A 60,724-nucleotide genomic window follows, 5' to 3' on the forward strand; every position below is an offset into this window, starting at 1 on the left:
TCTTTGTGGGATAGTTGTCCACTTTGGTTTTTAGGAATAAAGATAGATTGGGAATAAGTGATTTATAGTGTATATTAGTGAGCTGAATCTGCTGTGCTGATAGTGGGCCTGAAAGTTTGGTTAAGCTAGTACTGTTGTAATACAAGGAATCAGTCTGATAAAAATAGTTAACAAATGTGAAGGACTTCTGGAAGTTCTGGAAGTTAAATAGGGTTTTAAGTCTAGGAATCTCAGCTCTGACACCAATATGCTCCTTGAGCTTGGATAAAACAGTTGTCATACTTTGCTGTAACAAGCTTCTGAAAAACAAGTTATTTTTTCTATGGCTCAGAGGTGTATTATGAGATGAAATAACTGACCATGTAAAGCATTCTTACCATGAGAAATGAAGAGGAGAAAAATAAAAAAATCTTTCAGGTCATTGAGAACCCCTACAAAACCAAAAACATCCCCACAAAGAAATCAGAGCAGGTTAGTAGTGCAGCTTTTGCTCTTAGCTTGCAGTTGGAAGCAAAAAGGACTCATATAGAAGAATGCAACAGACTCTCCCTGACCCCTTAATTATTTCCTGAATATTCACAGAAGATGAGGGGCCCAGGAAGAACTGAGCATCCAGAAACTGCAGGTGCAGTGTATGTTCCGGCACAAGTGGAAATAGTCTGCAAAAGGTTCTGTCAACACAGTTTCTCCTCAGCAGATGTGACTCCATATTTTCACTTGTGCAATGGAAATCACTCTTGAAAAAGACAGAGAATTTAACAAATGCTCCAGGACAAAGCCACATAATTTGCTAGAAACTAATGAATCACAGAGAGTCATGCTTCCCTTTCATTCTTTTTATTAGTGCCCACATCCATGGTCCACATCACTTTGGTTTGTCAAAGATCAGAGACCCTGTTTTAACTTCAAAGTTGGGGACATTAAAAAGACAGAAAGCTATCAGCAATCTGAAAAGAATGGTACTGCTTTTCTCCATTTAAATTTTCACTTGCTTTTATTATTTTTCCTATTTCCCATCAAAGCTGTGGGAGGCAGTAATGCCTTTGGACTATTGCCCTGTATCTTTTCATTCTGCCTTTTTCTTTCCTTTCTGGCCCATTCTGGAACAGGAAAACAATGTGGGTGGCAGAAGGGCACCTTCCACCACTTCATTAAAATAGCTTTTTTTTTTTAATTGAAATGTCTTGCGGAAGCTCTCGTTATACCTATTAATATATGACTCCACACCATTCTTAACAGCATTCAGCTATTATTATTTTAGAATTAATTCCATGTACTTTTGATTTAATACATTGAACCCATCTAAATCCCCATATATATGCTGCTGCTAGCCAGTTGTTAGCTGTATAGTATATATCTCCATCAGTGATGTTTTAATGATGCATTGTTCTAATATATCACCAAAAAGACAGTGCTTGCATGATAGATTAGTGCCATACATCACTGTAGCGAGGAGTTTTTTATGATGTATTGCCCAAACAATGTCACTGGAAAGGAAGAGACTCATAAGAAATGGTAGGGTTTAATTTACAACATTTTTGAAAACACTTCTAATATTCTTAACACAATAATAGCTGACCTAGTCTGAAGTGGAAGAGACTTCAGGTGATATTAAAAGCAAGGTCTAAAGCAGATATCTGACCCAATCCAGTTGGTCAGAAGGCATCATGCAGACTTTTAAGATATGCTGTATATCTATTTACACCAGCAGACAGACAGTAAGCAGAATGAAGGGGCAACCTAATTTTTTGTTTTCAAAATGGATGCATGTCTGATAAGAGAGGTGGGGTTTCTTTGGCTCCAGACGACAAGATGCCTTTGTGGTACAAACTCCAGCTGATTCCAGCTGCATTGATCCATGAAATTCCCTTGCTGGAGCTGGGGTACAAGGAGGTATCATTTTTGATGCAGTATCTCTTTGCTTTCTTTTCTTTTTTTTCTTTTTTTTATTTTTTTTTCTTTTTGCAATCTGGTAGTGCTGATGCCCCAGAAAAGAAAAAAGTTCAACAGAAATGTGGCTGTGATGACAAGGTTAAATGTTAATGTTAAATGGTTAATTAAGAAAGATTGGTATTTGGGGGTAAGACTGGCCAAAATATACCTGCCTTGATCCACCTCTACTGTTGTTTGGCTTGGTATGACCAGATGTGCCCCTGATACACGTGCTTGTTTAGCAAGGAGAAAGAAGTATGGAGCTTCCAGCTATTCACCACCTTTAACTCACAAACAGTTGTGATGGAAGACTCAAACCTACAGTTTTGCAGCCATGGACCGTTGGTTTAACCTTTGCTGGGGCAGAGGGACATTTGATTGCAGAAATGCACCCTGTTATTAACCATAATTAACAGGTGTAATGTGTACAGCTCATTGGTTGCGCCAGCACCCTATCACCTGGAAGGAGTGGGATTTCAGTATTTCAAGATGACTGCGGAAGGCTCTGTTAACTAGTCACATGTAGCAATGAGTGCATATTGGGGCAGCAAGAAAATACATCAGAAAAAGAAGGCAAAAGCTAGTTAACTGAGCATTGAGCTGGCGAGGGAAGCAGCAGAATGAGCCATCCTTAATCATATGCAAAGAAAGACCTCTGGAAACTGCCATGACCAAAGCATTTCTTTCGTCCCATGGCTGCATATAGTGCTCCAAAGGAAGAGGCTGCAAGACAAGAAATCATAAAAAAACAACTGAAAACTAAAGCTGGTGTGCAAAAAGTATGTGTTTCTTCAAGAAAAATATTGCTGCACATGAAATATGAAGCGCATTTAATTGTCTGATCACACTTTTCCTATATGTGTCCTTCCAATGACATTAGCTGGAACAGTGAGTGAATGGTAAGAAAAAAAAAGTAGAATTATTGGCATTAAAGTACGAAATCCCTCTTCACTGTTATTATCCACTTGTGTAGTTAACATGTATCTAATGTAGAAAAAAAACACCAAGTAGATATTGTACTCCAGGAAGAAAATATCAGACTTCAATTAAAGGAAGTAAACACAGAATTATAATCATAGCATCTCTATTTTTACAGATACTAATGAACATAATTGCTGAAGGGGCAAAGGAAATAAGACAATGAATAAGGTAAAATATATTCCTTAACAATTTTGAGTAGTAAATATTTCCTGCAATCTAACAAAATATAATAAGAATACCTACTATATTAAAATACTTTTAAAAATGTAAGAAAACTGATCAACTCAGCTAGAAATTAGACCACACATTTCCCCTTGGCTTTTTAAAAACTCCTACTCTGATTATAATGCACCACTGGAGAAGATAGTGTTACTTATTTTAGGATATTTCACACTAGGAGAGCAGAAGCTCTCAACTGCAAGGCAACCTTGAAAAAGGTATAGAGAAATTTGAGCAATAAAGACCTCAGGTTTAGAAGTTTTCTTTAGCTTCTTACTCTTTTCAGGCAGGGTAGCCTTCCTTTTATCCCACCTCTTCCCACAGATTGCATGGTGAGATTTGTACTCGTTGTGTTCCCCTTTACCCGCAAAATTCAGGGCAAACAGCATTTTTTCACAAAGCCTGTGCAAAAGCTCCTTGTACAGTGGGCCTTGCAAGTTGCTGTGTTTTTCATTCATCATGGGATGAGGCTTATTCCTCCTCATTTCTGGTGCTTCCAGTGCAACTCTGACAAGGGCTGTACCCAGGCTCCTCCCTATCTCTTCCTCCTTTCCTGGTTTTCCTTTCCCAGCTCCTTGCTGTTTTCATGACATGTCACCAAACAAGGAAGCCCCTCAAAGCTGCCAATTGAAAAGAGTAAGTCTGGGCCAGGAGAAGGCTCTTTTCATACCTGCTGAGACCTTCTCTTCTGCCTCATCATCTTTCACCTTTACTCTGTGCCTCAGTCACAGGGAACATGGCTTTTCCTCTCTGCATAATTTTCCCACATCGTACCCAGCACTGTTCTCTGTCCATGATTTTAGAGTTTCCAAAGCATCAGTGAGTTATGTCCGCAAGCCTAAAGAGCTCCAGGAGGTGTCTTTATCCCAGTGCCCTGCTGCAAGCAGTCAGTTCTTTCCCCAATGTGCTGCAGTACTACCAGCTTCAGCACTGCATTTTGATCAGCCATAAGGCTGATCATAAGGCTTTGGTAAGCCATTTTAGAAGGACATGTAGTGACAGGACAAGGGGGAATAGCTTTAAGCTGAAAGAGGATAGATTTAGATTAAACATTAGGCAAAAATTCTTCACTATGAGGTCAGTGAGACACTGGAACAAGTTTCCCAGAGAAACTGTGGATGCCCTGAGAGCAGGGGGCAGTGCTCAAGGCCAGGTTGGACAGAGCTTGGAGCAACCTGGTCTAGTGAAAGGTATCATTGTCCATGGCAGGAGGCTTGGAACTAAATGACCTTTAAGGCCCCTTCCAACCCAAACCACTCTATGATTCTATAATTCTATGATTCTATGATGACACTTCTATACAGGAGGAGGCACAGCCTTGTACATACATCTTGCAGTATTCATTCATCGGAGCTTACCTGTGTGATTGCTGGTTATTTACAGGAGGCCCTGTCTTTCTGCCATGCTCAATGTTGTTTTTCTCTGAAGCATTGGATATAAGATGTTGCTGGAGGCAAGATGCTCAGTGCAAGACCCACTTCGCTTCTGCCCTGGCAATCAAGATCAGTCATGGCTTATCATCCTGTGAGCCAGATGGTTAGCAGGGCTGTTGAATTCATTTCTTGGTCTTTCTGTGCATAAACCCAGCAAAATGCTTTTACCTTCCTACAGCTGGCAAATGTTCCTAATGATTTGATCTCTTGCATTTTAAATATTTATTCAGTACTTAATTTAAACCCCTGAGACTGATCCTGGTGCTTTAATGTAGCCTTCGACTAGTTTCACTGAATCATCTCTATCACAATTCACTGATCTTCAACAAATAGGCTTCGTATACTAGTAGAGCACAATACTTTTTCTATTTGTATTTTGGGGGCATTTTGGAAAGAGCCACTGGTGATTTTTTAAAGTATTACAAGGCATTAAACTGTTGTTTCTGTCTTTTAAATTATAGATGGTCTCCATAGAGACACTGAAGTTTTACATTGCTCTCTTGAATTGCCTGAAGAAGTGGCACTTAGAATAACATTCAGAACAATGCTAATTAGCAATGCTGAATTTTAAGCAAGCTTCACAGTGAGGTTTTTGTCTGATAGGAGCAGCAACCAGCAATTGACTGACCAAACTGACAAAGCTGAATTACAGACAACACGCTATTTAATTATTCATTAGGCATTTTACAGGGTTAACTACAATAGGCACCATTCCCTTTCTAAGGAACCAGCAAGCCAAGCATAAGTGCCTTAGAAATCCAGCATAATAAACAGTTGGGCAGAATCAGCAAGATGAAAACTGCTTTCCAAACTGCAGATGTATTGAGGAGGGCAGAGGCAGAAACAAACCTTTGCAGCCATTTGATGAGAACACCCCAGGGCATGCGTGAAATAGAAATACCTTGTTAGGAGCCCCATCCTGCAGATAAAGCTACCATAAGAGGGTTTTGGTAAAGCTTTTGATGAACTGGGAGGAGGACAAAATAAACATCCCCAGTTTAGAATTAGGCCTGCACAGCACTAGGCAAAGGAAGATGAAGACACTGAATCTCCTGTTTCTGCCCAGAACCATGGATATCTCTGACTCACTGGTCTCAGATACACAGATCTCCCGGCTCCCCACACAGCCCTGCTGCACTCCACCCTCCTGTGCAGGGTGCTCTTTGAGGGCTGCTGGACATTTTGACTGCAGCAGAGGTCAGAAACTGCTGTTAGCTGAGCACAGAAGCCAAAGGTTGGTGCTGGAACTCATTAACCTAGCGGGGTGCATGTAAGGAGAAAAGGAAAGCTTTGGAGAAGCCTTTTTTACTAGCTGAGACCTTGACACTTGCAGAATAAGCCATGGGCAAAGGAAATGATTGCAAGAAGGAGAAAGATTCGTGGATTCATGCAGAAGCTACAATGTGTGGGGAAAGATCTTTAATATACGCTGACCTAAGCTCAGATAAACATAGGAAATGGAGACTGAGAATTACGTATTTATTCATTTGATTTTGACCCATACGTTTGTTGTGCTAGCTGAAGCAAAGACTGAGTCTGCTCCAGCAAAGCCAGTGAATGAGGACAATGTTCTGCGTCTCCCAAACCAAAGAGGAAATGCTGCTGGCTTGTGAAGATCCAAGTACAGAAGCCGCATACAAGTCCCTGTGAGCAGCACTGCCAGGCCTGCTTCAGGTGGTACTCAAGTGATTGTAGTTATCTGTGGCTGAGATCGCAGACCAGGCAAATGACTTCGGGCCACATTTTGTGCCAAGATTTATACTTGGGAGAGGACAAGTGGACTGCTGGCATGCTATGTCCTTTGTCTGGAAGGCAGAGGTAGTAGGGATTGCCAGTATCACAGGCAGGAAGATCAGTCAGCACGGTTATAAGTGTATGCTGGTGTAAACTTATGTTTGCAGACAGCACTGATCCTTAGGGGGAAATATTTTGTTGAAGAGTACCAAAGTTATAGTTCAGTTTCAGTAGTAACGTAGTGTGGTCTCCTACCATCCTGTATTAGTCTTTGCTGTGAATTTGTTACTTAAGTGGAAGACAGTGACAGATCTTGGGATTATCTCTGAAAGCCTTGATTTGTGGAGCTAAACCTTCCTCCATGAATGAGGTCAGTGTTCCTGTAACTCTCTCAAACGCTTCCCATTCATTAGACACAACACCACTGTAACAATGGGCTCAGAAATGGAGAAATGAGCAAATCAGTAGACCAGACTTCACCTCACATGCACACGTCTGTCAGCCCTCCATAATGGATGCAGTACCCACAGATACTATTTGGCACTGCAACAGGCATTCAACCACCACCTGCTCTGTGTGTGGAGAAACACGAGTGCAAAACAGGACAACTTCAAAGGTGTATGCTCCTTTGGCTGGGATGATGCATTAAATATCAGGTATTTCTGTCAGGGGATTATATTTTCTGAGATGAGACAAATGAGTGAGTAGGATGAAAACTCCTATCTAATCAAATGCAATAAAATGTGACTGAATGCCATTCCCAGCTACGGTTACACTTCACCATCCTTATTATAGTATAGCTACCTACATACAGGCAAAAACTCAGCTTAGTATAATTTAATCTATCTACAGTGGTTCACAATCTGTACTCAGTTATTTTCCTGCTATCACTTTTTCATATCAGCAGTCACTGTGCTTGCCACAAGCATTTGAATGATCTCTCATAGGAGAGACTTGCCCTGCAGTTTCTCTACAGTGTGGTTCTGGTAAATAATGCTTGTAATGAACCTGACTACAAGAATGAGCTATGATCTTATCCTGTGTATTGTTTTCTATGTAGTATCCACCATTACTATTACTGTATGTCCCAAAACACAGAGAAGGGATACAATTAATTCCCTTTTCTTTTCAGCCTGCACATGTTATTCTTGCTGGTTTTGTTGGCAGCATAAAAAAGCTGGGTGCTGAAGCAGGCAGACTTCTCATTCTCTCCTGGCACTGAATCCCACACACATCTTAGAGAGTAACTGGTCTCCTTTCATGTGCCCACTGAACACAGCACTGTAGGAGTATACATAAGGGAAAGCCTGAAACAGGACCTTTCAATTCGACAAATGGGAATTACAAAGATGCAGGGCTGCCACTGTTGCTGGTTAAGACAGCCACTGTCAGCAGCATCCAGGCACATCAGCTGAGCTCAGCACAACCACAGAGGTTTGAGCGAATGTGCAGTTTCTCCTAGTCACCAAAGGTTTCATAAATGATCATGCAAAGGGATTAAAAAAGAAACATGGTGTTTACCCATGCCTTTCTCTCTCTATTTGTATGGTGCCAGCTATATAAATATCCACTTCTCCATTATGTGCTTGCTTTCAAAGCTAGGGTAAGATCCTGCCTTCAGGATGGCATCCACGAATGGACTTGCCCTGCTTGCATGAAAAGATAGACACTTTGTAATCACCCCAAGTCCCCAGCCTCCCAATGCTATTTCATGGTCTGAGATGTTCATGGAGGAAATTAAAAGGCCATGTGAAAGAAGGCATTGGCATGCTGAGCTGGGATCACTTGCTGAGCCTGAGTGTGCTGTGCTCACTTTAAAGCAACCTTGGCTGGGGCTGTGAAACCTTAGGGCAAATCAGCCCTGGTCCACATGAAGCTGTGGTTGGGCAGGGAGTTTGGAAGAGACGGTCCCAGGAGACAGAGAGAGGAAACACAACTGGGGCATGCCTTGCAAGCTCTGACGATTTTAAGTGTTTAAAACAGTCTCAGCTCCCTTCTCCAATATTTCCCAGACTAGGAAAGGTTGGGTCTGTGGTTGGACCATTTGGCTGAATGAAATGAACAGAAGTGAGAATGAAATTATTATTGAATACTTGTATTCATTTCAATGTGTTTTCCTGGAACAAATCAGCCATTACTTCAGATCTGATATCCAAAGAATTCACCTCTGGAACTGACCTGACTACGTGGGTTCTGGCTGCACCTTGGTCTGCATGTGAGTTTGAGCAGTTTGGTCTGTGTCCAAAAGTAATTTGAACCCAAACAGTGCTTGCTGTTTTATAAGAGTGTGTCTAATTGCTGACTTAGACAGAAATAAGAAAAAAAAAACGAAAAAGAAAAAGGAAGCAAGCAAAGGAATTTTTAACTGCACTATAGCCTGTTTGACATTCCTGTATCTATTGTTGTAGTGACCCATCTCACTTGGACCCATCATTTCAATCTGCATTGGTCCAAGAACTTTAAAGCAACAGTACTTTCTACCAAAATCTGTATTACAATACATTAGCAAGAGAGCTCACTCTTTTCAGAGCTGAAGCTCTCTCCTTAGACTAATGTTCAGCTTCTGTGTTTTCTGGGTTTTGGTTGATTTATCCATGCAGCCATAATATCATAATGCTGCAGGCTTTTATGTTTCATTTCCTAGCTTTCTAAAGGAAACATGAAAAATAAAAAGCTAATTTCATGCACTCCACAATTACTATTTAAGCATTACATCATCAGAAAAGCTGTCACTAACTCAGAAGTGGTCCCAGTGACAAGACAGCATTACCTAGCAACTGCAGAGAAGTCATTAACCCTTTTGTGAGTACCATATCCACCACTGAAGCTGGAAATATATTGCAGGACAAAAAATGCATGTGCCCAAGTGCCTGAAAAAAAACCTTCTTCCATCTCCTGGTTATGGTGTGAACATTTTGCTCTGTAATTCTGAAAAGATTCCCAGTTCAGTTTTGTGAGAGAACATATGAGGATCGAATGGCTGTGAAGGCAGCTTCTGAGAAAGAAGGGAAGCATGATGAATCATACTAGTGCTATGTGTGCAGACACAGGGTGAGGCAGTTTTTTTTCTCTAGCCTGAAGAAGGATGACTAGTTAAAATATTGCCAAGAGTCTTAGGAGGTTTATAGCTATTATTTGTACAGCTTATGGGTCTTTGCAGATCATCACCCGATGTTTCAGGGAACATGTAATGTTTGTCTCCGGTTCTACATAGGAGAAACAAGTACAGTTAGCAATAAGCTTTAAATTTAAGTAAGATGTGTGGGAAAAAATAAAAAAACAGACCAACAACCAACCAAGCAAAAAAAAAAAAAAAAACAACCCAAAATTAAATCTGAACTCTGCCATGATCTACCTTGAAATAATCAGGATGAAGCACCTGTAAGGCACCTCCCAGGCCCATGCCCTCTCCTGACAAATGTTGTCAGCCCTTCAGTTTGTGTACCTCCCAGAAAACTTCTGGGATTGCTCTTGCTGCAGGGCTGTAACCTGCAATCCACACTGACCAACAGAGCAAGGACCTCCACTGCAGCTGCAGCTCACACAGCTAGACACCAGGAAACTGGCAGCAGAAGCAATTGCTGCAGACAGGAGGAATTTGAAAGAGGCACCAGGAACCAACTATTCATGCTAAGGATCACACTGGCTGCCAGAAAGGCAACATCTTCATGGGCTGTTATCTTCTTAAAGACCTGTCTTCAGTTTCAAGAGCATACCATCTTTTCCTGTTGTGGTCTTGCACACTGTGTTCATGTGCAGGAGGAGATTGATAGACACAGAGCAAAAACCCTGATGCTTGCTATATGAATAAAGAGTGGAGAAAAAAGGTGCGTGTCCTGTTTGCCCCATACACTAGACAGGTTTTCAGGCCCTCAGAAAGACCTCCATGGTAATGTCAGCAGGCTCTATCTTCAAACAGTGCCCTTTATTTTGTTTGAATACATATATATACTAATACAACAATTTGTAGGTATTTTCTTAAACTGCATGGCTTGCAGTACCTGTGAAAGCAAGCAAGCCAGGAGATTAAAGAAGTGTGAGGAAAGAAAGAAATGCCCAGAAAAGAGCAGCAAGAAGAGCACAGTATTTTCTTTTCAAGACCAACAAAGATGGTCTGGACAAACGTCATTCTAATTGGAGCAATTGTTTACTATTTTATTCCAAATAAAGAAACTGTCCAAATCTATTATATATATGATGTTGTGTATTTGTTCCAATGATTTGTAACTGGGTACAGGGCCTGCACCACTTTGAGTGTTCCCATTCCAGTTGACTAAAACAAGCTTCGTAAAATCCCCCCAGAAATATATGATGTCCCACTAAATCACTACTCCAATATGATTATAAAAAGACTGACTTTGATTACTGTGTTACTTTGTCATAAACAATAATAAAAGAGAGCAATAACTACCCAGCATGAAAGAGCAAGCATTTTCAGCAAAAGTGCAGAGAAGCAGATAGGACCTAATTTGTGTTCTGCAAAGCATCAAGCCACCCAGGAGCTGACACTCTGCCTCTTGCTGACTTCATTAGAAATCTCCTAGCATCTTACAGGGTCACTGCACATCTGGTAACATCAACCCCGTAAGAGAAACTCCAAGTTCTCAGTGTCCACATCACCTGTTAACATAAATCAGAGTAAAGGGGATACAGTAAGAGCTGGCCCAAACACTGATGAATGCCTTTACTATTTTACCAGGTTAAAAAGGGTGCACCCACTCAAGCCATCAATTAAAGTATCATCATCAGTGCCATGAGGATCAAACCATGTAAAATGATTTTACAATATTTTCATATCATCAAATATGTACAGATATCAAAGCCACTGATCTTGTTGCCTACAAATACTGCTGATCCCTAGGAATTTTCTAAAGTATCCACAGAGCTTTGTGAACTGTCTTTAAGTCCTGAGCCAAATCCCAGACCCTAATCCTTCTTTCACATTATGACCACTTTTATAGCACCCAATTCCAATTGTTTTTCTTGTTTTAATTAACAGATTTCTTACTAGCAACAAGATGCTGTATGCATTTCACTGTGAGACAAGGGGGAGCAGAAAATCACAAAATGGAATATATAAACCTTTAGAGAATCAGTTTTAAGTAATGTGAAGTTTGATGGCTTTGTAACAGGAGCAGATTATTACACAGAAAGTTTGTTAAATGCATTTGGTCTATGACCTCACATCCTCTAACACCATCTAAGTAAGCACTGGATGTACAGAATCGCACTGTATTGCCTGCAGCATCCAGACACTTAAGCCCTTGCATCTCACACAGAGAAACTCATTAAAAAACAGGCCTGAAGGAGCAGAAATAAAATTGAAACAAAACATGGAAACTCTTGTTGCAAAGTAAAAAGTGGCCCAAAAGAGGGTAATTCCATTAGTACTTTTGATAACATAAGGCAAAATTGCAACTCTAATGGAGACTTTCAGCAGAAATCGTAAATGAGCAATGAAGATACTGGTCAAGTGTCACACGGCTCAGTAGAGAACTCACAACCATTTAAGGAACAATTTGTTAAAGAAAAGACAAGTAGCAAACCCTTCCTTCAATTAAAGTCAATGGAATTGCATGTATAAGTAAATTGTAACTCAAAGTGTCATTCTTGTAATATTAAATATTCATTGAAATTCTACATTAATGCATGTGTTGTTCTAATGGATCGTTTTATTCTCTGTGAATGCAAAATTCCCCTTTTTTCAGCATGGCACTGTATATTACCTAATCAAGTTGAGAAAACATAAACAATTTCAAAATGTTGCACTGCAGAAAATTTTTACAGCTCAAGACGCACTACCAGTGCCATCTCAGCAACATCACTCAGAGGGGCAAATTGGAGGGAGAGTGACACCTCCTCTATTCATCAGGGGAAGCCTTGACTACCCAAAAAAGAAGACAGTTTTTGTTTCCAAAACTATTCCCCTTTCTGCAGCTCCTGTTCTCTTTTCAACCGAGCCACTGCTGGCTTTGAAAACGTGGCCCCCGTAGATAGTCTGTGAGATAGGAATTGAGCTACAGATATTATTTTATTTAACTTTACATTAAATCCACAAAGAGAAATACAAAATGCAGTGTCAGACAATGAAGCAATTAGGAGGTTCTCTTCTGCATATCCCAGCATTTGACAACTTGAAGATTGTGTTTAACTTCTTTGTTTTCTTTTTAAAGGAAAAAAAAAAAACAAACAAACGCCCAAAACTTTTGGGTGAAGGCAAAAAGGTGATAGTCAGGCTTCCCCTAAATATTAATCTTGAAAAATAGCCAAACCAAATATATTTGCTTCAAAGTTGCTGTTTCTATTTTTGTTTTCTAAGTTAGGAACATGTGAGAAAAACAGCTTGTAATAGAAGCTGGTTTCATTCTAGACCATACTGGCAAGACCTCACTATGATTTATTTGCATACATCCTGTATTTCATTCCCTTATCTTTTTAAATGAGTTGTGAATAATTCAGAGGATGACTGGAAGGATAACAGAGTTTGTGTACCCATGAAGATCAAAATTTTCTAATTACCCTGTAACAGATAGAGATTGGATGTGGTAACACCATGTTTATTTACCCTACCTATCCATGGCACAGGGCCTATCCCTATGCATGAGTCTTTTGCTATCCAGTTCCCAGCTAGTTCTCAGCTTGTCCTTCAAGGCATCCAACAAGGCTGACAGTGAAGGTAATAAGAGGCCACTTGCCCTGGGAGAAGTCAACTGTCACTATCAAACTTGTTCCAACAAAAAATGAAATACTTGATAACATACCTGTCACTATTGCCTCAGACCAGGCTTCAACCTCACCAGAAAGAGGCTCATAAATCATTATTGAGCTTATTTCCCAATATGTCTTCCTCTTTGAGCATTAGCTCTTGAGCTTATTGCCCTGAGTAAACACTGAACAAACTTTGTTAGTTATCTAAAAAATTATAAAATGATGGGCAGAAGCTGAGTTAATAATTTGGACATATGGAAATAATGTGGTAATGTTGTTTATATGCAGGCAGGCAGGCGGTTCACTAAACAGCATTGCTGCAAAACTTTCAGAGGTTTTTTAACTGGAAAAAACCACAAGGGAGCTGCACAATATACCCAAAATTCAATGGATTTGATTGAAAGCTCTTCTTTTGCTTAGTTTGCTGTGGGCATAATGAGCAGGATCTGTAATTGCTAAACAATATTTAGAAACTGCAGCAAAATGCAAACCAAAAAATGGGAAAGCTCTTCAGTGAGGAACAGAGAGATTGGATGGTGGGGAAAACATCAGTTTTGCCATAAAACTCTTCCTGAAATATACTATAATAAAGAGTCCTGGCTATTTAGCCCCACTGCAAGTGCCATTATGAAGACAGGAGACAGTATTAGGTTTGGCTTTTGGGAGATTCAGGTAATCACGTTGTCTTTTCCCATTGGTAAGGCTTGAGCAAAAGTTAGGCAATTCTTTTTCTCCCATAGAATCATAGAACGGTTTGGATTGGAAGAGACCTTAAAGATCATCTAGTTTCAACCCTCATGCCATGGACAAAGACACCTTCCACTAGATCAACCTCATCCAGCCTGGCCTTGAGCACTTCCAGGAATGGGGCAGCCACACATGGTTAGTTACAGAGTGGGGGCTCCACAGCTACACTCTTCTGATGCCAGGAAACCTTCAATTTCCAAGATAGGTTTCCCCTGGCCCCTTCCTACCCATTTGTCCTTCCGGAACTGTCCTTTGACTTAAATGACCCTTCTTTTCTATTCGTTTTTGTCCTGGATTCAGCAGTAGCAGTCATTTTTTCTCCTTCTTAGTAGCTGGTGCAGTGCTGTGGTTTTGATTTTCAGCCTGGGAACAGCACTGATAACAACGATGTTTTTAGTTACTGCTCAGTAATGTTTACTCTGACCAAGGACTTTGTGAGTGTCATGCTCTGCCAGGGAGGAGGGGAAGCCGGCAGGAAGCAGAGACAGGACACCTGACCCAAACTAGCCAAAGAGGTATTCCATACCACAGCACATCATGCCCACTATATAAACTGGGGGTAGTTACCCGGAAGGGTTAGATCACTGCTCGGGTCAGGCTGGGCATCGGTGAGTGGGTGGTGAGCGGTTGTATTCTCTTCCCTTGTTATTTCCCTTATCATCATTATTATTGGTGGTAGCAGCAGTGATTTGTGTTATACCTTAATTACTGAACTGTTCTTATCTCAACCCATGGGAGTTACATTCTTTTGATTCTCCTCCCCATCTCTCTGGGAGTGTAGGGAGGAAGTGGGGAAGTAAGCGAGCAGCTGTGTGGTTCTGGGTTGCCAGCTGGCCTTAAACCATGACAGTTTTCCTGATAATAGAGACCAATCATAAAAAGTATTAAAGATGTTCATATTGATCCAGAAAGAGAAAAAAAAATAAAAAAGAAATAGTATGCTTGGCATGCTATAAACAACTTGGGGGGTGGAGAGGTTTAAAGGTGTGAAATTTCCCTCTCTGACTCTGAATTTCAAACATTCTACATTTTGGGGTGAGAGGGAAATGGGGGTGTTCATTTGATTAACAACATACAGACCACTGACAAAGTTTAAATCTGAGTTTGCTAAAAGTTGTCGGGGTGTTGGCTGCCAGCATTTAACGCAGGTCACTGTGTACTGCCCTCATCCATTTGTAAGATGTTTCCTTCCCTGTATTTACATCCCTGGTGGCAGCAACTGAAGCTGTGGAGCTGAGACCAGTTTCCTCCAGTCCCTGCTGAAATGCAAATGTCCCACCACGTTTATCTGGGCTGGGTGGTCGGGGGCATAATCTGCCAGTGAGCTGCAAGTGCCAGGCTCAGGTTGGCTCCTGGCTGGCAGCACAGGATCTGGCCTGGCAGCTGCTCTGCTCCCATGGGCACAGGGAGGTTTCACCTGGGCGGGAAGGAACCAGCTCTGCAGCTGACTTCCTTGTGAATGGCAATATGAAGTAGAGAGCAGGGATCTCATACCAGCCTGTTGGCTCAAATAATTATGTCAATAATTACAGCAAATCCCTTTTTTCAGCCCAGCCCTGTGGAGCACCGGAGTAAACTTTGAGGATGTAATGCGCAGCAGCGAAGCATTGTGTAGGACTCTCCCAGCTGGTTTAAACTGGGTTCATCAATTGCCAGCACCAGCGGAACGGCAGAGCACTCAGCATGGGCTGCACAACCTGCCTGGGAAGTGGTGGATATCCAGCAGGTACCTGAGCCCAAGTCTCAGCCAGGCCAGCACACGCCCTCCACAGCAATGAGCCCTGGTCCCCTCCAAAAGGTGACAATGAGGACACTTAGCAGCCATCAGCCCCTGCTGCTCTAGCAGCCCATGGTCACCACTGTGACACTGAGCCTTGGTCTCTACTTGCAGGGTGGCCTGCACAGGCACCTATTCAAGCTTCAGAACTGTGCCTGCTCAGCCCACTGAACACAAGGACATCTATTTAGCAGTTGGAGTACCACAAGGCTGGGAGACTGAGTATTTTCCCCCATCATACCAGCACCTGTGAAGGGGAAATCAGCAGTCACAAGTACTTACATAGGGTAAAGACACAAGCAACACTCCTCTGCAGACTGCCAAGCAGGCAATTGGCAGCAATAACTTCTGTTGACTTCTTGCAGGTTGCATCTGAACTGATGAACTTGTGCTGGATGGCTCTGCACCATATTCCTTTTTCTAAACCATATGCTAAACTGTTGAAAATGAGGAAAGTGTTTGCATATGATTTTGCCACTCTTAACTTAGGACTTACTATACCTTCTCTGTAGTCTCTATCTCACTAGTTTTAAAACTATGTGATGAAATAAAAAATGAGGGCTAAAGGTTAAAGCAAGGAGCTAGAAAATATTGTAATGTATTTTAAACCATTCACAACTGTTCCAGGTATGCTTAAAAGCTCTCACCTGACAGATGCCAATCAAATAGCCCATATTCAAGCTCAGTCATGTGTAAGGCTTCAGTTTGAAAGTATGTCCTGCTAATATTTTAGAAATTGAGGAGAACTGCATGTGGGCAATAATTGGACAGAAAAAAACACCCTAAAAAAACAGTACCCAGCTTGGTAACAGCTGGGTTGCTGCACAGGAACAGTACCCAGCTTGGACTGCAGCACAGGAAACAAGATCAGCTTTAAAGACTCTTACTCAAGCCAAGCCACAGCTAAAGTCACTGCTGGAACTGGAAACACAAAAGGATTGTGTCCCACTTCTCCCAAGTCACAGTCCCCTAAATTGTTGCTCAGCTTCTGCCTAAAGGCAATGGTGCTGAACATTATTTTCAGAGTTCTTGGACACGCCTGTGAGCTCCTTGGCTTCAACATTTACATCCAGCAGAGTCCCTGCCCTCTTGGGATCTGTGTGCAGTAGGGTCCCAAGTCTGTTTGATGATGGGTGTTTTGCACAGTCCTGGGCACCAGCCTTAGGTCCACTGGCAGCTTCACTATCCTGAACACAGCATTGCTGGTGCAAAGATTTGAGATGGAGCTTTCCTGTCTCCAGGGAGGACAAGAAACAAGAGATGTACTTGCTTGTGCGTGTTGTTTTCCTTTACACCAAGTGGTGGGCACTCACTCTCTGCAAGGTGGGAAGTTGTGCAGGGATGGAGAGAATCTGTCCCCTGTATCACAAACAACCATGTGACCATCATGGGTGGCCCTGCCAGTGCAGCCCTTGCTGCAGGCAGGCTTGGATCACTGATTTCGCTCACAATGGAGGTGCCTTTCAGCGTCCCAGAGTGAAGTAGTTAAAGCCTCGAGACTGGCAGAGTATAAGGCACGATCCCAGGGTTGACCACAGTGATGTCTAGCGACAGCAACCATGTGATCCTCAGCTGCTTGCGTTCCAGACAAGTGGGAAAAGCGTGGCATAGAAAAGAGCTTGTACAGGGGAACAGCTTTCCCAGCAGTAATTCTGGTTCTCACCTTTTAGTACTTTTCCTCCAGTGTTCACATTAAAGAGGTCCCTCCTGATTCTTCTCCCGTGCTGGGACTTCCCCCCCCCCCCCAACCCATGCAGAGTGTCTGGGAGCTTAATGCAGGCCTTGGCGGCTTTGCTACTGCAGCAGTGCTGCTATAATTTTAGCAGGCTGGATTCCCAAAGCCATTTGCATGTTTCACCTTTTTTTATCTTAGATCTCCCCTCAAACACTTCTGCCCCCACTCCTCTCCCTGAAGCGATTCTCCCAGAGCTGGCTCTATAGAAATGCCTCATCATCAAACGCACTCATCTTTTATTCTTCCCAAAGTCCATCAGTCCAGCTTTCCTGCCTTTTTCCTTTTAAACGTTTTTGTTTCTTGCAAAGGGTATAATAAAAATTAAATGAATCTACAAAATCTCATTTTGTAAAAGTTGGTGTGACCTACATCTCCAGAATCAAAGAAATTCTGAGCTAATGATAAATCTGCCTTGTTCAGCTAACCCTGCTTATTGCCAGAGTTCATGGGCACTGAGTTCATAGTGCAGGAATAGAACACAGCGATTGTAAAGTGATGTTTAAACTGATTTTCATTGAAAAAGGTGATGGAGATTCTGTATTTGAAAACATAAAGTCAGGATAAAATTTGCTGTAAGGTGATAAATTTGCAATATGGGTCAAATCCCAGGCTGAAACATTTGACAGCAACCTATTCACTCAGAAGGAACTATACTTAACTCATTAGAAAATCTGCATGTAAAAAGACTTTGCCAATCTAATAAAGTAAGACTGAAGAAATAAATTCCAAAACTAGCAGTCAACAGTGCGCAGCCAGCAGCAGTCCTAAAAAAACAATGGTTACATTTTCTCACCAATTCAGCCACATGACCTTAATGCCTACTCCAATTGCTTTTGTATTACCTGTTCATATTAATTTAATCTGGAATTTGATCAAGACAATGCCTTACAAGTTGTAAATCACTAAAAATATCCACATTGCTTTACAAGTAGATTCTATAACCTCTGGGTAATAGCTTAGGAATTAAAGCGACATGTGAGATTCAGTATTGCTTCAGTAATTAACAATCCGCTAGCAGATTAGTTTCATACCTCATCCTTGAATTAATATCATCATTTGACTGGCAGTGTGAAGTCACCTGCATGTGAAGATACTTGCATTCATTAATCATGAATAAGAATCTGAATTCTTCCCTAACCTGGTAAAACAAGAAGTGCTAAACTACATTCCATTATTTCATAGTAAGCAATGTACTGCAAAAGCCTAAAAAAAAAGTACCTTGCTGTATATATTTTCTTAGATTTTACCTTTTTCATTTATATATATTCACTAATGGTAATAGCTTTGATACGAAGAAAATTTTTGCCACCTCAGAGAAGGAAGGTTATTTTTCCCCAGATAGTAACTACGTACTGTATGGAAGCAGCTCTGATGTGTCTAAGTACAGAATATTAAAACTACATTATTATAACTATTGCTTCATAAAACTTCAAACTACCATAATAATTTAATATCAGCGCAATCAAACTTTATATGACTTTTTCTGCAGGCATACTTCTGCAATTGAGAGCTTCCTATTTGTGGGGTTTGTGTGTAAGTACTCCTGCAGTAGTTTAGCAAATAGTAACTGATCTCCTAATATAAAGCTGCCTATTAACAGAATTAGGTTCAGTAAGGTGCTTTTTGTAGAATAGGTAAACTGTGCCTCATGAAGCCTAAGAAGAGATGGAGATTAGGTTAGAAGGGGAGAGGGAGAGGAAAACTGGAGGAAGGAGAGGGCTAGGAGGGACCCCAGTGTCTTGGGAGGGTCTCTTGCTGGTACCAGTTTCCTTACTATCTCAGAACTACACACATCCTGCATCACACTATTGCTGCAGGTTCAAAACATGATGCATTGATCTCCACTGGAAACAACCCATGTGCAAAAACAATCACTTAAAAATCTACCACATTTTAGGCTCAGGATGGTTGGATGTCGGTGGTGGGTGAAGTGACTGCTTAGGCTTACATCTAACATAATTCTGCTCAGAAAAGGACAGCAAAGCTCTCCTTGGATGCGAGAACACCTGTGTGTGTCTGTGTATAGGAGGGAGTGGTGCACTAGATATTTTAAGGTATAGTAATTCTTCTGAGATGAAAGTAGCATTTCAGGAAAGCAGTGAGGCAGTGCAGTGCACCCTCACAGCTGCATTCCTAGCCAAGGCAGAAATCCAGCAGCTTACCTTCTCCCATATCAGGTACCTCCAACCCGACACTTGGGGCAACCTGCTTTTTACGGTTTTTTTTGCAACCATATCTCTCTGCTGCTGCAAGCAAGCCAAGGCCCAAATTTGCATTTACAACCTGGGGCCTGAGCAGAGCACAGGAAGACTTTCTTCTGCACCCTGACTTCAGCGATCAACCTGTCTTAGGCAACACAGAGAAGAAAATTGGTGAGAAATCAGCACCAACAAAAAGTTGGTGGGTACTTGTGGGAATAGAGATCTGGAAGAATATGTCATTAGCATCCCTGATCAGAGACGGAAATAGAAGGGCTGATGTACTGGTTTGGACTGGGATAGAGTTCATTTTCTTCATAGCAGCTTGTATGGTGCTGGGTTTTGGATTTGTGACACAAACAGTGGTGATAACACAGGAATGTTTTAGCTGTATCTGAGAAGTCCTTACAGAGAGTCAAGGCCTTTCCTGCCTCTCTCACCACCCCACCAGTGAGTAGGCTGGGGGTGCAGAAGAAATTTGGAGGTGACACAGCTAGGACAGCTGACCCCAACTCACCCAAGGGATAGTCCATACCATAGGATGTCATGCTCTGCATATAAAGCTGGGGGAAGACAAAGGAAGGGGGAACATTCAGAATTATGGCATTTGTCTTCCCAAATAACCATTGTGTGTGATGGAGCCCTGCTGTTCTGGAGATGGCTGAATACCTGCCTGCTGATGGAGAGTGATGAATGAAATTCCTTAGTTTGCTTTGCTTGCATGTATGGCTTTTACTTTCCCGATTAAACTGTCTTTATCTCAACCCACAAGTTTTTGTACTTTTGCCCTTCTGATTTTCTCGCTATCCCACCAGGGAGGGGAGTGAGCCAGCAGCTGGTGGGGCTGAGCTGCCCACCAGGGTTACTCCACAACAAGATGAAAAAGGGGTAAGGGCCTTGGGAAAAAGAAACCTAGATAAGTCTGAGCACAACCTTGGCCTGATAAGGGTAGAGAATAAAATAGAAAAGATGAGAGGTATGGGGTCATGGTTACAGTAAATGGATGGCAGAGCCCAGGACCACCAAAGCACAGCCTCCTGCAGAGCCCTGAGCTGCTCCCACAGTCCCCAAAACCACCTTTCCCCTACAAACCCATGGGCAAAGTATTCCCTTCCCATTTTGGGTTGGCTGAGGAAGTTTTGCTTGCTATCCACCTGTTACCTTGGGAGATCATGGTCTGTGCTGAACCCAAAGGCAGGGGCTCAGATGGTGACAGTGTCACTGTGACACCAGACAATGGAGTTTCCTGTGCTGGGGCCATAGTTCTGCGTTCACTGTCACAGTACTAAAGTATAGAAATGAAACAGCAGCGAAAGCACAGTGATGTCTCAAAGTCAGAAGGTGCCAAATTGAGTTTCTTTGCAACGTTTATTCCTCCACTTCACTTTTACCTCCCTGTTTTGTGGTCCTAGCACAAAATGACTGTGTTTATTTCAGCTCCCTCTCTCCTTCTGCACAAGGGGAGCTGCTCTGGTTGTGAATCAGCATGGTGCAATGAAAAAACACTGCACAGTTCATCTATTCTGTTGCAGAAATTAGGCAAAGTATAATGAGTGATATAGGGGCTGGAAGAAGAGAAGCTTACCTGCTGGACTAGTGTCGTGGTTTAAACCCAGTCAGGTAATTCATTCGCTCACTTCCCCCCCTTTCTTGCCCTCCCCCTGCTCCCGGAGGGACGGAGAGGAGAATCGAAAAGAATGCAACTCCCACGGGTTGAGATAAGAACAGTTTAGTAACTAAGGTATAACACAAATCACTACTGCTACCACCAATGATAATAATGATAAAGGAAATAACAAGGGAAGAGAATACATCATCTCACCACCAGCCGACCGATAACTCGCCCCCCCAGCCCGACCAAGCTCCGACCGATACCTCCTCCAACCCTGCAGTCTCTCAGCCCTTCCAGCTAACTCCCAGTTACATCCTGGGCATGACGTGCTGTGGTATGGAATACTTCTTTGGTCAGTTTGGGTCAGGTGTCTTGTCTCTGCTTCCTCCTGGCTCCCCCTCTTCCCTGGCAGAGCATGAGGCTCACAAAGTCCTTGGCCAAACCAAAACATCACTAAGCTCTGTTCCCAGGCCAAAAGTCAAACCACAGCACTGCACCAGCTACCAAGAAGGGGAAAAATGACTGCTACTGCTGAACCCAGGACAACTAGGTATGCTACTGCTGCCCTGGAAAACCAGCACTTGTGGTTTCTGCATGGAATCCTTGCATGGGGTGGGTTGACTGCTTGGGCTCAGCTGTCTATAGGTGGTCACTTCCTCTAAGCACATCAGTCAACAACTGCCTGACCCTCAGACTGATTTCCAGGCACAAAGGACACTGCTACCAATGAGGTGTCTTTATACCACATGTAAAGCATGATTATGATTCTAACAAAAATGTCTAAGATTGAGCTCTTAGAAATACTGCTTTGAACTTTAGTGACTGCACCTCAGCTCCTTCTGTTTGATGACCATAAAGCATGCCCTCACTTCACTGTGTGTCCTAAAAAGAAAGCAGTATTTGTGAAGTACTCAGATACTTAAGTGCCATTGGAAAATTGAAGAAACTAGTAATTCAGTCTTTGGAACAAGAGCTGGGTAGGGGGTAATGACTATAGAGTATGGAATAAAATGCATTCAAAAAGAAAGCTACAATGAAATATTCAATACACTGATGCAAAGATGCTGTGGGCAGTGTAGTATGAACAAGACAGTTGCACAATGTTTTGCAATCACATTTGGAATAGGCCGAACTGAAGTTTAATGGACAACCTTAATTGGGTATTTTTGTAAATTTTGAGTGCTTAGCTTTGCAGCCCGAGGACCATTCTTTTGCTATAATATTTTCAGTATCTGCAAGTGTTTAAGATAGAAAAGAATAATAACCGAAGTTAGTGAAGCAATTATCTACCTTCCTCTACAAATTAATATCATGGAAAATAAATCAGCAAGGCAATTTTCACACTTTAGCTATGTTTTCGTCACCGTGGTGTAGAGCAAGTTATCTTCTTCCATAGTGAAAACATATTGTATATGTTGACTTGATTTACTGATTCAATCTACTTTTATTTCAGCTATGTAGGATGGACAGAATCATGCACACTGATTACCTGCCAGAGCATCTGGTGTATGTGTGTAGGAATTTTTATTTTACTAATATCTAAAGAAACAAACAAGTAATTAGAAAATATCCTTCAAATTTTATGTCAAAGTCCTTCATAAACTAGTTTTGGTGATGTAGCACGCAGATTCCTAGGGAGCTAAATACTCTGCGCTAAAATAATTAATGAAAGAGACTCGGTAAAAACCTATTTGAAATCATGGTTACATTTTGCCTCCTACCAGCATGTCTGGAGGAAGTTACTCTTTTTAGTGTACTTGTAAAGAACTCTCAGAATAAGCAGGGTATGTTTGGCAAATTCTGAACTGCAGCAGGCTTACAACTAACTTTTCCAGGTTGCATATTGTCAGGTAAACATAGAGTTATCACAGAGCAGGAACAGGTGAGGAAAAGCAGACACACTGAGTGGTAGGACTGCTGCTAGAAAATCTCAATGCCCAGGAAGCTCACAGTCAAATATTTACAGCTTTATGGACAACAAATACTGCATGAGACAAGACTACAAAGCAGTCCTATCACAGGCATTCTTTTTGCTCTTATCCTATCCCGTTTCAGAATACTTACTATGCTGTCAGCATTACTATTGCTGACCCCACTGCAAACTAGTAAAATGGGGAATGCTATTTAATAATTTTTATGGATTTCTCAGTTGCTGTTGGTTTCTGCACAAATACTGTGCTCATTTTATGTGCTGCAACTGGTAGGGCAAGTAGAACTTCTGTTCAAGAATCTATTTTTCAAATAGATCATAGAGATCTAGAAATAATTAAAAAAAAATCAGAAAACATTTTGATTACTTTTTAGGTGATTAGCCTAGTTATCATGTTGCATTTCTACCACTAATTATCTTAGAAGATGTCTTTGCCAGGAAAAGGCTGCACTATGAATAATTCCTTCAGTATTTCTGCAGATGCTGGCTTATGAGGCAACTGAAAGTGGCTCTTTGGAGGAGATCTGTACCAGATTTCCCAGTCGACAAAGCTTCTATCTTCTCAATGTTTTCCTAGGATACCCACTGATATGGGTTCTTAGAAAACATGATTTTTTAAGTACTTAAGCCTTCATACAAATTTTCTATAGCAAATAATATGTTGGAATCTTTGGCGCTCCAGATCCATACACAATTCATCACCTGATATATTACTCAAAAAAAAAAAAACAAACTCTTGTATTCGGATTAAAAAAACCCAAGAAAAAAAAAAACACACAATCAAAAAAAAAAAAACAAAAAAACAACAAACAAAAACCTAAAACAAAAAAACACAACAAAACCCAAAACAAAACCCCAAACCACACCTTCAATGGCTTGGAATTGCACTGCTGTTATGTGAAACCCCCCCCCCAATTTTATGTGTTTGTCATACTGATTTTAATGGTCCCTCTGCTCTATATGCAAGTATACAATTTACAATAAATATCAGTCAGTAGAAACATGGCATCAGCCTTCATTGCCCATCTTCACTTGGTGGCTAGACGTCTATGGTCAGAAGTCATGTTGCAGCCCCGCTACAGTCCTTTCTGACAGATTTCACTCAGTAACTAAATTTTGCAAACAAACCAAAAACCCCTACCCCCCCCCCCCCCCCCCAAAAAAAAAAAAACACAAAACCAACACCAAAAAAAACACCCTAATTAGATTGCAGTAAGACAGGGTTCCTCTTAAGTTTCATGGCCGGTAAAAAGCAAGCTGTATTAACTCTGTTGCTTCTAAACCCCAAGACTGCAATTTTAGTTTAGGATGGCATCACACTGGAGCACAGATCTCCATTCACATCACATGTACTCAGTGCAGGGATGAAGGTACAGGCTCATCCCCCCCTCCCCACTCACCTGGGCAGGGCGGGGACCTGGCAGTGCCAGCACTGTACACTGCCCACACATGCACCTAACACATCAGAAGTGTAGTGTAATTTCTTCATCAGTTTTTGATAGCATCTGTGTTTCTGAAGCTGCACACTTGTGACAAATGGTTGGTGAATAAGAGTCTTCTACCAGATCAGTAACCTACTCCCTCACACACACCCTCCTCCTCCCCCCACCCCCAGCAAACAAAATAAATGCCCCATACCTGGAGATGTTTCAGAGCCTGAATTATTAATAAAATAAGCATGATAATGAATAAGCTATGTTAAGCATTTTCTTACCCTTTATTTTTTCATTATGATCAGAAGAGGAATATGATTAACAGCAGTTTAAATTTTAGCAGTACAATTTCAGTATTAAATATAAAACTACACTGCAAGTTGATGTGTTTTAAAAATGGTTATGTATACTCTAGCCTTAAATTTATGTATCAAATACAAGTAACTCAATTGCTTCTTGCCTTAACAATTAACATATCTAACAAATTTCAACAAGCCAGACATCCATCTTTTCCATTAAAAAAAATAAGCAAGCACACCAACTCTTATTCATAGCAAGGGGGTGTAAAGATTCAACACTTTCCTGAGTGTTGTGCAAAGAATAACAGGTTCAAGTCAGATAAATAAGTGTAATGATAAACCTAAAGCTAAGCCGGAGGACCTTTTGATTAACTTCATATTTCATATATTACTTGCATCAGTTGAAAGCAACATGAATTACAGAACTTCCATGAAAACAAGCCACTTACAAGCAGGTGGTTAAGCTTGATCAGTTTATTAAAAGGATTATGTGACACGGTTGCCCGCAATAGCAGGGAACTGGATCTGATGACCCAGGAAGTTCTTTCCAGTCCCATGTTTCTAAGCCATGCACCAAGTGTATCCAGCCCACACTTTCACATTTGGAAAAAGCAAAAGCCACACACACACACACTCACAGGAAGAAAAAAAAAACCAACACACACAACAAACAAACAAACAAAAAAAAAAAAGAAAAAAAAAGAAAATAAGTCCTTGATGACACCATTTCATTTCTCTACATATTCACTATGCAGAAGGGAACAAAGCTAAAGTCCTGTACAGAGGATACATCTACTCGAGGTTGATGTGGTACTGAAGTCAGTTAATAATTAGATACCTCCAGGCAGATTCAGTTACAGGGCATACCAACACTGCACACTGCCAGACAACTTCTAATCAAGCCAAGAACCTCTTGCAGCAATGAGGCCCCTTTGCTAGCAAGCACAGAGCGCACTGAATAAGCTAAAAGCAGCTGTTCTTAAATGAACTACCCTACCAACCGTGAGTGAATGACGGATAAGATGGTAAGAAACATTTACCTACTAGACAGATCTCTCTGCACACTCAGGCAGAAGAAGTAATTAGTTCAGAGCAGCAACCATTGCTCCTACCTTGCCTGTCGCTTTAGCACATTCTCTTTAAAAGCTGGTCTACAGAATCAGTGCAGCCATTCTCAAGCACTACCAAAGTAGCGGTTTGCAGCTGCCAGGCAAGACTCTACTTTCAAACGGTAGTCAGACATTCCCATCATCCTGGCCAGATTTGCTAGGACAGCATATGCAGCCACAGCAAAAAAGCCTTTGCAACAACTAGAGATCTAAAGAATTGCCTACATTCAGCCCATCTAACTTTTAGGCACTTGGTTAAGGTGTCTGGGTCCCTAGTCACCCAGAACTCCTCCCACCCCTTCCCAGAAAAAATAAATAAATAAAATATATAGTCACTGAAGGCAAATAGTCTCAATTGCCTTCTGGAAGTATCTCTTAACCCCCACTGAGCAAAGCCATATTTTAAGCAACCAAGTTCTTAACAGGCACCTCAGTTAGACAGGATGAACGGAGACTTGCATCTTTTTCAAGAGATAGCATCAACACTCTCCAAAACCAATGGCAATTAAGCAATTAAGGTTTGCAACTCCAGTTACATTTGGAAACAAACTTACAGTCAAGTAATTAAGCTGTAGTCTGTCCCTCCCTCCCAAGCATAGAAGCCTGCCACATGGAGGCTCTGCTATTTAAAAAAAAAAAAAAAAAAATTAAAAAAGGCATTCTTCTTTCAGACAAAGAAGAGTGCACATGGCTGCTTTGCCACTCATTCATGGGGAAGCTGAAGGATCAGAGAACACCTACTCAGAGACCTGGAATGACTAAGCACTGCAAGTGCATGCAAAGCAGAAGTAACAAGATGGTTTTCAAATTAACCCGTCCTCTTCTCCACCCCACGAAATTCATGCAAGTGTTTGAGAAGCCAAGACATAAAGCCTTTTTTTGGAAATGGGCTTTTTTCTTTTTTTAAAGCATATTGTAAAAGAAATACCCTTTTGTTTTCTTTCTGTGGGTGGGCAGAGAAATGCATTTTCTGCATGTTTGAATCATATCAATGAAGTCCATGCTGTTTAAGTTCTCCAACTAGTTTCTATAACCTGTTAAAAAAACATAAGCAACCTACACATTTCCCCAGTATTGACATGCATGCTCAGAGCTCTCCAGTTTAGTGAAATGCGGTGTTACTTCTGTGCTGATAGCTGACGAGTCAGCATTACACGACTTTGAGACCAACTAAATTAACATTGTCGTAATATGAAAGGCAAGCACAAGTTCATTTATTTATAGCAAAGGTCTTGGGTTACAGGAGGTCAGTTCTTGCCATCTTGAAAAGATAGGGGATAACTTATTGCATACATGTGCATTATAATTTAGCAGCAAGTCATTCATAGAAACACTTCCCTCCTACCGCTTTTTTGGTTTAGTATCTCAATTATATATATATATATTTTAGCTTTACAAAGCATTTAACACCACCTTTAAGTTAATGGTCTTTTATTGGAAAAAAAAGACTAGCATTTACAACTTGGAATGGACATAAATCGTAATATCTTGAACAGCAATGTTGATAGTTGTGCTGAAGTCCACAGGCTACTCCGCCAGCTCCAAGTCATGGTACAGAAGGTTTTAAAAATATGAGAGTCCAAAGATGCTCCCTTGGTGAAGGTTTCTTTTAAAAATTTTTGTGAACGGTAACAGCCCGACACCCGTTTCACTATAGTGCAATGCAGACAATGTTAAACCGGTATTTTAACACAGACATGCCATCCATAGTTAAGATCATCATATTTTTGGAGCACACTGCTACGTACAGGAAAACCATTCAACCTTTAGGGCATTTTCTCTAAGTTTTGCATCCTTCAACCATTTTGCTGCATACCATCCTGAGGTATAAACCAATTTTAAAGTAAACCAGCTATGACAATTTATACTACAAATTGAACTAGAATCCACCACTGAACAAAAGGATGGATCCTTTAGGTTGTTTTTTTTTCCTTTTAATACAAATGTCTGACTGTGCTCAATTGTCAAGCTGCATGCATGAAAAACTGGCCAGCCCAAACAGTGTAATAGTCATTAGCAAATGGAACTTTTGAGTTCACTAAGTGCTTCCTTTTTTTTTTTTTTATTTTCAAGGTAGTACAATTACTTATATTGTAAAACTGATGTTTATCTTTTGGGGACAGGACCACCAACCATTACATGCAGTTTGTGGACAGAAGGTATTTTGACATTCAGTTTTGCTATACAGAAACAGAATGAATAAATGAACATTTTTTTTTTTTTTGCAAGAGGTAAGTAAAAGATTCAATTTGATTCTTCTAGAGGAAAAAAGGTGTAAAGGAGGTCTCTTCACTTTGCAGTCATCATCTGTACGAATTCTGAAACGATAAAAAGTCACTGTGATTTATTGTTTGAGTATATCAACTGAGAAGCCTCTTAAAAACACTTGACATAAAAAAGCCTTTCACTGAATGTAGGCCTTTGTCCACAGACGTAAACAACCAAACAAACTGGTGCCTCCAGTACTAGAAATTTATGCCCTATGCAAGAGGCTTTCACTCAGAGTAATTGTTTTGAGACAAGACAAGCATCTTTTTACCTTCATAGTTGACCTGCCCATCCCCATCAATGTCTGCTTCTCTGATCATTTCATCTACTTCTTCATCTGTTAGCTTTTCTCCTAAGTTTGTCATAACATGACGTAGCTCTGCTGCACTGATATAGCCATTGCCATCCTGCGAGGAAGAAGTTGGAAAAGACCACGATTAACCTGGCATTGATTAACTCTGAAACTACATCTGGGTTTCCAGTAACTGCTTTCAAACTAGCCTTACAGCACTTGGGATAGATACACAGATCTGGTACACTCTATAGCTCTACAATACATACTAGTCTCATTGCCTTACGAAGCATGCATGCCACCGTGTCTTTGTGCACAATTACTGTACTGCAAGAATAACTGCATGTCTGATTTGTAGCTGGATAAGGTATTTGCAATGTTTTTAAGAGCTTTCAAAAATAAACCCATAAACAAAATGGGTTTTGTTCAGCCTCCACTGCCTAGGAAAGGGAAAGAAAAAACACCCCACCAATTTCCCTGCCAGCAAGAATAAAGTCAGCTTTCTCTTTTGTGTAATACTACCTGTAAAATCAGACTGCTTAGGCTTCTTGGACAAGATGTTATATAGAACAAACCTTCAAAGCAAGCCTTTAAACTCTAAGGAGTTGTGAAAAAGCTTTCTGGCAATACAAACCAACAAAACAAAAAAAAAAAAGAGGAAAAAAAAAAGAAAAAAAGAAAGCTCATCCCTGGCAATTTGAGACAATGTCCTCTTCCATAGACTGGAAAAATATACTAGTTTAGAGCAGGAGTTCATATGACCATCACCAGTAAGCTACCTCAGTGGCTTTGAACACAAATACAGTCTTCAGAAATAACCCCACGGGGCAGGTACTCAACAAATGATTGAACAATTTTCCAGCATGTTTGGCTAAGTACTACAGATAGCCACTTTTATCAATAAAAAGAAGTAGTAAGGCCTCCTTCCACACACACGTGTGCAACAGCTTAGCAGCTGCAGCAGCCATTACTTAGCACAATTCTCTTGCAACATCTGTCATATCCAATCAATCAAAAGATGGGAACTCCTGTTCTAGAAATAATAGGCCTTTATCATGTATGCCCAGGTATCTTTAAAGACGACAAAGGGAGTCAAACTCAAGTTCTCCTGAAAGCAATCTCAACGTCCACATCTTGAAAACACAACATGCAATGCTTCATATTCTTCTGAATACTAGTGACTTCACCTTAGCTTCAAAAGCTTCCAAAAAGTATAAAACCCTGTGCATGCATACAAACATATCCTCCTTCTCCCAAAGTCAAGAGGTAGAAAAAAAATCTCACCCACCAAAACAAAAACATCGACCCCACAACCATCAAGTTCTGCTAATCTCTGCTCCTAAGGAAAGGCCAGAAGGTTTTCCTTATGGGTGAGCCTAAAGCTTAAACCTGCTGTGGTAAAGCAGGCAGAACCAGCCTGCAATAGTCGTGGTTCTGTTTCCAGAGCAATCCCAGCTCTTTTGCCAATTCCTCTATTTCTACTAGAGGACTCCTTTTCCTTCAAGACACGATAGAGAAAACACTGAGGAGAAGTTGGATATAATTACAGCTTCTAAAGAATATTTGTACTTTTAATAATACCTTGTCAAAGACCCGGAATGCCTCACGGATTTCTTCCTCACTGTCTGTGTCCTTCATTTTTCTGGCCATCATGGTTAAAAATTCAGGGAAGTCGATAGTGCCATTGCCTTAATAAAAAGAAACTTCAAAACATTAAACTTCCATGCTTTTCTTTATACAGAAAAGAAAAATCAGGCTTTTAACTTAGCCACTGACAAGACAGATGCTCTGTAAACCATTCTTCTAGAAAAACTGGATCTTCTCCCCAGATTGCTGCCACTGCCTTTTTGCTATTACACCGTGCAGCAGCGGCTGTCACAAGTGTTTCAGCGCAACAAAAATCAGCTGTTGCCTTCTCTCCAGGTCAAGCCATATCATTTGCCACTCAAGCTGCAAGCAAAGTGTCATTCTGATGCTCCAAGGTTGATCAGTACTACAGCATACTCCCCAAAACTAATTGTTTAGTTTCTTTAGAATCTCCCAATTGCTGTGGAAGATTCCAGAAAAGAACACCCTGTAAAGCCAGCACTACAAATCCAGGATATCTGAAATTTGAGAAAATAACACTTCACTAAAGCCACTCAAATTTTTGTTCCTTGCTAAAATCAACTTCCTTAACAACATTATGTTGTACATCACAGAAGTAATGCACCACTGGTAGTGGTGCACATCCTTTAACAAGGATCTGCAAATTCCAGTGACAAGAGAAGATGCTATTATTTGTTATTTCTGGGAAGTACAGAAGCAGGTGTTACAGGTGTTTCTTCACTGCCAAACTGAAGATCCCTGGTAATATCGAGACCTCATCCCTAAGATTTTTAAGCTTTCCATTCAAACTTCAGGCTGCTCAAAGCTACAAAAAAAGTGGTGCGGTGAAAAAAAGTCTCTAAAACAGCAGAAATTAGATTTGTAAAAGTCAGGATTCAGCCCTATATGCCAAAAGCCCCATAATAGCTCACTGTGCTACCAGTATGTAGCCATTGCTTGAGGGAAGTACACAAACTCACTGGGTAAGTATAGCAGAGAAACTACATAGATGTAGCTTAAGAAAACCTTTGAAGCTTAGGGATTCCAGATGGGGACATACACAACGACTTATTATCACAGCCAGCTTTACCTACCAGCTAAAATCTTAACACAGGTCTCATACTCAACTTTGAAAAATCCTCAGTGAAAGCATTCTGCCATAGAACAAGTTTAAACAGATGAGCAGGCATACTTCTCTAAAAGCCTGAGTTTCCTTTCATTTTTAATCTACTTGGTGCAGCAAGTAGACTGCAACCTGGAGAAGCCACTGGATACAAACTCTTTGTAGCACTGCAAACAGTGAAGCTTTTTAGTATCTGCATCCAAGCGTTAACAATTAAGGTCAACTTACACTTTTAGGAAAGGAAATGTAGACAGACAATTAGATAATCTATAGTCTTGCCAGCATACTTTCACAGAGGTGTTAAGAGAAATATCACTATCACAAAAACATACAAGATCAAAGCTTTGATATTTCTGTGCAGGGGAAAGCATTTTTACAACTCCCAGCCTACCTCGAGTCTCAGAAACAAGATGTGCGGTTACCCTTTCTGACATTCATTTAAAATAATTGATAAGACTTAATACAGGATGTTTTTTCTGCCTTTGCCTCCAATCACTCCATCCCATCTATTAGGGATCTAATGTACTGCATTAGACTATACAGTCTCTCCCTGCTGCATTTTCAATTCTTGGAAATTAGCACTATATTCCACACCTACCACATTTCTGGCTTGAGAAAAAAAAACCCACAGACATTAGTACAGCTATTAAGACCAACGCAAGCTGAAACATGTATAAAAAAGCTGGGTGGAAACACAGGTTAACAGTAGGTCAGCGCAAATAAGATAGCAATAGGAAGCCTGTGGCCTATAAAATATTAAAGGCTAACAGTGTAATTTTGTCTCTGCCCATCCCCTTAAGATTTTCACTAATACTGCTAGCATCTTTCACTGCTGTGCAGAGCAATCAAGATTTATAGCCCTCTCAGTTTAGATTCTATTGAGTATTTCAAAACTGCTTCAAGAGATCAATGTCACAGAACCTTGCCTACCCAGTCCAAGCCCAGGTATGGAGGTCATGCACTAATAACTACCTTCCAACACTTACCATCAGCATCTACCTCGTTGATCATATCCTGCAATTCTGCTTCTGTTGGATTTTGACCCAGTGACCTCATGACAGTTCCCAGTTCTTTCGTTGTGATAGTACCATCACCATCTTTGTCAAATAGGGAAAAGGCTTCCTTGAACTCTAAAGGCAGAAACAGTCCCAGTGTTTAGCAATATCACCAGCATGAGAAAACTGCTTCGTAAAAATGCACTTAACTGACAATGCCTAGTACAATTTTAAGAAACATTATCTCTAACTTTCCATGTCTGGACAGAATTAACACTTAAATATTAATAAAAAGTATTACTTACAGTCTCAACACATAATTGGCATAGTATACTCAAACTTCTTTCATGTGATTATTATCTGCATTAGAACTGTATAACACATTTCAACATAATGTGTTATATTATGCTGAATATCAGGATTATGATATTCAACAATATCTTGAGGCACAGCTGCACCATAAACAGCAACTACTTGGAATAACTAAAGCGACTCACTGGGTTCCCTTCATCATTCACAGACTTACAGGAGCAGTAAGTGTTGTAATTCACCATTTATTTTTAAGGCAGCAGACAATACGAATGCGCATCAGCCACAAGTGGGTGACTGGTCTCCAGAAGGCCAAATAATGTGACTTCTCCAGTCTGAATTGCAGACAACGTTAGAAATTATTTAAAGACACTGGCCTATATTAATCCATTTTAGGTTTATTTGTTGCCATTTTAAGCTTATCTTCATTTTATTAAAAAAGAAAAGAGTACCTAGGCCTGCTTTGACTTCACTTGAATCTAACAATTATTTCTGTTTGGAGGAAATCTAGGACTTGGCTCAAGTCTGAAAGTCTAAAAATTGTTCCTCGGTCTACAGATAATAAGCAATCTAAATTACAAGGCAATGAACCAGTAATTTTCCACAATGTGGGCTTTTTTTTTTGTTTTGTTCTTAAAATGAGTGGTTTTGAGTGTTAGTACAGATTTGAAATTGTCAGAAAGGGTTTTTTCCATATGCTTGAGGTAACATATTTTCTTTTAGTCACAGGAGTTAACAAAAAAAAATAAATTCTTCTCATCAACACACTTACCAGCAATCTGTTCTTCAGTCAGCTGATCAGCCTACACGAAGAATAGAACATTTTAGAATATTTTTTACTTCCAGCTCTATCAAGCTTCAATATACTTTCTGGAGATTTCAGTAGCAATTTATCATTACTTTGCAAAGCCACTTTCAACACCATGAACTCTGCCTCTGCAAGGAAATTTCACTCACCTACATCACACAGCCATTTCCAAAAGCAAAGAAGCTAACTTGTTTTGAAACTGCACATGAAGAACCACACATGCCATCCTTCAGCTTGGAGAATCCAATTTGGTCAAGTGAAGGACACAGGGCAGGCTCCCTGCAATTAAGGATTTCATGCCTCTCTTGACTAATGAGATGTGTTTGGGGTTTCACATCACATCAGTTGTCATTTCCAGTAGTATAGTGACCCTAATACTGCGTGGGGGGTATTTGCACATTAGTGGACTAATGACAAGTGTGCCACCTAGTGATCTACCATTACTGAAGCCTGCCCTCCCCCACCACATTGCACCAAGCATTAGCCTACTGTAAGCTTAACGGAAAGGACTGTGATGCGATATGAGGAGGAGTTACTGCTCAGTATCAAAGAGATTCTTGCCATCTCTGACCAAGAAAATGTCCGTTTTCAGGCATCACTGTTTTTCCATTCAGCCAAGCAGTTTAAGGTGCCTCACAATCATATATGGGTTGTTTATTACATTATTTTAAATGGCAAAATTTAAAATACCTGCTTATGACCTTCTTTCAAGAGGCCACTGCTGCATCCAACAGTGTACACAGCTCAGTACTAGAAATGGGTTCTCCCCAAGCCTAACTGTCCTAGCCACATCCTTCCAGAAGCCTCTCCCTTTGGTACAGGTAGCGCATCACAAAAAACTGCTGGCTGGGGCTAACCAGTCCTCTACAGAAAAATATGCACTTTCCTAGTAATTAAAAAAATTGGATTTTAAATGTCTAGTCACAGATACTGGAAAATACAAGCTATTAACTCCTTTTAAATTCATTTTATTGGACAACTTTTACTAATAGAACAGAAAATTTTGTACATCAACAGCATCTTGTCTTTTGTCTTAAAATACCGTTATTCAAGTATAAAAAACACTTAACTGCAGTAAACAGCAACAAATACAATGGAGAATTAACAAGCTATATACAATCTGTTAAGCTCTTGCACAGCAAAATAGAGCAGGATGGAAAGCCTGCTGTATATGTTAAGTGACATACACAGATTTCACCTGTAAATAGGTGCTGGGACTCGGGTTCAGGGTTTTTTTCTTAAAACATTTTAACGCCTGTGTGCAATGATTAAACAACTTCCCATACGCACAGTGGGTTGGAGGGAGAAAAAGGTAGAAATGCTAACAGCTAAAGACAAGGTTCAAATTTAATGTCTCCTTTAATAACAGCAGAACGCTTGTGTTCAAAAACCAGTTCGACTTTTTGTATGCCTCTTTGTGATTTTCCAGAAAACGGAAGATTTTACTTGAAGATTATCTAAGGAATTTACATAACAGACTCCATGCCCTGCAGAACAGGAAACAGAGCCACACCTCGGCAAAAGCCTCCAACCCACAGTACCGGCTCAGTGTGCCCCATTAGTCGTAGCTAAATGGATGTTTCTAAAAATCGTATTTCGATTAAAAAACAAAACAAACAAAACAAAACCACCAGCTCTGCACACACCGTGATGCCAGAAGGACACAAACAGACCCTAAACTGCCATGGGGTTCACTTTCCCAAGCAACAGGCACAACCACTCGCCCCTACTACAGGGCAAAGGTACCCAGGGCTGGAGCCTTCACCCCACCCAGCCAAGTCATCAAATCCTGTCCCGGTGATGTCAGCCTTCCCCGACGGGAAGGGGACATGGAGAGACAGAGCCGAGGGACACCCAGATGGTCAAAATGCAATTAGAGGTCAGCCTACAACCGTTTCGCCTCTCTCGTAGGGAGAGAAAAACCGCCGGGAAAATCCCAGCCCTTCCTCTTGTCCTCGTTTGCGAGGAGTCAGGGCTGGCACCGCAGCGCCCGGAGGGCAACGAAAGCGGTCCTCGAGCCCGCCCGCGGCGCGCTGCGGGAGGCTCACTGCGGAGGCTGGCGCCGCCGGGCCGGGCAGCGGGTGGCTCGCAGCCCGCGGACGCAACAGGCGCCATTCCCAGCCAGCGGCCGCAGCCACCCGCTACTGCAGTGCGTCCCCACTTCCCCTCCCTCTCCAGCCGCCCGCCACAATACGTCCTCATCCTTCAGCAGTAAGGGTGCCTGGGCTCCGCAACCAGCCTTCCCCTTCTCCATTCCCTCCCCGCAGCGGCTGAGACAGCAGCTCTTCCTCCGCAGCCCCCCTCCTCCGCCAAGCGAGAAAGGAGGCTGCGCTCCCCAAGCCGAAACCCCCGAGCGGACGCTGGGCCGTTTCCAACCGAGCAAAGTACAGTGCGCCCCGGTCCCCCCAGCCGAGGAATGCGCGGGGACCGGGGAGGAAGAGGAGGAGACATGATGTAATGCAAACACTGCTGCTGCGTTTTTGGGGGGATGGGGGCCGAGGGCGCAGTAGCTGCAGCGCGGTGCCCTCCCCCGGGCCACCCCCCCGCTCCCTCCGCAGTGCAGCTGGTGCCGGAGCCGAGCAGGATCCTTGCCCGCAGCCCCGCCCGGCAGAGCCCCCGCCCCGAAAAGCGCCCTGCACGCCTGAGGGGCCACGGCCCCAGGGGGGAAGAGCCCGGCCCTTTCCGGAGGGGAGCCAGCGCCGCACGCCGGGAAAAGCGAGGCGGGGCCGCGGCGGGAGGGCGCGGGGCCGGGGCGCCCACACGGCCGTAGGCCCCGAGGGAATGAGGCGGCGGAAGAGGAAAGGCCACAGTTCATCGGCGATCCCGCGCAGCACGGCGGGGGGGGGGGCCTGCTGCTACCAGCCTGCTCACCCCGCGGGGACCAGGGCGGGAAGGGCTATGGTCTCCCGCTGCCCCTTCCCACGGCACTCCCCCCTCCCCGCTGCCTTACGGGAAGAACCCATCTCTAGCGAGCCATCAGCTCCTCAGCGAGCCACCTTCGAGCGAGCCCCTTTCGTGCCAGCCCCCGCAGCAGCCCGAGCGCCCCGCGTCGGAGCCGATCGGTGGAGGTACCTACCATGGCGAAGCAGCGGCGGGCCCAGCGGCAGCTGCACGAACTGCGCGACCACGAGCGGCAGCGACTCCCTCCTCCTTTGCGCGGCTTGGAGAAGTTCTGGGAGCATGTGTCTGCTCCGCCCCACTATATATGTAGGGCTGTATCCCTCCGCCGGAGAGGGGCCTTTTTTTTTCCTCCTCCCCGGCGTGGTATGTGTGAGGGTGACTGCGGCGAGCAGCCCTGCCCCCTCTGCGGCCCAGCCCCTCCTCCGGCGGGCTCGCTTTCCCCCGCCCGGTTCCCCCACGGTTCCTCGCCCCCAGGGGGGCGGCCGGCGGCCGTCTGCCCGTTGTGGGAGCCGGGGCCGCGGCGGGCTCTAGTTTCGCGGTGCCCCCACTCTTCCTCCGCCGGCTTTCTCTCCCCTTCCCTTGTTTCTTCGCCCCCTGAGGTAAGCCACGTAGGGACAGGCGGGCGAGCAGCTCCCCTCTGCCCGAGGGAGAGGCCCTTGTCCCGCGCCCGGACCGTAGCCCGCCGCCGGCTGCGAGGCCGCCCCTCCCGCCCCCAAGTCAGACGGCGGGGGATGAAGGCGGCCTGGGCCCACAGTGGCCATTTTCCGCCGACCGCAACTCCCAGCAGAGACGGCGGGGGGCGGCCGGACCGGCCGGGAGAGAGCTGCCCGCCGTGGGGACCCCCCGGCCTCTCTCTATCCCCTCGTTTCTCTCTAGGCTGGGACCCCCGGGGGCGAAGGGAATCTCGGCCGAGACGGTGTTTTTCTGGTGCTTTTTTTTTTTCTAAACAGCATTCCCGCCGGCAGTCCGGTGGCCTACGCTCCACCGGGAGCCCAGGGCGGCACCTGGGAGAGGGTGATGCCGGGGGTGTTAGTAAAGCACTCTTCGTTCTGAAGACAAGGGGGTACGACAGGGGCTGTAAAGCTGGTATATTGAAGCTAGCACAGCTGACGGTTTTTTAAATTGTAGGGCTTTTGTCAAGCACCAAAATCTGGATGACGATAAAATTCAGTGTAGAATCATACGCTCTACAATTGACGTATCACTTCAGCCGCTGCTCAGCAGAATAGCAGCCTACAAGTGGGGGGCAACAAAAGCATGTCCTCATGTCAGATGTTTTCTTTCTCCTCTGCCTGCTCTGGGTTTGAGGATTTTGTCCAGCTGATGATAACTGGGGTAAATATTGCAGCATTCACTGTACCTCCTTTAATAGGTATGGAAGCACAACCAGCCATCGACACACACACACTGGAATCAAGGATCTTGGTTCCATTCATGAGAGGTACTGTTAGACTTTGAATTTATTTGTAATTAAAGATATTTTTAGCTAAGGTTTTAGTTTGGGCCTCTCTCTGGATTGGGAAGCAAGCAGTAATTGCAGTGTGGTCATGATTCTGATGAGCTGCTTGCAGAGTATTATTAAATCTTTTAAAATCCGTTTTTCTGTTTGAAAAATTATGCATGCTTTTAGTGTTTGAAATAAAGAAAATCCGTAGAGTTCTGGTTTTTTAATAATTTCAATAGCTTTACTACTGAAGTACAATTTATTTGCTTAACTTTCTGGAACACAGTGATAGGTTGGCAAACACAACACCTGTTTACAATCTAGGAGGATTTCCAATAGCAATCTACCCCCCTTCCCCCCATTTAATGTGTCATAGTTTGGTCCCTAAACCATCCTGACATTTGTGTAGGAACTAGTATATGAAATTGTGTCAGAAAACCAGTTTGCAGATGGCTAGTCTGTGAATAAGTTTTATAGACAGCTTCAATTTTTTGATGCAGAAAGCCCAACCTCCTTTTTTTTAAACCTTTTTTTTTTTTTTTTTTTTTTTTTTCCCAACTAGTAAGCAGTGACTTTGGATTTGTCGGTTTTGGGGTGGGTTTTGGTTTGTTTGGTTTGGATTTTTTTGCGGGTTGTTTTGTTTTTTCCTACGGAAGAACACACAAATTAATCTTTTGTTTTCAAACCAGACCAACAAATTTAAGCTCTTATTTTCCCAGCTTAATTTCTTTCTGGAAAACATGGCACAGTGTTTGACTGCTGTGGACTACAAGAGCTTTTGCTTGGATAAGTGAATCTTGGAACTCCCCGAGTCTCGCAGGGATGTGTGAAGGACAATGTTCATGTACAAATCATTCACCTCATTGTGCTGGTCTTACAAAGGTGAAGATTTCATTACTGAAGCACTGAATTCTTTATAAATACTAGGCTAAGAAATTTGTACAACTACCTCACAAAGATGCATAGCTAATGCAGTCTCATGGTCTTTGGCCAAAATGTTTCTAATGTGGAAGGCTGAAGATATTATCAGAATGATCTTACCAACATTTATATGTGATGGTTTAGAATGTCCATGCCTTATTTCAGTCCTTAAAGTTAATTTTAAGTGCATGTAGGATGTTCTTCCTGATCCAAACCTTTACTTGTTAAAAAGTGAAGGGATTTAGCTGTTTAAGAGAGCCTATGAGACAAGTACTTAAAATTTATGTAGATTCTCTTACAAACTATCAGTATGTTTGGATGTACATGAAGAAGCTTGGAAATGTGAAGCAAAAAAGCCTCTCAGTGACAGTGAATGCTGCCAAAGATTAACAGGCCTTTGAGTATAAGGATTACTGTGCATTTATTACTTTTTCTTTTTTAACCATTTTGTCTCCTTTTTCTAACTCTTGATGGTTCATGCTAATAATTCATTTATATTAAAAATGGATTTTCAAAATAAAGTTACTTTTAAAGGAGTTTGGAGTATAGTTATCTTGCTTTAAGGTAAATACCAGGGTGATGAATTAAGGTGCCACAGTTAGGTTCTGCAGTAGTTTCTGTTAAATTGCATCATTGTGTATTTGAAAATATTTCATAGCTAATGCTCCAAAATAACATTCTGACTAAGGGGAGGGGTTTCTTCCTAATTTGACAAATGGCAGTGACAAATGTAAACAAACCAGAATACTAATGTTTTGCTGCCTATTTCGTGTAGGAAAAAATCATCTAAACTGACATCTGCCTGCTCCTTGTAAATCTGCTTTCACTCAATAGTACAGATAGATTTCTCTTAAAATTTACATTCTGCTGTGGGCAGACAAGAAATGCCCCTGTCATTCCAATGACGTACAATGTCAAATGATTTGCCAGGATCTTCTACAGTCTCATTCAAAATCCCCTGGATCTCACTGGGAGCTGGACTGGGCCATGAAATTACTCCCTATTTGTGCCTAAAACCGTAGACCTTGGCCATCTCATGGCTACTGAGCTTTTTTATGAACAGAGGGCTGTGCGGTAGCTATTAAGATGAATTTCTGACTGGACTGATTTACTGTTCTGAATTATTTTACTGTCTATCAGTAAGCTTACTTTTGTTGACTTCTGTTTAAGCTGTAACATTAGCAAAAGCTTATTTTATAAATACATAATTGCAGTGATGAAAGATTTGCAGCCGGTCTACCTAGTATTACATTTCTAAATTTTGCCTTAATATGATAGAAGGTTACAGTGTTGGTCTCTCTTTCTGCAGAGACTTAACATGTCCATTCTTTGGGAGCAGCTTAAGATGTAAGAGGAATTCTGTTAAGAACTTGGAAAAATAATAAACCTTACTACTTATATGTAAGGTGTGCTTTTCAACCTTGGCTTTATTAAACATAAGGACTGGAGAACAGGGCCTCATATATATCAACTGCTTTCTCGTATTATACATACATAACTTAAAAAAAATCCAAATTAAAACATTTCACAAACATCTGCCCTGGGAGAATGGTGCGAGAACAGATAGAAGTTTGTCGTATCATTTAATGCACAGCAGGGGGATTGATACTATGGTGATAAGCATAGATAACCAGTATATGTTAGAAGTATAAGAAGCCAAAATCAAGTATATATGTGCATGCAACATCTGTGCAACTGGAACAAATTCGTAACTAGTTTTCCTGACTATAATATTGCCAGTTTTATGTGTGAGCTACACAAACTGGGTTTGAATTTGTTTTACTGCTTTTCAAGTCAACTGGAATTCTTTTGGTACATCAGATAATATTTTGTTACTCTCTGTGTAAAATTCTGTTCATATAGGCAATGGTTTCTGGGGGGTCACCATTTTCCACAAAATTAATGTTCCTAAATGCCATTGGCAGCTGTGAAAATGTAAGACAGTATCCTTATAAAAGTGTTCTATGAACTTCACTAAGTTTGCAAATAAGTGGGTGGAAGTCCACTGAAATAAAGAGCTAGAACAGAATTTAATTTGACCACATTTACACAAAATGTGAAAATTAAAATTGCTTTAATCTTAACATTTACATTTCCAAACCTACTAGCTCTTTTAAATGGAAAAATATGTTTCTGTAGATTAATGTTTCTTTTTTTGAGAGAGAGAAAACAACTTGAAACACCTTAATATTTCATATGCTTGTGATTTCTTCATATTTGCTTCATTCCCACTGGCATGTATCAGAGTCACATACAATTACAGATTTTCACTGAGCATTAAGTGTTAGAAGGCCATCTATATAATTGAATAATAGTAGTTGCTACCTATGTTGAGTGTCCGTTGTCTTGTAAAGTTTTAGATGGTGATATAAAACTGATTTAGCTGCTGGTTAGAACTAAATTAGTTATACATTGCAATTAAATTAGTGAATCCTTTCTTACATAGCTATGTAAATTGGCATCCTTGAGGCCCAATAATTTGAAACTTTCATAATTTAAACTTAAGCAGTTTGAGTTGGGAACCTTAAAAGATCCTATCTTAAAAAGACTTGTACAGATGGGAATTACAGCCCTGCTTGCATACGTAAACTCAGTCACACATCTTGCAGGTTAAACATTATAAAATGATTATTTTAAACCTAAGTGCTTTTCCCTAGATTACAGATGTAAAATAAATGACAAAAAAAAAAAAACACACAAAAAAAAGCTTGTTCACACAGTCTTAAAAACTACCTTCCTTCACAGTCCTATGAAGAGTTCTCTAGAAACATCTAAGCATATGAAAACAGGATTTTCCTTCTCAGTTTTTGTAATTGCCAGTTTCATATGAAGATAAACATTGGATGATTCATGATACAAACAGAAGTTACTCCTTCCATTTCTGTGTTGTTTATGTTTCATTATCAGTGTTTTTATGGAAAAAAGCTGAATTGTATCCTCTGTTTTTTAAGAATCTAGTGCAGAAGAGGACAGAATATTTATGTATGTGCTTGCTACATATTTCGTATTTTACATAATATCATGAAGCATACCTATGTCATGCTTCTTCACTGTTGGATGCAGGTGTATGAACTATATTCCAGTTAATACATCTGTCAAAGAGAAGTAACTTATTTTTACCACAAATATTTAAAAATGTTCTGTATAAAAGATATGTACTGAAACAGTCATCTAATAGTAAGTTCTGGTTCTAATTTCAGAAGAGGGATTCCTCAAAATTTTAAATGCTACAATGTAACAATAAATTCTTAGATTCACCTTATTAGGAATGGCTTGCATCTGCATTTCATTTCTTAAGAATATGCAGGAAAACGGAGTGGTCAACAAACTGGTTTATAGGTTCAAATTTCTGTCTTATAACTAATAGAAAAAAGTCGAACAGCTGTTGCTGTTAGCTACAGATTTTGAACCACTATATAGCTTATAATTGTATAATAAACATGGGTAAACAAATATGTTTCAGAATTTAAGTCCTGAAGAAAGGCTAGAAATCTGTTCATTCAACTCCAGTACTGTTGTTTCTCATTTCAGTTTCCCCTATTTAACACAGAAAAAATAAATCTTCAAAGATAATCTGGATTTGAGCCTGTTTGCATTCTTTTTACACCTCTCCTTTGTCCATGAGTAATTAATTTTTATCTGAATATTCCTATGGGGCAAACTGGGGCATTAATTTTGCAATAGCAGTCCCAGCTAATTTTAACAAATATGTATATGATAATATATGTGACATAGGCAAACAGATGTGTAAAATCCACAGATACATCCTCTAACGGCCAAATCTCCCTTACTTAACCCCAAATTGCAATCTTGTAACAGGTCTATGTTAAAAAACGTTTTCTTTGGCTCAGGTAGGGTTGTCATAAGACTTCATGCTACAGCTACACTCAAAAAATTCAACAACTCCACGTATGCAGTTCAAGGATGATCATAATTTTAAATCAGAATTATAGTTTCTGGTACAGATTTTTAACAACTGTAAACATGCCCTGAAGTCAGTAAATCCATGTTAATTTGCATCAGTTGGGGATTTATTTATTTCCTTCCTTTCACACACCCAAACGAGGAGTTGCTATCAGTTTGTCAGATTCCTTGGGATAAAAAGCTAGAAAATCAAAACCACCTGAGTTAACGGATGTCAAATACTACTGTCCAGGACACATCCAGTATTCTAATCCACCATACTATGGCGCTGGCCTGAGTTGAGAAGTGTTATGCATACATCCCAAATTACAGATGCTGGAAGCCAGAATCATCACCAGGTGATACTCCTTTTCAGTTGTCTTAAGCAAATGAAGAAAGCTATGGAATTGTTACACTTCTTTGGACAGCTGTTTTGTGTCATTTGTGCCTGCAGCAATAACAAACCCACCTGATAATGAAATAACTTCTCCAACTGTCAGATCACCTTTTTTTTTTTTTTTTTTTTGGGGGGGGGGAAGGGTAAGGGGGAGAACCCAAACAAACAAACCCCTAAGTTTTCCAACAACCTTGAAGAGAAGATACATTTCTAGTATCAGTTGCCAAAGAGCCAACAGACTGCATCTCCCCCGGTAACCTGGCATGCAGTACATAAGAAATCCTCTACTGAGGGCTCATCTTCTGTAAAGTTTTTAGTGGAAAGAAATTTTAAAACAAGAATATCTGATGCCTCCAGAATATGGGCTCTGATATCCCCCTTAAGGTTTCTCTTTGATCCAGTTCTTTGTCTAGAACTTTAAGTTTATACCTTTGGGGCATTCGCCTCTTAAAATGTCTGACTCTCTGAGTATACACGTGCCTCTGTCCTAAAGCACCTCACGCCATTATTGAAATTCTAGAAATGGTACCAAGGAAACCCAATTTTCTTTGTAAACCTGGAAAACAGAGCTGTCTCACAGGGCCTGCTATTCTTCCCAAAATTTTTGTGAGGGTACGGTTCACATCAGCTACCTAATTAAATCTGTTCTGCCTGCCTTATTCTGGGGCTGTCAGCTTCTGTGAAATAAGAAAATGCCTAAAATCTGGTCTGTCCCAGGCATCTAGCACTTTGTGCACACCTTTCCTGGCAAGCAGCATTGACCTTCCCCACAGTATGTCTATTTGTTGTTATTTTTGTGGTAGCAGAAGTATGCTAGATGCTAATGAAGCACTTATATTTAGTAAGTGCACTGTTATGTGCTGGCTGTGAAGCTGTCAGCAGCACTGTGAAAGAGCACAAGCCTAACACAAAGGTGCACTGCACTGGGTGTGGGATTTTTATGCTATATGGAAGGAAAGTACATTTAATGAGTTTATTTTGGTTAGCCTTCAGTTTAGTTTCAGGCCTGCCAATACTGACATCATTTTTCCAAGCAGGGAGCACCAGCTAAGACTTCTCTGCATCACTATCCTTGGGGTGGGCCTGTGTGTGGGCTGATGCAGTGTTCAGCACTCCAGATCATTTCACTTTGGCATCCATTCTGCTTCTGCTGTCTCTATCTCCATATTCTATTTTAGGTGCTTACAGAGCACCAATCTCCTTAACTAAAATATAACTGAAACAAGATATTCAGCATCAAATAAGCAAAAAGCAAATCACTCAAAATAGACTATGTTATTATTATGGGGTTAAATCACTTAAACATAGATATCTTCCTACTCCTCCTCCCACTTCTTTCTTTAGTTTGTCTCATCTTGTTCTCTCCTCAGGGATGTACTGCTGGCCCACAAGATTCTGGAAAAAAAAAAATAAATAAAAAAAAATCTGTTCCATGATGGGTTCATGGGTGTCATCTAGCTTGATTCTTGTAAAAAGTATGGTATCATTAGAATCTCAACTGTCCTGAGATCCTCATGTCAGCCCCTCATCCTCCACTAAGGCCAGACAGCATCTTTAAAGAAAGAGTGAACCTCTATAGGTACCCTTACCAGACCCTCATTCAGGTTGCTCCAGCTGGGTTTTCGGTAAAGTAAGGGATCTCACACCACTGTCCCAGGCCAGCAACCACAGTATTGCATTGGCATGAAGACTCAGCTACATCTAAACCTGCACTTCAAAATATAGTGTATTACTAGGCCTGAGGGTATGATGAAAGGGGTGAATTTTTAATTAGGCACCCAAAGGAAGGATGTTGAGGAATTACTGTCAATGTGTAGAGACTTCAGTTTGCTACAGGACATCTAAGTAATTTGATGAGACCCCAGGCTTCTCTTATCACCTGCTCCTTGCTTGGGGCTTGTGCGGAAGTGTTTGAGGCCAGGTTGGATAGGGCTTTGAGCAACCTGGTATAGTGGAAGGTGTCCCTGCCCACTGCAGTGGGGTTGGAATTAGGTGATCTTTGAGGTCCCTTCCAACCCTAACCAGTCTGTGATATGTCCCTGGTGGTGTGCCCTCGGCAGTCAGCACTACGGGTTCTGCTCCTGACTCTCAAAGGTGCTATGGCTGGCATTCACTATTAACTGAAAGCCATTGCAGGGCTCTCAGCTGCGTCTCCAGCAAATGCCATTTGCCGGCTCAGCACAGGCGGCTCTGCAGCTCCTCTGGAGTCACTTTAAAATTTGCCTGAATTGAGGGTTTGGCTCGTCTCGACTCTGGTGACGCTCCACGGTCTCCACGAAGGGACATTAACGTTGCGATTAACATTGTAACCATCAGCAGGGGCCCGGGCTGTGCAGCCCATAACGTTTTGATCTCGTAGAGCTTCCCGTAGGCTCCTGAGTACAGCTTTATTTCCCCCTTCCCTCCCCTTTCCCCAGCCAGCGGGGCCGCAGCGGGCTAGGGCGCCGGCCGTTAGTTGCGCGGGCAAAGGCGCTCCGCGCCCTACCCGCTCCCACAGCGTCAGCGGAGGAGAGACAGCGGATGAGGCGCCGGCAGCAGACAAGCCCGCTTCCCTCGGCGGGCAGCCCGTGACAGCGAGTCACCCGCCTGCGCCTTCGCTGCCGGTAGGGCCTATATTCTCTCGCGGAAGGTTATCGTTCACTAGCACGGTGCCGGCCGACGGCAGCGGTGCTGAGGCTCTGAGGCAGCGCTTTGTCAAGAAGCGCCTGATTGGCTAAAGGGACTCTGCAATGGTTAGCTGGTAAGAGTCAAGCCCTGTGATTGGTTGCGTTGTACCTGCAATGCGTCAAGTGAAGGTGCTGGAGTGCGTGTGCTGGAGTGTTGTGCTGCCGGGGGAGCAGCCGTGGCCGGCTCCCTGGGTGGCGGCGGTCGCCCGCCCGCCGCCTGGCCCCGGGCGCGCCCGCAGAGACCTGCGAGAGCCCTAGGGCTCTCGGCTCTTCCTGGCAGTATCAGCAGCAGTAGCGCGCCGTTTCCCGCCTCTTCATGCTGCCGCAGCTTGCAGCAATAGCAGTTGCTTGGCTCATGAGCCAGACCTGGCAGGAAGAAGGTTTTCCTCAGTTATCTCTTTGGAGTCAGGATTCTGTACCAAAAAGCAGCAGAAAGTTGTTGTTTTGTTTTTTTTTTTCTCACTGCTTCCCCACAGCACAGGGTCACAGAGGCACAAAATGTGGCGGTAGAAATTCGTTTATTCTGCCCTTCCATTATCAGTGTGAGAAGTGTTTCTTGGACTGCTGCTCGAAATGACAGTTCGAGTGACAGTTGGAGGAGGATGCGCGCGATAAAGTGATGAGTGATCTCTTAAATATCTTGCTGAAACGCTGCAAAATCTTTCAACACAAAGACACTTCTGCAAAATTAGCCTCAAGCTGCAAAGCTGCACAGAGGCACAGGAGGCTGGCCTGCATCCATACGGGATTCGGGAACATGATTGGGTGTCTGGCCCCTTGGTCCTAGCCAAAGCCCGCTGCAGCCTTCTTGCATAAGGAGCTGCAGGCATGCCGTAACCACTTGTGTGGTAGGTTTTGTGTGTCTCTAATTGAAGTAAGCACAGTTAAACCAGAAGCAAACAACAAAGCCGCCTCTGCACCAGTAAGAGGCTTACAGGACCACTTTAAACATGATGGGAGTTTCAAATCAGCAAAAACTTCCCGGCACATCTGCAAAGCTACGCCTAAACGTAGAAGTAGGTTACAGACACTCCTATCTAAATTCTTCAGTATTTCTGTTACTGGAATGTTTTCATTGCTCTTTTTCAAAATCCCATTCTTGATGAGTGAGTCAGCAAGAAGTCTGTGAATGTGTCAGGGAGCAGTATTTTAAACAAGGTTTCACTGCTAAGCAATTATTAAAGAGCATGTTTACATATGAAAATATTGCAATTTTGTACGTGGACATAATGGCCCAATTTCTTGACTCTAGCAAGAGTTCTCTTCCTAATTACAGTTTTTAGGATGACATTCCTGATGTGCTCTTGGGAGGATTTTGAGTTAAATTCCATGGTAATTTGTTTCCTTTATTCTGTTTGCTTACTAGGAAGTAGAGCACTTTTTATTTTAAAATTATCATGATTTCCTTTTCACAGCCTTACTGAATACAAGCTGCTTTCCTGCTGGCATGAACACTTCCTACTGTCTTTTATTCCAAGGAATTCTTTCAAAATATTAAAAACAATCTAGCCACTTTTCCTTGTAGTCCTAGCTAAGTGGAACAGGTGCAATGAAACCTTTATGGGAAAATTATATGCCTATGTAATGATAATGTTTATGAGTGAAAGTTTGCTAAAGTGAAACATAAAAGCAAAACTGCAAGCTCATTCAGTTTCTTACTTGGTCATTTAAAGTATGATAGCATTTTTGAAAAAAAGACAGTTTTTAAAATCTTAGCCTTAGGTCTTAACAGATAGAAAGGAAATGGGTTTAACACACTGGCAAAAGCATCACACAGCATTCTGCAGAACAACCTTAAACATTATGTATTATTCATAAAGCCAATTTTTTGTATTAATTCACTATAATGACTGTACAAATAATAGAACTACATTAATGTCAAGAGAACCTGAAGAAAGCTTTTAGAAGTGACATCATCATTCAATGGGAAATAAATATACCAATTTCAAGGTTAACAAGTAAATCATAGTTGCCCCAGATAGTAAAGCAGGCTGTTTAGAAGATGAACTCAAGAGCCTTAGTATATTCAGGACAGCAGTGATAGTCTAAGAATTGGCTTGCTTTGAGCACAAGTTGCTAGAATGGGTCATTGTGAATAAATACCAACTACGTGTTTATTAGAAAGCGTTACATTGATCAAATTTAGGTAATTCCAAATCAATCAACTCTGAATGATAGTGCTACATTTTCTTTTTCTACAGGTGCTCTATGTAGGCCATGTCCAAAGCCATCAGTAAGCATGGAAAAGGTAATATGGAGTAGTAAGCTGAGTTCATTATGGTTCTAAATATATCACATTAAAAACATTCTGATTAAAAACATGCACCATCCATTTAAAGCAACCATTTTAAAAGCAATGTATTTACAGTAATGTCATTACACTAACATCTGTTAAATATATGCAGGTCTGCCATCTTATGGAGCCTGAATGGTACTGCCAAATAACAGAATATGGAACTACATGTTCATATTAGAAGAATAGTTTCAATTTTCCCTTTTCATGTAATCTGTCCTTTCTTCTAAAACTGGCACCATATGACTCATTGTTTCTATGTGATATGTGTTTCTTTGTAGTATTATTTCTATGTGATACTGCGTTTATGTATGCATGCAAGTGTACACATGTAAACACAGTCAATAAAGGCATTACAATTGCAAGTTCAAGCATGGGAAGCGTTTAAGTTGTAAATTGGTTGTTTACATTATATGACAGCCTTGAACAACTCCATTATGTGCTATTTTTTTCTTCAGGACCACTACCTGGTTCGGCATTCAGGTGCTATTTAGTGAATAGCTGTCAGAACTTTGCTTTAGTCTCTTTGTTTGCATTGTGACTATGCTGTATTTGCTACAAGCTAGTTAAGCCCTCTTCTAAAGACAAGGTTATTAATTTCTATATGGGCTTTTCTGTACTGATATTATTAGAATATTATTATGAACAAAATTGAATGAAGTTTGTACAGGCCAAGGCAGACAGACATCATGGAGATTTTTAGCCCAAGTGATTAAAGTTTGGCAAAGCTATTAAAGTTGCTGAAATGATGCTCATTTTTTTGTTTGATTTTCTGTTTTTATAAAAGCTGATGTCAGATAAACTTGATCAATGACTTTTGGGTCAGCCAAGAACAAATACAAAAGAACATGTGAGGGTTATAATTAGCACATCAAGTATTATTTTACATTATTTTCCCTTTAATTGGTGCAAATTTATTTTCAGGTGGGAAGGATTCCTCAGGAAGACCTTATTACTTTGCTTTTGAAAAGTTTGAGGTGAGTTAGGAAGATGGTTGATCCAAGTGATTATGTTACTGTCAGATATTGTAGAGGAGCACTTAAGCAAGTTGTCCAGCTTTCAGTAAAGTTTATCAGAGTCCTACTATTTGCTGGAAAATCTGGTAATGTAAATCTGGAATGTAAACACTTAGGAGGGTGTCTGATTTCAATGAGTTGTACCTGTACTAGGAAATACTCTTCATTATACTTTCTCCATTTAGTGTCATTTGCAAATACACACATCTACCCTGACACTCTTGCTGGGAAAAGGCACTGAGCACAAACTGTCATTTAAATTACTGTTAATTGTATCTGATGATGTGGAATACTACTTACCACCGCCAACAGAATAATTGGTTTTATGTGAGAACAAACGGAGTCTTCACCTTTTCAGTTATTTCCCACTTACAAGAAAGGTTTTCTCCCACATTTGATGTTGCCTGACTGTAGTACTGTATTACGTGTCAGAGCCCAATTGCCTCTGACAAAGTTCTTTTAAATACTCCACATAAGGGTTTTACGTTTAATATCAAATTTGCTTATTTGTTTGGGTTGAAGACAGATCAAACCCATTGCTCTCTCCAAAGCACATGTTGTTGGTTGCTCACTTTCTATACTCTGTTTTTGGCTGAGCCACATACACACTTCTCCCCTGCCATGTTGACCTGGCCAGCTCAGGAAGACATTATTCTCTATTAGTTGTCTCAGGGAGGGCTGCTGTCAGTATAATGACCCACTGATACAGCCATATATCTAAAACAAAGGTTACCCTCCAGTCCCCATTGTGTTAGGTTCAGCTTTAGGGTAACTGCTGGTAATTCTTTACAGTCTTCCCTGAGATAGTTATTCTTATGCTCATCTCCTCTAAGCCTTGTTCCGTTGTAGGAGGATGTAGGTTGGTCACATTCCACCCCTTGGCTCAGCCCAGCATTCACCAATTATTGGACAGTGAGCTTCATACATATGTCATATGAATTACCAGCCCACTTGCCTCTGCACAGTGAAAGTGGGAGCATATGGGAAACTGGTTATTTACAGTTTCAGAATGTAATTCAAGTTAATATCATGTACTGTTTGATTTTTCAGGTAACAGGTCAAGACCAAGGTTACAAGAAACAACATGATGATTATTAACAATAGAAGCATGAGATGTAACATTGGTTTCAATACATTGGTAGCTTTTGGTGACAAGTCTTTAAAGATACCATGCCAGTGATGTTTAGTAAGTCTGGTTTCCACTTTCACTAATTGAAACAGTTAATTCTTATCATATACCATTTTTAATGGTCTTTCATCTAAACATTTTCGATTTCTAACACATGTTGGGTAACTTTAGCATTTTGTTTGAGAAAGGCATCTTGTGGATCAAAGATAATTCCACATGTTACTGTATCTTAAATGGTGTAAAATAAGACATCTTTTGTTCAATCAACAAGAAATCAATCTGTAAATCTGTTTGTTAGGTACAGAGCCCATCATTGCACATCACTTTCATGGGCTTCCATTATGGGTAACAGCTTACCAATTAAAATTAGTTTTAAAGTAGGAATGGGTACACATAACTTTATTTCCCTTTCTTGAATTAAAGGCTCAGTAGTTAGCAGCCTCTCACGCAGCTAACAGCACTTTCTCAAATGGAGTATAGTTAGGAGCCTTGCCACAATTTGCAACAAAATGTAATAGATAAGCTTTTTTACTTTGCACATCTTGTTGCCATAATGCCTGTTGATATCCCTCATAACCTATGCCTATATATATTCTTTATATATATTCTCACATATATATTCTCTCTATATATTCTGTATACATATTCTGTCCTATATTCTCACAGCCCAGAAAGCCAACTGTATCCTGGGGGTGATCCTAGAGGTGATCCTGCCCCTCTACTCTGCTCTTGTGAGACCTCACTTGGAGTACTGTGTGCAGTTCTGTTGTCCTCAATATAAAAAGGACATGGAACTGTTGGAACAAGTCCAGAGGAGGGCCACAAGGATGATCAGGGGACTGGAGCACCTCCCATGTGAAAATAGGCTGAGAAAGTTGGGGCTGTTCAGCCTGGAGAAGAGAAGGCTGCGTGGAGACCTCATAGCAGCCTTCCAGTATCTGAAGGGGGGCTATAAGGATGCTGGGGAGGGACACTTCATTAGGGACTGTAGTGATAGGATGAGGGGTAACGGGTTAAAACTGAAACAGGGGAAGTTTAGATTTGATATAAGGAGGAAATTCTTTACTGTAAGGGTGGTGAGGCACTGGAATGGGTTGCACAGGGAAGTTGTGAATGCTCCATCCCTGGCGGTGTTCAAGGCCAGGTTAGACAGAGCATTGGGTAGCATGGTTTAGTGTGAGCTGTCCTTGCCCATGGCAGGGATGTTGGAACTAGATGATCTTAAGGTCCTTTCCAACCCTAACTATTCTATGATTCTATTATTCTATATGAAGACTCCTTGGGGCCTATTTGAAGTCTCCTTGGGTGTGCAGGGATAAAAGGTCCCATAGATTGGTTGGTAAAATGTCATCATTTAAAGCATTTAATATTTCATGATGATTTTGTTCCCAAGTCCATATAGCATTTTTCTTCACCAAGTTATAGAGATCCCCCTAACATACTGAATCCAGGAATGTGTGACCTCCAAAGCCCAAACCTTCCTAATAAAGCTTATAACTCCTTTTTATCAGAATGTGCTTGAATACTCTGTGTCTCTGACAATACAAATTCTGCAACTGTGTTCTGTTCTCCTATCCATCATGTACCTAAAAATATGACTACTTAACTTGGTCCTTGCCGTTTCAAGTCAGGAACACTAATACTTAATAAGTGCAGGACAGCAGCATTGATACATTTACTCAACATGCCCTCCAGTTACAATATCATCTGTATATTGCAAAATTGTTACTTCAGGTGACAGGATGACTGATTCTAACTGTTTATCTAAGGTGGCATGGGCAAAGATGGGTACGTGTTTAAAACCTTGGGGTAGGTCATAAAAGGTATACTGTCTTCCACCCCAAGTACATGCAAACTGTGGTTTGTCTTGCTCACGTACTGGGATCAAAAAGACCATACCTTTTGTAGCTAACACTCCCATCCACAGAAGAGCGTGTTCATATCTACTGTGCTGGAAACAAGGGCTGTTAAAGTGCCAGTTGCTTTATTGAAAGCCCTGCTTTCATAGTCATGTGCTGTATACAATCTCTTTTTTTTTTTTAAAAGGCCATACCGGGCTGTTACATGGTGGGTGAATTCTTTCTATAGTACCCTATTGCTCTAATTGTTTGACTAATTCTGTCGCAGGTTTTATGGCAGGAGTTTCTGGCTCTGAGCCTCCTTTCATTGTGGGGGTGTGTTGATCGCTCACAGCATGTGGATAACTTCCTGTGTGTAAACTTGAACTTGTTTGTTATTCATCCTAGCATAGATTTCATGACTACGAAACAGACTGATACAGAGCATGGGCTTGCAGGATTAATCCATTAGATAGGGGTAAGACTTTGGTGCAACGGGTAGTGTCAAACTTATGTTCCCAGACTGGTCTGCATGAAAGTTCAGGAAGATACGTGCTTCCATACCTGCCTTCTTACATCACTTCTGTACGTATGTCCATGCATCACATACTTAAGCCCCAAATTTTAACTCACCTTGCTCATCTTTACAAAAAGGAGCCAGCTCCGTTACCTCATCCACCTCCACACACATCAATGTCCCATTTTCTACCTTGTCTTGTTCCCAGAGTCTTGGAAAAGGTGGATCTGGCTAGGCTTCTACAGTGGGGGCAAAGATGGCAGAGAGGCAAATGCTCCTGGTCTGGACAGGAGCAAGTCACTCCCCATCAGCTGACTAGTGTTAGCTGCTGATCATACACAACTCCAGGTTTAAAGGAGCTTACTCATGCATTACACATGCTGTTTCAGAGTAACTGCTCTATGCCAGAACATACTACAGACACAGGGAGATTTTGCAGTGTGACTTGGAACTACTTTTGCAGTGGTAATTGCTCCACAGCTCTGATGAATATGCATCTGCCATTTGTGTCTTTACTTGCAATTTAAAGAGTCTTTAAAAAGCAAAAATCATAGAATCATAGAATGGTTTGGGTTGGAAGGAACCTTAAAGATCATCTAGTTCCAACCCCCCTGCCATGGGTAGGGACACTTTTTACTAGACCAGGATGCTCAAGGCCCTGTCCAACCTTGACTTGAACACTGCAGAGATTCATAACTTATCATCCTTGTGGCCCTCCTCAGCCTTTTTCCAACAGTTCCATGGCCTTCTTATCCTGGGGAGCCCCAGAGCTTAACACAGTACTCCAAGTGAGGTCTCACAAGAGCAGAGTAGAAGGGTAGAATGATCTCCCTGGACCTGCTGGTCAAGCTTCTTTTGATGCAGCCCAGCATATGGTTGGCTTTCTGGGCTGCGAGCACCCATTACTTCTCAATATATTCTCATACATTCTCATAAAATATTGTTGTTAATCGACAGGATTATTGTCTGAATCTGACAGCACCTCAGTGCTTAAACCCTCGCTATGTTTTTCTGCTTAAATTAATCAGAAGCTGATCCTTAATAGAAGGGAAAACAAAATGTGGATCAAACTTTTATGCAAAGTTGCATTAAAAAAACCAAACTGACTGCACAGATTAAAACATATTTGAGTTAGTATGTTGAGAAACATATACTTTCTTCAGGTCCCAAACAGCAGGGATGTCACAGGAAGGTCAGAGGTTGATACATGGAAAATACTATTCTGAATCAGACTTGGGATCAGTCTGGGCCAGTATCTTTCTACAGCTATGGCAAGATCAGGTCCGTGAATCAAGTACTCACCAATGGGAACAGGATACCATCTATCCCATAAAATACTATATTCTTAACTGTAACAGTGATAGATTTTCGTAAATGTGAAGCGTGACATGTAACAAGGCTTCCAGAATAATTGTCAATCAATTGCAGTTTGGTATTCATGCACATTTTAGAATTTACTCAATTCTCGACCATGTAATTACTCATTGATTTGGCAAACAGTAATTAAGTATATTACTTTTCCAAAGATGATACAAGATTCTATGCACCACTACAAAGCAGGCAACATTCCAGCTCTCATGTTTAGTTTGAGAAATTAACACACAGTAAACTGCTCTAAGCTGACTGTATTTTTTAACTTAAGAAATCATATTTGGATTCTGATGTTAATTTGCAGTATCAACACATCTTAAGCTGGATGCTTAGTGTTTTACTCACACATAATGTTTTTGGGGTTTTCAAATAATTCAGAACAGCTTTTTCTAGTTATTTTCATTTAGCCCAGAATTTGTTTTTTTCCCATTTAACAATAAAAGACTGCACAGATGGCTGCGAAACAGAACCTTCAAACACAGCCGGATTTGTACGTTTGTGCTGATTTCTTGCTTAAGGGAACTCAGTTCAAAATGCTGTGCTGCCAAATCCATCCCTGCAGTAATTCTCTTGGCTTCAGTGGATGGCCACATGGGATTGCCTGTGATATCTGGCTAAGCTATGAGATTCAGTGCAATTCCAAAGGGATTTGTTTGACAATATGAAAAAATGAAGTCTGAAGAGCATGCTGCTGTGTCAGTCATTGAGCAGTAAACCATTTTGTTCAAAGTAGTGGCCATAAGAGCCACTTTCCATTCAGAAACCACATGAAAAAAATTAAAATTTACATTGATTTAGATAATGGGCAGTAGAAAATGTTGTATTTGCACTGGGTCACATGCAGGTGCAGACAACAGGAGGGTCAAACAGTCCGGCTGGTTTTCTGAGGATTTAGAGATCATTTCAGACCTGAGGAAGTGGTCTGGAAGCTGCTGTAATTCTATCTGTGCGGCATCAGAATTGCCAGAAGGAGATTTTTAGAATACAGCTGCCTACAGAGAGTCTGGGAACTACAGGTAAATAAATTGCTCCTAGTCATCTGAATTTCTCTGTGCTCCGTAAATCAGAATGTTATGCCCATTTTTCCTAAATAAAGGGGGTCATACCACATTTCATCAATTTTTTTTGCTAATGAAAACTATCTTAAAGATGTGGAAAGCTGGCTGACTCTTTGGGCCAAAAAGAATTGGCATTACTAGAGAACATAATATCACACAAGATTGCAACATAGGAACCGGCCAACAGGCTGTTTGGCTTCATTGGTATTGCTCATATGGGGCAGACAAAACACATAAAAATGAAAATCCTGAAGCTAACTGATTTAATGACGTTGTGCACCTTATCTGAATATTTCTAATTTTCTAAGAATTTCTAAGAATTAGTTAATTTCTAAGAATTAATTTTAAATTTTTGATGATCTGTTAAAGCAAAGTGATAGCTATTACATTAGAGTAAAAATACTTGTGTTCACTTGGAAATCGGCTTACTTTTAGGTGGCAAACTGTATTATTTTAAAATAATCCAGAATGGTAAACACATTTATGATGCAATATAAATATCACAGAAAAATCAGCTGCAAAGCTACTAGGTAGCACTAAAATATACTTTCACTCTGAGAGGTGATGGTTTTATCATGGTTTGCAGGAAACTACTGTGCTTGCAAGCTTTGCTTTAGCACTGTAACAGACAACCAAGAAAAAGTTGCCTTATAACCAGCAGGATCCTCTGTGTCATCCAGCTCAGTCAGGCTGGAACTGAGCCAAAGAGAGAATGCCTCTCAATATCCTATTCCTGATTGTAATGTTTCCTGTTTTCTTTTGCAAGTAATACTTTATAGTGTAAATGCTTCACTGGTGGTGTCACCTGTGACATTTTGGCCTTTTCATTCTGCTCCCATACTTTCCTCCAGAAACTGGCCAAGCTTCTTGCTGCTGACGTTTCAATGCTATCTCCTTAGTTCCCTGTGGGAGAGCTTGTTGGGTCAGATATCCAGACTGGATCCGTGCATGTGTATCGTATTCACCTGACCTAGAAGGCCTCCCATAATCCTGTGTGCTGGGGATCATTTCAGCTGTCTTCACATGCAGCCGGCTGCAATTGGCCTGCAGCCCAGCTGGGTCTGAGCTGTTCTTGAGGGAAGCAGTGAGGTGTGACTGCAGCACACTGTCACTCCTGGTTCTGGGAACACGGTGAGGAGAAGGCTCAGCTGTTTCAGAGAGGGAACTTTGGTGTGACAGAATTTATGATCTCAAATCTCTGCATGAAGGTGTGTGTGCTGTTTCCAGGCCAGGCACAGTCTTGCATTGGTACAGTGGCGGACCTCACCTAATACCTCTGCCAGATGCACAGTGGTCAGTTTAACATTTGTGGCACAGATAATCTGCAACATAGGTAATCAAATCATAGCTAATTGAGAATTGGCTCAGCGGGTGTTACAAGCCTGCTCTCACTTTTGACGTTGCACAGGCTGTTATTTTACTGCAGTCCAAGCAGCAGTATCAGCTGGAGGTATTTCTGCTTCCCTTGTTTTGTTCCCTCTTCTGCCCATGTCATGCCATCCATTCAGTTGTGCTAACACATCTTTCCAAGATTTTTTTTTTATTCCATTTAAGGACTATTTAAGAAGTCGTACAAGCAGTTGTGTTGGCACAGCTGAGGGGTGGAGGGGGTATTAAGAAGGCTTCAGACTACTCTTGCCATTTTTTATTGTGAAACAGTAGCTACAGGGCAGCTATACTCCTGTAATTCCACTAATTTTAATAGCTGTAAATTACCATTGTAAATTAGGAATAATCTCAAATAAAACAATGCTTCCAAAATCACTAAACATGTTCGCCCTGAGAAGGTGAAATACTAAAAAATGAAAAATGCTGTTAGGCAGCTGGAGATTTGAGGGAAGGTTCTTTCTTCCCTGCAAATAAAATAATTTAGGAATGGTATTAATAAATAGAACTGTTTCATTTTAGCACATGAAAACGGCATTCTCTTTGTTTCAATACTGAACCACCATTTAGAAAACTGCAGGGTTGCAAAATTACAAACCACACACAGTATTCTGTAAGACTAGATGGCTTCACAGAGCTGTGTACCACTGTGCACTTCATGGCTTGCTGGGAATGAAAAACAATAAAGCCTCGGGTTTCCCAGTCAGTTTTGTCAGCAACTTCAATGAAGAAAAGGCTACAAACAAAGTGGCTGCAGGGAGTTCTCTACCCCTCAGGCATGGTGTCAGGGGGCCACAAATTATAGAGAAATAAATCCCTGCTTGTCATTGCTGCTGCCTCCTCTTGCTCCACTTGTGGGAAAGGAAAATGTATGGGGTGGGTAGACACAAACGATCACCAGGCTTCAGGAGTCACTTCTAGGAATGGCATATGATAGGTTTTCCTTGAGAAGGTTGAGAATCCTTGTGTACAGGAAAGATCATTGAAAAGGAAAAAAAAACGAAACAAAGGGAATAAATACAGAGCAAGCACTTTTCCAAGGAGCAAAAGAAAAAAAAAATTCCCTTGACAAGCAAAGGAAATGATGGCTGTCGACCTGTTTCCTCAACAGGGAAGAAAACTGTCAAGAGTTGGAGAAATCTCCCACCCAATCTGACTATCAAAACACAGCTGGCAACCCCAGGGAAAGAGATCCCTCAACAACAGAGATCACCTGCAAACACTGTATTTCTTTTGAGTTGAGAAGAACAGATTCTATTACCAGAAAACTCTGTTTGGCTACGCTATTAACTAGCATTTAGCATCTCTTATTTTCTAACTCTAGCCTCTCTTATTTTTTTCCTTCCTCGCTAAACTCTTTAGTCTCTCCTTGTACCCATCCCCAACTTCTCTATGTTCCTGACAACTCACTGAACATATTGTGCTGATTATCTGAATATGCTGATCTCTGGGCTTGCCTGCAACAGGTAGTCCTATTAATTTACCTTTCTCAAATATTTACTGAATAGCAATAAAGGGTAATTACTTCTATCAGCCAAAGAAAAACCCTGATCTTAGCCTTTTAAAAGAGTGCTTTCTAGACTAAATCTTAAAATCTTAAGGCTTCGTATTTCAGTAGTGGTACTCTAGTACAGGGCCTCCATTAATGCTTATGGCTCTTCAAGCAGTTCTATAATGTCAACATTTGAGTTCTTTTTCCTTTCCAGTATATTGTTACCCATTTGTTTGCTAACAAATCTGGGACACCAACTCACAAAGCCAAGGTATAGTGTTCTATAAATGAGCTTGGACAAACCTAGCAGAGCCTGTTTCATGTAGCTCTTCCTTAATGAAGGTTGCTTTGACAGTGTTTAGAGATTCCACAGTTCATATGAGGCTACTGTGTACTTCTGCCAAAGGCTGTAACATAGTTTGGGGTGGAGTGCGGCTTCCCCTTTCAGTGCGTAGGTGCCAGAAGTTTTTGATTTAAGCATATGGTGTGTTTTCTTCATTTAAATGGCAATATGCTTATCTGACAAGGAGTACTTTATTCTAAAACTTGCTGGCACCCTTTTGGTAACAAAGGTGGTAGAGCACCATTTCACTGTTGCTTGGATTTTAGGACCTTGAACAGTCCTAAATATCAGGAATCAGTGGTTACAATTCCTGGGAAATATAGCTGCCATGTTTTATTGCTTTCAGTACAAGATTGTCTACTATGGTTGGCTACACTTTAAAGATTAATTAAGTTGCTCTGGATATACTGATGAACACTAATAGTAACTTCTTAGTCATTAAAAAATTGCAAAATATGTTCAGGAACATATTTCTGCATTTCTATGTACTTCTATATGATTTTTCTATATTTTATATTTTTATATTTTATATTTCTAGTTTGGCATAACAACCTCATGTAATTGCTAGGCTAAATTATACATCGAACAGCTCATATCTAATATGGAAAATAATGGAAAGAGTACACAGAAATGAATGGAATAAGGCTGTTTATCAAAGTAAAGTGTATGGAATAATAAACTGTCACTGAAGCATTTTAGAGGTTTTCCATATTTAAATAATACTCTTCCACTTGTAGAAGAAATTCTTGACAAATAACACTAAATTACAGAAATTCAGTAGTTTTACTGATTCTTTTGCCCTTTTTTATGTTGTAATTATTTTCCAAATGATCCCACATTGCTCTAGGGAAAGACTTTATTCCTTTTTCGACATGCTTCTCACAATTCTTTCTCTGGTGGCTGTTGATCAAAATGAATAATACACTTCAGGTACTGAGATTTTATTGGGTAATTTTCCCAATACTTTTCCCTCAATAAAGAAACTTCTCACTTGTTTGAAGAGGAAGGGAGACAATACTAAATAGAACTTTTTGTGTGTTTGTTTTTTTTTTTTCTGTCTAGTATGTTAAATAATGAGTAACCTTGGTCCTATAAAGTTTTGGGATCAAGCCTCGTAGGTTTCATGAGGTGTTTAACCTTTAGCAGGATAAAGGTTAATGTTTCCTTCCTTTTGTATTTTAACCTACACCCACCCGTACCCCCCAGATCTCAAATAAAAGTATGAACTACTTTTCTACAAATCTACAGTTAGAAGCAAGATAACCTACAAAAACAATATCCACCAGGTGATTTCATCATTAGAATGCTTAATTATATTAACTTATGTAGACACATTGACTTAGAAGAATTTGGAGTATTCCAGATGATTTCAATCATAACATAAAACATATTTTAAGAAAACACTGGTTATAGAAATCAATCTTTTGGCTTCTTCATTCATAGAGTCACTCATTACTAGCCTGGAACACCTTTTTTTTTGTTGTTGTTGTTGGCTGTAAGCTTTGGTTTCCAATGCTTGACCTTTCAAGAATGACTAGATAATTAGAGGTATCACATCCACCAAGGCCACTATGGTTACCTCCTACCTTGCTGTTTTGGAGAGATGTGCACAGTATTTTGGAAGCAGAGTATAATTACAGATAGACTCACAGGTATGAGTGAAAAAGAAGAATGCAATCTTTCTCACTCCGTACATGTATCATGTTCCCTCACACATCTGGACCACCCATAACACTTATTTTGCAAGCTGTTGAAGTCTAGCCTGGACTCATGAGCTGGTTGTTGTTCCTTTGTCCTAGTAATGCCTTGGTTCCATCCCAGTGATATGTCAAAGCTTGTATTTCTGAGGGTGGAAAAATACAAATTAAATGGAAGAATAAACAATGCTGTTTTAACAATGAAAGTTTTGGAGGGCTTTTTTAATACCATAACAACAAATGTTGGTAGATTAGACATAGTAATTGAGGTATATGAATGGACTGAATAAATCAGAAGCTTAAGCATGACAGAGATCTGGAATTTATCTAACTCAGAGATGCAAAAACGGTCTGTAATTTACATTCCAAGTATGGAAGCAGGATGAGTAACCATGTCAACAGAGTAAAAAACAAGGAAAAGGTCTATATGGAATGGAGGACGGAAATTATTGAAGCAAGCTGTTAATTGGAGATTTGGAGGCAAAGGACTCAACGATGATTAGCCAAACCTAGACTTTGCTAGATCTTGCAAAGAATAAACCAAAAAGCAAAAGACTAGTGGTTTAGGTAGCACATTGCAACTAGCACAAAAGGAAGGGGAAGCCCTAAAGCACTGATGTTATGTATAATCTAGCTACACTCCCCAGCCTACTGGGGAGTGTAATTTTTGCAGCTTTCAGAACAAAAATGTAGAAAGGAAAGACAAAGCTAAGTTTGCTGTTAGAAGAGAATATACACAACGTGAACCATGGCAGGGAAGCTAAAATAGGTGAGCTCAACTTGCTTAAATGGGGAAGCATTAATGACTAATGTAAGAACTAGGGCATAACATTTTATGGCTTGTGGTACAGATTTTAATCCATCTGTTGTATTGTGGTGCTACATAGCAAGTTTCACTTTTTATAAATGTTCAATATACTTGCAATTATTCTGTTAGTTTACAATAACACTCAAAGCTTTAAAATTTTGAAAATAATGAGCACTATGGATACAAATGGAAGATGGGATAAAATGCAGCCCAAGTTTACTAAAGGTAAACTTTAATGGCAGCAGAAGTTTTATGGCTGGAAATGTGATAGATCCAATTGATTTGGATATAAGGAAGAGGTTCTTTACTGTAAGG

The 60,724-nt window shown here is 41.1% G+C and overlaps 1 protein-coding gene and 1 long non-coding RNA gene across 3 annotated transcripts; one reads left to right on the top strand and one right to left on the bottom strand.

Moving 5' to 3' along the window:
- Positions 1-27,039: 27,039 nt before the first annotated feature.
- On the bottom strand, positions 27,040-36,451 carry CALM1 (calmodulin 1). Of its 2 annotated transcripts, XM_062638591.1 has the most exons (6): positions 36,306-36,451; positions 33,194-33,224; positions 32,104-32,247; positions 29,989-30,095; positions 28,387-28,522; positions 27,040-28,165 (listed from the first exon to the last, which is right to left on the bottom strand). In XM_062638591.1, exons 1-6 carry the CDS (start codon positions 36,306-36,308, stop codon positions 28,137-28,139), a joined length of 450 nt encoding a protein of 149 aa, XP_062494575.1. In that variant the 5' UTR covers positions 36,309-36,451; the 3' UTR covers positions 27,040-28,136. The 2 variants fall into 2 exon arrangements, with proteins under 2 accessions (XP_062494575.1, XP_062494570.1); XM_062638586.1 differs by lacking the exons at positions 27,040-28,165; positions 28,387-28,522; positions 29,989-30,095; positions 32,104-32,247; positions 36,306-36,451 and adding an exon at positions 35,278-36,142.
- An 8,537-nt stretch (positions 36,452-44,988) lies between these two features.
- LOC134174033 (uncharacterized) lies at positions 44,989-60,243 on the top strand. The gene is made up of 4 exons (XR_009968480.1): positions 44,989-45,535; positions 48,679-48,731; positions 54,470-54,641; positions 59,111-60,243. It is a non-coding gene; the product is annotated as an uncharacterized LOC134174033 (long non-coding RNA).
- Positions 60,244-60,724: the final 481 nt, after the last annotated feature.

Source organism: Pezoporus occidentalis, unplaced genomic scaffold (assembly GCF_034315485.1).
Source record: "Pezoporus occidentalis ecotype Australia unplaced genomic scaffold, CSIRO_AGI_Poc_V1 ctg115, whole genome shotgun sequence".
NCBI classification, from domain to species: Eukaryota; Metazoa; Chordata; class Aves; order Psittaciformes; family Psittacidae; genus Pezoporus; species Pezoporus occidentalis.

What these genes read in the sequence shown, in the direction of transcription:
- CALM1 (XM_062638586.1), bottom strand. Translation starts at nt 36,044, where the DNA reads ATGAACTGTGGCCTTTCCTCTTCCGCCGCCTCATTCCCTCGGGGCCTA.